Genomic DNA, 72089 nt, shown 5'->3' on the forward strand with positions numbered 1-72089 from the left:
ATATGATTTCCTTTTTTGTATTATTATATCTAACATTGTATTTTATATTTAAGAAAACAAGTCAAACAATCTTCTATGAAAAAGTAAAATTTGATGTTGCAATTCCCCAAAGAAGAAAGAAGGTCGAAAAACAACATTTTGATTTGAGGTATTATATTGGTAAAAGATTATTATGTGTATTTTGTTATATCTTTTTTCCTTGTCTAATCATTTTCTTGTTTTTTATGTTGTTCCAGTGATATAACTGCAGATGATATGAGAGATATTACAATTTCCAGTCAATCTAATGCACATTCAATGACATATTTTATAATGCTTTTATCTAATCAAAAAAGTGTGATGTTGAAGAGATTGGGTTTGGTGGACTTTTTTGTATAATCTTTTTTAGAGATCTAAATAGATCTTTGTATCAGCCTCTTGTTTTGAATTATAATCCTACAACAAAAGTTTTGTTGGTTGGTGATTAGAAGATTTCTTTTAACAATGCTGATTTACACAATGTTATTGGCATTCATCACACTGGTAATACAGTAATTGAGTTGTAAGAAAAAGTAGGTGAAAATCCAAATAAGGATATAATCAAGGAATGGAGAGACTATTTTGGTTTAGACAATGATGGGGATGCTGGAGTTGTGACGCCTAAGAAGAAGAAATTTAACTTTTTATCTGGAACAACTCCTTTAAAAGGTGAAAAAGTTTGTGACAAAGGTATTTATTTCCTTTATTCTGTGATATTATATCTTTTATTGCTTTACTGATATCCTTTATTGTGTTATTCATGTTCTATATTGTTTTAATAATTTTTTTTAATGTATACAAATATAATTATTTTTTGTATCTCTAGCTCCTATATCTTCTAAGATAGAGAAGAAGTCTTCTGAAGGTATATCTGAAGAGGAGGCTGGTGCTCTTAAATCTATTTCCAAAAAGAGATATGTTCCTTTAGAGGTTTCTAAGGAAAAATTTGAGGCTTTAAAGGATGGTGGAGATGAGTTTAAGAGACTCTTTGTGGTTTATGCATTGACTAATTTTCTAGCACCTTATGGTGACAAGTCTCTTAACATTAGTTGTGTTAAATATTTGAGAGATGTTAATAAAATAAAAGATTTTGACTGGTGTGATTATATTATAAGGGAAATGTACAGTTCTATAGAGGATTTTCAAAAGTTTTGTTTGAAAAGAAAAAACAGCCCACAACTGTAACTAAGAATTTGAAGAAGATTGGTGGGTGTTTACCAGCATTATTGATTGGTGATGGGTGTCATAAATGGCACCCATTTGATGAGCATTTAGGTTGTTTTTACCTTCTTTCATAGCTTTCCTTCTTATAAATGCATAGTTTTATGCTTTTGCTCTTTATTTAACCTTTTCTCTCTTATTTTGTGGTTTTGTGCATTTTGATGATTTTTCTAGTGTTTTCTCCTTTTTTTGTTCTCTTTTTGTGGTTGAAGGTATTGTACAAGGTTCGGGTCTTGATATGGATGGATTACTAAGGTGGAAGATGCTTTTGGAGCAAGCTCATGGCAATAGGAAAGATCAAGATGCAAGCACTAGTTGAAAAAAGCCTATCCGTAACGGGCAAAAACAAGCATTTCGTAACGGGCAATAGGCGTTACTGACAGGGTAAATTCGTATCCCCAAATCAAAAGTAATTCCTAAATCCTCTAACTAAAGCAGATAGGGAAGTAGGGTCGATCTCCATAGGGAAACAAGTCTTTCTATTCCTAATTAACTATTATAATCTAGATTATGAAGTAACCAAAATTTATATTTAAATATGAAATTAAACTACTAAGATTGAGAATAGGGAGAAAATAATATATAAAAGGATCTAGGGTATAGGGTCACCAATAAATAATACTCCAGGGTAAAATATAGTAATTAATCATTGACATTGCATAAATAACACGATTAACAGGCTCTCGCAATTTATTAATCAACATAGATCTAACAGGCTCTCGCAATTTACTAGATCTAAGTTCTTATTGAAAATAGCCTTTAATATCAAATTAACATCTGCTCGGTTCATTAATTCAATATTGCTATACTTTTACAAGCCGCAATTGTAAAGCGTTAAAACAATTCAATAAGAAATTATCATGCAATATCAATAATCAATAATAGTCAATCATCAATGCATCAATTTACCAAATTGTAAAGGGCTTTTGCTACGTATTACAATCACACAATTAATTTACCGGTATTAAATCTTATCTCTCGAATCTCGACTTAACCATTTATAAATTAACCTGCCTATTGAAACTAGACCTAAATATCAATTCTCATATCTCGAATCTTGAATCAATATTGTCAAACTCAAGCATAAAAGATAGGCCTAATCTAGTCACAGAGCATTAAATCAATCAATAGGAAATTAATCTAGCATTGATAATTAACAACAATAAATTACCCCTTCATATTATTTATTAGATCCCCATAAGCCCTAGAAATTAAACTACTCACACATATTAAAACCTAAACTAATCAAAGCAATAAAATAAGACATGATAAAAGTAATAAAGTAAATAACTAAGATTGAGAGAAGAGAAATCGTTACCAAAATAAATTTGGAATTAAGAGTAGAATTAAGAACAAAGGTTTAAGAGAAAGAAACCTAAGAGAACAATTAAGAGAGTAAAGAAAGAGTAAAAAGGAGAAGAAGAGATACTAAAATCGTATTACGAAGGAGTATTTATACTCCGTAAAAAAATCCTAAACTAAAACAAATTAAAACTACGTTAAACATCAACTAATAAAACACGCGCCCAATCGGGCGAGGCACCGCCCGATCGGGCGCGCCTTTTTGATCATAGTACAAATCTCGCGCCCGGCCGGGCGCCTCACCAGGCGCCAAACTAAGCTTCTCCCGCCCGGCCGGGCGCGCCTCCGGGCGGCTCATTTGGGCCATTATTTGGACTTCGATTGGGCTCCAATTCTTCGGGCCAATCTGGGTTTCCTCTTTGGGTCTTGAATACTCGGTCCAAATGCCCCGGTATCACCTATACCGAGCCCTTAATCACCGGTTCGATGGCTCTAACCGGCCCTGGGCTATAAACTCTGGTCGTGTTTCTCCAATGCTCGTGATTGCTCAAAAATATCTCGGGAAAATACTCCAAAAGTATAAATCCCCTAAAAGTCAACCAAATCTACGAAAACACTAGAAAACACCAATTAGTAATAAAAGTGGCTCTAAAGAGCCAAAAACACTATTAATTATGAGCAAGGGACGGGGGTAAAATACTATATAAAATAGACACATCAAACTCCCCCAAGCCAAACCTTTGCTTGTCCCTAAGGAAAGATCTCATCAATGAATCAATAAATATGCTTCACCCCAAAAAGTAAAAATCAAGCACAAACGATCCAGGGTAAATCAAATAAACATGCTTCAGAGTCAACCACTCAAATCCATCCAATTACCTTTCTTCCCTAACAATTATTAAACAGAGCAAACCACAAGAGCATATAGAATTCAAGACTAGTGCTCACACACTCAACTCTCATTTATGTGGCGAGTAAAAGATGTACTCGATCGCTCTCCATCCAACCCCTTTATTTGAACAATGCCCTCCCAACTCATCCTCTCGTGTTTATAAAACAATGAACGCTCAATCCTACTAGTCGACTCGAAATATGCCAAATCATAACTTGCATTGATAAACAACACTTTCACATTCTTACAACTCTATGTACAAGGGTCAAAAGGTCTTTAAAGCTTGTAATGTAAGGCTAGGGTAAAGGTAGGATAGATTTGGGAATAAGTGAGAGAAAAGCTATGCTTAAAGGAGCTATATCCTAATAAAACCCATGATCAAAATAAATAATGATCAACATCTCCTACATAACCAACTTTAACATAAACCAAATATACTCCAAACAATATAAATAATCCCAACACTTACATATCACTCATAAAATATAATAATGAAGAAGCAGAGTGAATAAACAAACTTTATTTTCAAACTTGAATTTTTCATTGAGGTTCAAAATTATTTTCCTTTGATCAACCTCCAACTAGAACATTTGAACATTTTTTTCTTCTTTTTTCTATTAAAGTTCACTTATTTTTTTCACATTTTTTTTTTCTTTGAACTTCTATTTTTTCTCATCACATCATGCTTTATTTTTTCCAAGAAAATATAACTCTCAAACTCATTAAAAATAAACATGATAAAAAACAAATAACTTCTCAAAACTCACCCAAGTTGTGCAAATAATAAGCACACTACAAACTCCCTCACCTCACTCACTAATAGCTCCCCCAAGCCAAGCTTGGGACTAGTAACCAATGGGAAAAAATAGGCTTGTAATGTGGCTAATAAACAACAAAAAGTCAAGGCAACAACATAGGTAGCAAGAAGGGAACAAATGTATCTACAATATCTGGAGGCTACCTAAAAGAACAAATGCCTTCGTCCTCCTCAATGTGCATAATAATGAATCATATAAACATTACTAATAGTTGCAAACCAATACTCAAATTCATTGACATACCAGGAACTATGGAACTATCACACATTCCTTACCAAATCAACTAGTCAAGCACTATATTCACAAGTAGTTGGACAAAATTGACGCATGTTAAAGTTTCAAGGCAATCAAACATCAAATCATGATCAACTAATCCACAATGCCTACCATCAAATACCAAGAATCAAAATAATTTTTCTCAAGTAAGGGGCACAGGGAAGCATAATTTATAATTCATTAGAACGTATTTTTGGATTTTTTTTATTTTTCAATTTTTTTTTGTGTATTTTTCATATATAAGAAAGAAATAAAACTAATCTAGAAAGCAAGAAATCTAACCTAAGAAAAACACCAAAAATAAAAGAGAAGAGAAAAAGAAAAATACCAAACCAAAATCTCCCCCAAGCCAGAATCAGACAATGTCCTCATTGTCTCGGAAACTAGCACAGCGTAGCTAGTCCTCATCATCCTCATCCATCGAGCCGAAACCCGCACCTCCACTGCCACCTGCACCACCTGCACCAGAAGAGCTACCACCAAAATAATCAGCGTGAAAAGTCCCCCCCGCTGGTCCCCCGAAAGGAATGTCCTGCCCGTACCCGAAGAAAAAAGAATAGTCAGTGTAAATACCACGGGCAGTGGGATCCCTATCGTATCCTTGGGGTGGAGGCTGAAACCAGTCAGGGTGAATAGCGTCATCGGGAATGTTGACCCGACGAGCATAATCATCGTACATAGGGTAGAGAGCTCTACCCTGGTTCCTCTCTAGGTACCCTAACCTCTGGTCTAAGGAGCCTACCATCCTCCTAAGGTCAGTATGTGAATGCTCGATACGTCCTAGGGCCTGACCTATACACTAAAGATCCCAAACTGGGTCAGAGTCAACATGAGGGACGGAGTGAGACATACGAGGTGGTGAGAAAGCCACCTCGGGCTAAGGCTGGGGTGGTGGAACTGGTGGTGGTGGTGCCTGCCCCCTAGCGTTGGCAACTAAAACATCAAAAGTGTAAGAAAGTTGCCCTGGGGAAAAGCGGTCAAGTCAGGACTGGGTAAGAGAAAAATAGGCAAAGGTTGCTCGTTCCCAGTCCGAATACACCAAAATGGTGTCTGCTCGCTATCCGGTCTAACCCACCCCACATCCTCAAAATAACTAGCAGTCATGTAGGTATCTGGTCCACAGTTGGTCAGCTGGCGGGGTCCGTCTACTACAAAACCGGCCTTTTTCACCGCTATTCGAGTGATAAGGCCACCTAAGCGGATAGGGGACTTGGAAGTGGTGCTGGTTGTGGCATGCCTTCTCAAATGGTGAACTATAAACCTACCAATGTTCAATTTCCCGTACCCGTACACATAATGTCCTATGACAGCTAGTTCGTTAGTTTGAGCGTTATGAGGCTCGGCCCTACCTAAAACACAAACCCGCAAATCTTTGCCAGATTTTTGGGACAGGGTGGTGAATAGGTTTGGTACTAGCATGTTGGGGGTCGGGGGTAGGTAAACCAGTCAAAGCATAATATAAATCACCCATTTTGTAGTCTGCATGCCACTGGTGAGATAATTCAGAATTTAATTCAAAAATTTTACAAAATTCTACAAAAGTTAAACTAATATTTCTATTATTTAACCTGAAAAATAAATTCGGCCCATTTCTACTACTAACAACATGAAAAGTGGACAGGAATTCACAAGTAAGTTCTCGGTATGTAGGATAGTGCATGTCAACAAATTTTCTCATGCCAATGTCATTCAAAAATCGTTTAACAAAATCATACAAACCAAATGATTCTAGGGTAGGGCGGTGTAACCACCGAGAAGGAATTACCTCACGACCGACCAAATTCTCTAGCCGTTCCTTTTGTTCCCGACTCACAATCCGGATCGTCGGCTAATACGGGAGTTGCAAGTCCGGGTCGTATTCCTCCCTCGAACTGGAGCTCCTACCAAAAATGGACCTAGCCCTCTTTGATGCCATGTTCAAGAAATGGGTTTGAAAAATTATTGAATTAAAACTGAAAAATTTTTGTATGAAAGTGAAGAGGATGAATAGAGGATCACAAATATGTAAAGAGTTTTGAATTTGGATAAGAAATGGAGGAGAAATCTTAGAGAGAAGGTAGAGAGGATTTGAGTTTTAGAGAGAGAAAGTTATGGATAAAGAAGAAATAATGAGAAATGGTGAAGAAAGAGGAAGGAAAATCGCGTATAAGGCTCGAGCCCGGTTGGGTCCCAGCTCGCCCGGCCGGGCGATCTGAATAAATTTTATGCTGAAACTCGCGCCCGGTCGGGCGGTCTATCGACTGATTTTTGGATCTTCTCGCGCCCGGTCGGGCGATCTGTAGGCCAAAAATTTCTCCCTTCTCGCGCCCGGTCGGGCGAGGCTTGCCCGATCGGGCGGAAAAATTAGTACGTATACGACAAATTTTGCGCCCGATCGGGCGCCTCTCGCCCGATCGGGCAAAATTACTTGTTTTCACATCCTTACTCTCGCGCCCGATCGGGCGAGCTTCGCCCGGTCGAGCCCGAGACTAAATCGGCGAAATATTAATTTTCGTCTTTTCTCCAAAATTTGGCTATCTCTTTTCCTTCAAACCTGTACAAACACTCATAGAACTTGTTAAATTCCCTCATCTCTCCTCTCATAAGAAAAAAGAAAAGAAAAACTAGTATAAAAATCATTAAAAAAATACGGGTTGCCTTTCGCAAAGCGCTAGTTTATCTAGGTCCCGCACGACCTTCTTACTAAGTACAATTTCGAGAACCCTTGGCCTAACGCTTGATTGGGTGGTTTCTCACTCGTTCTAGCGGTGTTTAGGCTACGATGCGGCTTCCTAACATACCCTGTGGGACGCCAAATCACCTTATCTGGTGGATCCTCCTTGACTTGGACTGGGGGATCTTCAATGTTACGCACTAAAAGTCCTTCGATCGAGTGGTGCTTCAAATTGTCATTGCGTTCAATACTTGCAACTCAATCTGGCGGAACACTTACCGTAGGCTCGATTTGCACAACTTTCTCGATCGGTTCCACTTGTTCATCCTCGAAACCAAGACCAACATTGTAGTGTGCTCTTTCTATTGCATTGACTTCCTTCTGCCATTTGTCTATCTCATCTGAAAAGGATGCAACACAAGATACCGCCTCCAAGGGATCTTTTTCAAGAGCTTAGGGCTTGTTAGAATAATTTACAACCACATTAACACTGAAACATTTTTCCTCAGTCATGCAGCTTTTAGGGGCATTATTCAGATTAAAAACAACTTTATCATCCCCTACTAATATTGTTAACTTACCACTTCTTACATCTATGACTGCTCCTGCAGTGTTAAGGAATGGTCTACCCAAAATAATCGGGGTTTGCGTATCCTCAACCATATCAAGAACAACGAAATCTACAGGTATATAAAATTTACCTACTCTAACAGGGACATCCTCTAAAACACCTAAGGGGTATTTGAAAGAACGGTCAGCCATTTGTAGAGTTATATTGGTAGCTTTTAATTTACCCATATTCAACTTAGAATACACAGATAATGGCATGACGCTAACACTAGCACCCAAATCACATAATGCATTATCAATCAAGAGATTGGAAATATGACAAGGGATAGAAAAACTACCCGGATCTTTTAATTTAGGTGGAGACTTATTTTGAAGTACGGCACTACACTCTGCAGTGAAAGCTACTGTCTCTACCTCACTAATAGACCTTTTTCTTGTCAATATTTCTTTCATAAATTTTGCATAAGAGGGGATTTGAGTTATCAATCCAGTAAAGGGAATTGTTACCTTCAAATCTTTTACCACCTCCAGGAACTTACCAAACTGCTTATCCAAGTTTGTCTTCAATTGACGATTGGGGAAAGGAAGTTTGATAATTGGCTTTGGAGCATTGTTATTCTTGTCTGGAGTAGCCACCTTCTCTGGAGTTGTACCCTGCAATGTAGAATTAGATATGTTAGTATTATCCTTTAGCCCTGCAGGGCTATCAACTACATTGTTTGGTTTAATGGAATTAAGATTAGCATTATTTAATAAAATAGGTTCATCAACTATGGGCTTAGGGGGCCCTTCATAGTTTGAACCACTCCTTATAGTAATTGCAAATGCTTTATTCGTAGGCCTAGTTGGCTGTGCCGGCAGAGCTCCCTGTTGGCGGGCTTGTAGAGTAGCGGAGAGTTGCGCAATTTGATTATCCATAATTTTATTATGCGCTAGAATTTGATCAATTGTCGCGTCTCTACTCTCCATGTGCTTTTTCATATTGGCCAACATTGCTCTAATTTCCACCAGAGAAGGGTCAGAAGATGGGGAGGGTTGTTGTGGCTGGTTCTTCTAGCTAGAATTGGGATGATAATATTTCTGCTGCTGTGGCGCCTGTGGTTCTTGTGGTGGTGGATTTTGAACATTAGTGCTCCGGTAGGAAAGGTACGGATGATTCCGATACCCAGGATTGTAGGTGTTGGAGTATGGGTTATTCTGCCTATAAGCTTGGAAGGCATTAACTTGCTCCACGGAACTCCTGCAATCTTGCTCCCAATGACCTACAATACCACAATTTTCACAGAAAGCCTCATTAGACTTATTATTAATTGCAGAAACATTAGCTACATTAGCAGTGCTCAGATTATCTAGTTTTTGGCAAATAGAGGTTAGTTGAGCTTGCAAAAAGGATACAGAGTCGACACTATGCTTCCCCTTGTTAGCAAATCCTCTAGGATTCCCATATTGGGAATTGTGTATCGCCATATCTTCAATAACCTGACCTTCATCATCAACATTAAGATTCATAAATCTCCCACTAGCTGCAGAGTCTAAAATTATTCTAGAAGAATTTCCAATGCCATTATAAAAGGCTTGGATCAAATGCCGTTGCGCTAAACTATGGTGAGGGAATTCTCTTTGTAAGTCCTTGAACCTCTCCCAAGCTTCATATAAAGATTCATCGGCTTTTAGGGCAAAGTTCTGAATCGCACTCCGTAGTACTGCCGTTCTCTCTGCAGGATAATACTTGTTATAGAAATTCAAAACAAGAGTTTCCCAGTCAGTTATACCAAGTGTAGCTCTATTTAAGCCATTAAACCACAATTTAGCTTTTCCAGTTAAAGAGAAGGGAAAGAGAATCTCCCTGATTTGGTCTTGAGTAACCCCGGCTTGCCTGATGGTGTTGCAATATTGACAATAGTCGGCAATGTGAAGATTCGGGTCTTCACCCTTGGCTCCACTGAATTGCTTCCTCTCTATCATCGTTATAAATTGAGGTTGATTTCGAATTGAACCCCATCAAGAGCCGGAGTAGGGGTGAGATATGGAAAATCCGTAAGCTTGGGTTGTGAATAATCACTAAGCTTCTTTGGAGTCGTCATCTCTGATTCTGCGTCTGATGATGCCTCTAAATCGCTAGAATCAGTTGGAGGATCGCGGTGATTATTGTTATTATCACAAGAATCCGCCAGGATTTGCTTGTAGAGATTTTTCTGTCTATGGAAGGAACGTTCGATCTCAGGATTGAATAGGATATAACCTGATCTGGAACACCTGGGCATAAACAAAAACTAGAAGCAAATGTGAGATTTTTCTCAGAGAACTAACGCTCTCTAAGACAAAAAAGGAAATAATCTAGACTACAAAAACAATCGAAAATAAAAATAAAACCGTTTCCCAGGCAACGGCGCCAAATTTTGACAGGGTAAAGTCGTATCCCCAAATCAAAAGTAATTCCTAAATCCTCTAACTAAAACAGATAGGGAAGTAGGGTCGATCTCCACAGGGAAACAAGCCTTTCTATTCCTAACTAACATCTGCTCGATTCATTAATTCAATATTGCTATACTTTTACAAGCCGCAATTGTAAAGCGTTAAAACAATTCAATAAGAAATTATCATGCAATATCAATAATCAATAATAGTCAATCATCAATGCATCAATTAACCAGATTGTAAAGGGCTTTCGCTACGTATTACAATCACACAATTAATTTACCGGTATTAAATCTCATCTCTCGAATCTCGACTTAACCATTTATAAATTAACCTGCCTATTGAAACTAGACCTAAACATCAATTCTCATCTCTCGAATCTTGAATCAATATTGTCAAACTCATGCATAAATGATAGGCCTAATCTAGTCACATGGCATTAAATCAATCAATAGGAAATTAATCTAGCATTGATAATTAACAACAATAAATTACCCCTTCATATTATTTATTAGATCCCCATAAACCCTAGAAATTAAACTACTCACACATATTAAAAACGAAACTAATCAAAGCAATAAAATAAGACATGATAAAAGTAATAAAGTTACTAAGATTGAGAGAAGAGAAATCGTTACCAAAATAAATTTGGAATTAAGAATAGAATTAAGAACAAAGGTTTAAGAGAAAGAAACCTAAGAGAGCAATTAAGAGAGTAAAGAAAAAGTAAAAAGGAGAAGAAGAGATACTAAAATCGTATTACGGAGGAGTATTTATACTCCGTACAAAAATCCTAAACTAAAACAAATTAAAACTACGTTAAACATCAACAAATAAAACACGCGCCCGATCGGGCGAGGCACCACCCGATCGGGCGCGCCTTTTTGATCATAGTACAAATCTTGCGCCCGGTCGGGAGCGTTACCGGGCGCCAGACTAAGCTTCTCCCGCCCGGCCGGGCCCGCCTCTGGGCGCCAGCCTCTTTGGCCGGGCGGCTCATTTGGGCCATTATTTGGACTTCGATTGGGCTCCAATTCTTCGGGCCAATCTGGGTTTCTTCTTTGGGTGTTGAATACTCGGTCCAAATGCCCTGGTATCACCTATACTGAGCCCTTAATCACCGGTTCGATGGCTCTAACCGGCCCTGGGCTATAAACTCTGGTCGTGTTTCTACAATGCTCGTGATTGCTCCAAAATATATAGGGAAAATACTCCTAGAGCATAAATCCCTGCAAAAGTCAACCAAATCTACGAAAACACTAGAAAACACCAATTAGTAATAAAAGTGGCTCTAAAGAGCCAAAAACACAACTAATTATGACCAAGTATTATTTGTAGCGGGCACTTATCCGTTATAAATAACCAATTATTTAAAACGGGCAGGTTAGGTGCCCGTTACAAATACCAAGTTATTTGTAGCGGTCATTAAAAGTGCCCGTTACAAATAACCCGGTATTTTTAACGGATACTTTGACTGCTCAGTATTTGTAACGGGCACTTTGACTGCCTGTAACAAATAGCCAAGTATTTGTAACGGACACTTTGACTGCTATAGACACCTACTTTTGGCCTCCTGTCCCGACAGGAAGTGCAATGACAATATATAAAACCATCTTCGTGCTGGATCGAAGTGCAGAATGCTTATGGATAACTGGTTAAACCATAAAACACAAAAGACTAGCCCAAACCATGGAACAAAGCCAAATAAAGTCTAATTAATTAAACCCGATCATAATTAGGCTTAAGCCCGTGCTTAAAACCTAATAATGACGGATTTAGGAGTGCCTAGGTCAAAATAAGCGCTGTCGCAGAAAATAGCGCGCGCATCTCAAGCAGTCGCGCTGGGCTGGCGCGCGCAACTAATTCAGTTATGTGTGACACTAAGCACAACTGCCAGAATTGTGCTTGTGAAAGATTCAGAATTTCAGAAAATTGGAAAATCGAATCTTTCCATAAACCGCGCGCAAGACCATTAGTTGCGCTGCATATAACAGCGCAGCTCAATAACTTGCGCTGGGATGCCGCGTGTAACTCATCCAGTTGCGCACGACACCTGCTACGGCAAAATATTCAAAACCCTAAACCTACTTATTCCCTATAAATAGAGGCTTAATTCAAGGCTTAAAAAGATAGAAATTAACCCTAAACTCTGGCGAAAAACTTGTGAACTTGTGCTACCTAACCCCTCTTGTCCTAAACACTCACCCCTTTGATATTTTGTTACTATAGTGGAGGTTCCCCAACAAGAAGGAGTCCATAAGTGTTATAAACGGAGATCTAGCAAAGAGAAGTGGTAAATTCCCGAGCAATTAGATAAATCATTTTTATTTTCTTGTTTAAAAGAACTTTAATTAATTAATTAATTAGTGTTGCTTGATCACTTCAAAAGGTTTAATTAATCAATTCCACATAGTATCTTGCGTTAAATAAGATTAGAATTTAATAATTAATTGTTGGTTGATCACTTAAGCCAAGGTGAATATTGTTTATTTCTTGTTATATCCATGAATTTAATTAAATAAAGAATAACAACGTTGCATTGTAATTCCTATGTGAATTAATGTGTGTAAATAAAATCAACTAACTTAGTTCAAGGTATCGCGTTGCATATATTGTTTGGTGATGAAATTGTAAAAGGGAAGAGCTAGTAGAGGCCGTACTAGGGCTAGGATAGCGATTCCCCCCTAAAGAGAACATTATTTTAGTATCCTCGCTCCCGAACCCATTTCTGGTTTATGTAAACCAATTTGGGCATGGGTAAACTTATTATTTATGCTAATTATTTCATGAATTCCACATGGAAGAAAGGCATGAATGAGGTTTATGAGTTTTTCCTAAACCTTATTGGCAACTCCTACTTGTTTCTTACAAAAAAGCGTGATGATAGAATCAATTCTAATTCAAGGTCCCCCAAACAGTCAGGAATTCAAATCCTACTACACCCTAACAAGTGTAAAGTCCTAGGCTTTTAAGTGGCCATGGGCATTTAAGTAGAGTACCCCTTACGATGGGATCTCCCTCCTTACTGTGGCGAATTCACTGAGGACTTAGATGTTACACGATTAGTTCTTAGTTATGGTCCAAGGTTTCCAACACTAGGTTGCCTATGGGTTGTAACGGGAATTAACTTGGATAATCTCTAGTTAGAGAGCGAGACTTGAACGCATAATATCTTCCTTTTGCACAAAAGTAAAAACCAAACAAGCAACATTGCATCATGCTTAATCATAGCACAATTCAACCTTTGGGGATTGGCTCATTGATTAGGGGTCGCCAACACTAGGCTTCTATCCCGAAATCAATAACAATCATCCCACAAATATCGCCAACAAAATGTTGGGAGAGCGATGTCATGAGTCAACACGTTAAGTGATTGATTTGTAAATCGTTTCTTAAGATATGGTACCTTTAAACACCCAAGCCTATTGACCTTAGAATGGCATTGCGTGAATCTTGACTTATGACATGCCTTATGTGATTATGTGACTATATGCAACGTGTTAGGATAGTCTTCTTTTTTTTTCTTTTTTTCTTTTTTTAGTTTGGTCTATGTTCCCAATTACGAAGTTGTCCCTTGGTAATTTTGAGTCGTATTCGAAGGATAACATTAAAAAAACGATGACAAAACAAAAAAAGCGCTCGAATTAAAACAAAAAATCTTACGAGCTGGTGGCAAGCACAACTCAATGAGTTGCTCGACCCCTACCAGCGCAAGTAAATTTGATGTGCGCGCCAGTCGTGCGCAGCTTAATCACTTGCGTGCGCCCATTGTTACAAGTCGATTTGATTTCTCAAAAAATAAATTAACTCGTTCAAACAATATCTTAATTGAAGAATTGTTTAAGGGTGATGTTATCCGTTCGAATATATTTTGCGTCTTTTTCTTTTATTTTTCTTCTAAACAAGCGTATCGATTTACTTATCCTTTAGTACTTCCTTTAGGGCCGGTTTTCAAGTTTGGGACACAAAGACTCTCGGGTGCTCGTATTCTACGTTTACCATCAAGCAACCCACCCCTTTCAAACCACCTTCCCTTGACAACTAGTTCTAATCCAACAACAATGTCAACCGTCGAGCAATTCCAAGAAGAGATTACTCGCTTAAGAGAAGAAAAGGCTCAAGAGGCCGAGGAAAGAAGAATTAATAAACTTGAAAAGGCTGAAAAGAAAAATGCCGAGACTCTAGCCTTGTAACAAAAGATGGAATAATTATCCGTCAAAGAAAATTCGTTGGAGAATCTTGTTCTTTGTTCCACCATGGGGAACAAGTACTTCGACGCAGAAAAGTTTGCTTCTCCCCCCAGGACTTGCCAATATTTAAGGTGACCAGTAATCCACAAAACCACTTAATGTGTTTTACTGGCACCATGGCATTAAAGGGAGTTGATCCTAAGCTTTATGCTTTGATTTTCCCTTTACCTCTAGACCCAACCGCGAGAGAGTGGTACTATGGGTAAGATCTAAAATTCAAAACAACATGGGAAGATGTAGTTTCGGCTTTCATTACCTAATATAAGAGTAACGTAGAGTTCAAATCGACTCTACGTGAACTTGGAATACCTAAGAAAGGCGACGATGAAGGTTTCCTTGCTTTCTATGGTAACCCGAGTTAATACAAAAGTTCATTGACAATTGTCATGAAAAGTACAACAAGCACCAACGTTACCTTGGTTTAGACACTTTTCAAAAGGTCTATCCTGTGGCTACTAGGATTGAAGATGATCTTGCTAAGGAAAAAGCAAACAAACCTTATCATCATCAACCTAGGAATAACTACAAAAAGGGGAATGATAATAGTTCATCCTCTATTGATGAATTTGCAACTTCAACGCAATATAATAACAGTAATGATCCACGGAAAAGATGGACAAAAGAAAGAAAATTTACACCATTTCCTGTAAGCTATAAAGAATTATTAGAAAAATTGAGCGAAAAAGGCTTACTTGCACCAGCAGGGCCAACACCACCCACTCCACTAGAAAAAAGATTTGCTAATTGGGATGGTAATGCTTATTGTGCTTATCATAGAGGCGTTGGACACGATCCTGAGCGTTTCTATGTCTTAAAACACAAAATACAAGATTTAGTAGACGATGAGAGAATTCCCACGCCTAAACCTAACAATAATGCATCCCCATTAGGGGTGTTTTATTTTGATGAGGACCATATGGGAAGTGATACGTTCAATCCTTTGGACTATATCACACGTATAGGAGAACCACTAGCCACAATACTTATATGTCTCTAAGTATGCCGCGTTCCTACCTCCATCTAGTTTACAAAATGAGACAAATGGAGCGCTTGATTGGGATCATTTCTTGGGGAAGTCATAAGACTTATCAAATCTCTCCTTGGATGAACAATGGCATCAAGCACAACTCATAATCAAATCTCTCCTTGGATGAACAATGGCATCAAGCACAACTCATGGAACATCTTGAAATGGAGGCACCTTCAAAGCCTCTAGAAGAAAGTTGGTTCATGAGTCCTACAACTAACCCAAATGAGATAGATCATCTAACTCGTTCCGGGCAAGTTTACCAAACACCACCAAATGGGTCTTCGACCACACAAAATCAAACTGAAGGTCAAGTAAAAAATCCATTACCACCTCCACTCGAGGTGGAAGATCCATTGGTTAAAAAACTTCGCCAATCCAAGGAAAATGTTAGCAGTAAGGAACTCCTAAGTACTTCTAATGAACATAGGAATTCTCTTATGAACGCTCTAACGGATTTGTTTGTAAGCACAAACACAACCCCTTAGGATCTCGTTATCTTGCTTACTAACGAGAAATTCGACAAATCAATCATTTTCACTAATGATGATTTGCCTTCAAAGGACACTACCCACAACAATGCATTATACCTAACTGTGGGGTGCAAGGGATACAATATCCCTCTTACTTTAGTAGACAATGGGTCGGCTTTAAATGTGTTCCCATTAAGAACAGCAAAATATCTAGGCCTTAATCCAAAAAAAGATTTTCATTCAACAACACAAAGCATTAGGGCCTACGACAACTGGAGAAGATCAGTGTGTGGAACTGTTAAGTTGTCAGTCACCACAGGCCCAATTCAAAAGACGTTTGAATTTCATGTCATAGATATTAAACCCACATTCAACCTTATAATTGGACGTCCTTGGATACATGAGCTTGGTGCAATACCATACTCACTTCATCAAATGATTAGGTTGAACTATCAAGGACTTCCTATGACTATACATGCTTCTCCACTCAAAATAGCTATAAATGACCAATAACTCTTGGAAATAAACCACGATAATGATGAAGAGGACATGTGGGGATTTTCCGCAGAGAAAATCTACACAATCAAAATGGAAGAAAGCCTTGTAGAATCATTCAAGCTTGATCCATAATCCACCCGGATAGTAAACAACATCTTGTTTAAGAATAGTGTAGACACCCATTTGTGTCTCCCCAAAACCAAACCTGGTGATGAACACCTTTCATGTCGAATCATAATCGAATGAAGTGAAAGTGTGAAAAGTCTAGTGTTGTTGTTAGTTTTAAATTCTTTTCTTTCTCTCTGTTTTTGAAAACCTATTTTATGAAAATATCCAATCCAGTTTAGTTTGGTCCATGGCAAGAGTTCGATAATAGTGTAGTTGGATTGGGCTCAAAAAGAGCTTTCCAACGATATATTATAAACCCAATTCCGATGAATAATGAGGAAGTTATGGCCAAATTACTAAACTGGGCCCGGTTTGATTTTTATATGCGGCCCAATGATCTAGAGGAGGGCCTATTATGATTTATCATTCCTAATGCAACTAGGATTGATTATAGTCTTCTAGAATCTTCTAGAAGGTTCTTTTGAATCCTAATGTGATTAGCATTGGTAATTGAGTTTTAAGAGTTTAATTTAGAATAAAAGAAGTGTTTTAAAGGAAATTACAGTTTTACCCCTCGTACGCTTAAATTTTATCAAAATATGAAAACGCGTGGAAAAACTGTCTGCAGCGTCGCACTACAAGCTGTCGCCTAGCGACAGGCCTGGCATTGCGGCGACACGCCTGTCGCTCGGCAACAGGCTCTGTCGTTTGGCGACATGGGCGTGTGTGGCGACAACGTCGTGTTTTATTCTTTTCGAAACTCTGATTCTTTTTTTATCATATTCTGGCTGATTTTCGTTATAAATAGCCTCCTAAAACCTCCGTTTTGAATCACCAATTCTCACCAACTCTCATCAAGAATTTCTTGATTCTCTCTCTCTTTGTTTCTCTCTCTTATTCTAAACCAACCTTTTACAAAAAAAAAAATTCTGCATTCACAAAGCCGGTTTGTCCCCCTAATGCCACCGGTCAGGCAAAACCGGTGGCAAAAACCGACCTAAAAATGGGCGGGTTTTTAAACAAAGAGAAAAGGCATCGGTTCAGCCCAAACCGGTGCTAAAAATAAAAAGGGCACCGGTTTGAACCGTTGCCAGTGAACCGCTGCATTAAAAAAAAAAAGCCCGCCCTTATACTTTTTTTCTTCTTCCTTCTTCCTTCTCTCTTTCATTTCACTGTTTCATTCGAGCCCAAACCCTTATCTTACTGCACTCTCTTTCTTCATTTTCCCACCACCATTACAGTCACCACCGTCGCCGGCCACCAGCCCCGCCTTTCTCTTTCTCCCTTGACCGGGTTTTCTCCCCTGTTCCTTCTCTTTCTCTGTTCAATTTCAAGTGGGTTGTGAAGGTGTTGAAGCTAATCCACACCACACTTGCTCGCCGCATCATCGTGCTTCTGCTGCCCTAAGGTCGCCGCGTCGTGCTCTTGCTGCCCTAAGCTCACCGTGCTGCTGCTGCCCTCCTCCACCACCGAGCTAATTTCCACACTAATTTCAAGGTTTTTCCTTTTTTTTTATTTCACAATTAATTTCCAATTATGTACTTATATTAATGTGTTTTGCATGTTGAATCATTGTTTGCAAATTAAAAGTTTGGTTTTAATATAATTATGCTACAATTTTTCTCAATTTTAGGTTGTTTTATTTGGAATTTGTGAAAATATTAGTGATATTTATCAATTAGTTGGATTTTTATTATATTTTAATGATTAATTTAATTTATTTTGGTGGATAATTTTGAATTAATTATAGAATATATATTAACCTTGGTACTTAAATAGTTGAAATTTGGTATTTTACTTTTAATAGTTAATTTGAAATTGTTTTGATGGGTTATTTTGAATAAGTTAAAGATTTAAACCTTGTTATTAAATTAGTTGAATTTTGGAATGTTTAAATGTTTAACATTAAGTTGTTTTGATGGGTATATTTGAATAAATTAGAGATTAGTAACCTTGTTACTAAAGTAGATGAATTTTGGAATGTTTTAATGGTTACTTTTAAGTTGTTTTGATGGGTAATTTTGAAAAAATTAGAGATTAGTAACCTTGTTAGTTTAGCAATTTTGAATATATTAGATGAATTAAAGTAGTGAATACATAGTTTAGCAATTGTTAGTTCGATGAATGATGTGTTTTAGCTTATAAATAAATTAGTGAATTGACATGTTATGAGAAAGAAATAGTACATACATAATATTTAACCTAATTTTTGTTTATTTTTTTAATAGATTTGTGAATTGAAGCACGAGTTTAGGTTGATGACTACATATTGAGCTCAAGTGGGTAGTTGCTATATTGGTATGACTTATAAACTTTACTAAGCTATATTTCTTTCTATTTATCCATTTAATAAAAGTTTATTCATGAAATTGCAACTTGTGTATTGTTTGATTGCAAAAAAATACAACAATATATAGAATACTTGCATCATCATATGCCTAGATACCCGTTCAAGGCTTTCTCATTAGGAGAGAGTCTTGAATAGTCCTCGGTTGGGACTGTTCTTGAATATGTACTCTCACTTAGGCGGTGAATGTATGTTTTCTTTTTGATTTTAAGGAACATCTTGGCTTACCATTTCCTCACTATGTTCTCTTGGTACATATGTGGGTAATTAATTATCTACATCGTGTACTTGGAGAACTAGGGGGAAATGCTGCCGAATTTTCCTTTAAATTGGAAAGTTGACATACATTCACTAGTGAGAGTAGACATTCAAGGATGGGTTAGGTTGGAGTGATAAGGACCCTTTGGAAACATGCATTTTTCACTATATGAATTGTATATTCACGTTTTGTACTTGAATCTGATTTACATAAAATATGTACTTGAATTACACATTATTCATTATATGTTGCTATATATGTTTAGAGACAATTTACTAAATGGAGAAAGATCGTGGTTGGATGTATGGTAGACGCGATACATTGGAATTTTGGAATGAGGTTCAAGAGTTTTGCAAGAGGGCTTTAGCTTATAAAAGCAAACTGGGTGGCAAAGGCCTTTATTGTCCACGTGTTGATTGTAATAATGTGAATGTGGTCGATAGTGTTGAAATCATTAGAGATCATGTATTATGTCGTGGGTTTAGGCATTTATACCATGTGTGGATTTGGCACGGAGAAAGTGGAGAGTACAGTGGGGATCTTGATCGGAATGATGTGCGTGTTAGAAGCAATGAGATTCATGTGGATGAGGAATACGAGAATGATATGATGACTATATTGTTGATAATGGTGAGGATGGAGCCGATGATGATCAGGCGGATGAGGTCGAGGATGAACAAGTGGATGAGATGTTGCATGGTGTTGAAGGTGGAGTGTTTGAGTTATTATCGGAGGCTTCCAAAAAGCCTTTGTATCCCGGGTGCAAAAAATACTCCAAACTATCGGCCGTGCTAACACTTTTCAACATTAAGTCGAAGCATGGGTGGACGGACATTCGTTTTACTTCTTTGTTGACCGCATTAAGTGATATGTTGCCTGATGGGAATGAAATTCCTAAGTCTTACTATTACGCAAAGAAGCTCATGTGTCCCTTTGTTTGGAGTATAAGAAGATACATGCATGTCCTAATGACTGTATTCTGTATCGAAATGAGTATGAACAATTGCAGGAGTGTCCACAATGCAAGCGGTCGCGCTACAAGCGCATGAGTTGCAATCCTGGTACGGAGGGACCTCCTGCTAAGGTGTTGTGGTATCTTCCCATTATTCCAAGGTTTAAGCGTCTGTTCTCAATACCAAAAGACGCTAAAAACTTGAGGTGGCATGTAGAGGGAAGAAAGAAAAACAGAATGCTGAAGTATCCAGCTTACTCTCCACAGTGGAAGAACATTGATTTGAAGTTTGAGAAATTTAGTGATGAAGTCAGAAATTTAAGGCTTGGGTTGTGCACAGACGGGATGAATCCATTTGGCACTCTTAGTACCCAACACAGCACATGGGCGGTACTTTTAGTGATTTATAATTTTCCTCCTTGGTTGTGCATGAAACGCAAGTATGTAATGCTTTCATTGCTAATAACTGGTCCTAAGCAACCTGGAAACGACATAGACGTTTACCTTGCGCCGCTTATTGACGACTTGAGAAAGATGTGGGACGAAAGGGTTTCCGTTTTTGATGCTCATCAGAACGAGATGTTCACATTGCGTGCAGCCCTTATGTGGACCATGAATGACTTCCCTGCATATGGAAACTTGTGTGGGTACAAGGTCAAAGGGAAAAAAGCATGCCCCATATGTATTGATGACACATCAAGCGTATACCTTACTCATTCTCACAAAGATATCTACCTACGGACTCAAAGGTTCCTTAGGCGTGATCACCTGTACCGTAGGCAGAAAAAGGCTTTCGATGGAACAGTGGAAGAGGGTACTGCGCCTAGACCATTGATGGTGCTGAGATTTGTGCACGGGTGAAAGGGATACGAACGGTGTTTGGAAAATCAGAAAAAACTATGGTCTCAGCTGCTCTGTTTAAGAAAGAATCAATCTTTTGGAAGCTTCCGTACTGGAGAGAACATGACGTTAGGCATTGTCTTGATGTGATGCATATAGAGAAGAATGTGTGTGATGCTCTTTTGGGAACGCTTATGAATATCCAGAGCAAAAAAAAAGACGGAAAGGGTGCACGGTTAGATTTGAAAGAGATGGGGATTCGTCCAGAATTGTGGCCTCAAGAAAAGGTTAGAAAGGGGAAGGAACTGAGAAAAGAAGATGAAAATGTTTCGAAAAAAGGGAAGGAGAAGAGCAAGGGAAAGGGAAAGGCCAAAGATGCGTCAAAGAAGAAAGTTGAGGGTAAAGGGAAGGATGAAAAGAATTATTTACCCCCGGCTTGCTATACATTGTCAAGGGTAGAGAAACGTATGTTTTGTGCATGTCTGTACGGCATTAAAGTTCCATCAAGGTACTCATCTAACATGAAAAGATTTGTAACCTTAAATGGAGAACTGAAGTTGACAAGTATGAAATCCCATGATTGTCACATTATGATGCAAGTATTCCTACCGATTGCAATCCGTGGTGTTCTACCGAAACACGTAAGGGAAGAAATTACAAGCCTTTGTTCGTTTTTCAATACAATTTGTAGCAAAGTTCTTGATCCTTGTACACTAGATGCTTTGCAAGCAGATGACGAGTGGAAAACTAGGTCGTTATCTAATCTCCCCTCGGTCAAACTAAATTTATAAACACTTAGCAAACCTAAATACGAGTATAGAGGCAAGTCAAGGGTCGAACCCAAAGGAACGGTAATGTTCAAGCACTTTCAATTATGCGCCTAAGCTAGGTCGAAGACGAAGGTAAGAGAGAATACTAACAACTAACAAAACAAGTAACCAAGGAAATAAAACACTAGGAACGGGGATGAACAAGTAATCATGTCAATTGCAACAACATGGGAAGAGCATGCCAATCAAAGGTTGTGAGGACTAATGATAAGAGCAATCAATAGGAATCAAAGAGCTATCTCCTAATTGTTAAGCTAGGGTTCACTATGAATAACAAACTAAGAGAATCACAATCAAAACCAATTGATAATTGCAATTCCTAAATCAATTGTTCATGTCATTAGCAATTACAATGCAATCTAGCGTAATTCTCAAGGCCAAATTGAATTACACACATGCAAACCTTCACTAATCACTTTAATCTCAACAATCAATCAACACAATCCCCAAATTAATCACAATTAATCAATCATACAAGTTTCACCCAATTCCTAGCCAAACAGCTATTCAAGAATCATCATCTATCAACTAACAACTATGGAAATCAAGAATCAACAAAATACCAAGAACAATTACACTAATCAAGCACCAAACATCAAAATTAAACCAAACAAACATGAAATTAAACAAAGAAATAAGGTGAGATAGAGTTAAGAATGCTCATTGATAATACAGAAGATCTTGAACACAATTGTCACACTTGCATCTTCAATCTCTAAATCACCATTGAAATTCCTCACTTTCTCTCTCTAAAACTACTCCTAATCTAGCCTAATCTAGAGAGAGAAGCTCTCAACCTAAGAGAGAGAAAACTAAGCTCTAAAACTAAAGAATTACATGAATGAAGAATAAAGGAAACCAAAAACTATATAAACAAAAGGAGAAAAGAAGCTTAAAATCGTAAAAGACCCAGAAACCCGCGCCCGCGGAGAAATCGGCCGCGCCTGCGGAGGGGAACGGACACCCCGATAGCCGCGCCCGCGGCCCAAGCCTGCGCCCGCGGGGCCAAGGCCCACGCCCTCGGGGAGCCCTCGGGACAACCGCGGGTGCTTACTGCCCAAATACGACAGTTTTGGAGCTGCAGCAACCCCGCGCCCGCGGCAGTTTTCCAGGGCCAACTTCAGAAGGGTGTAACTTCCGATCTAAGAATTGTATGAAGGCGTGCGACCTATCCTTGGACCGAGGGTCGTGATTTGAAATCTTCCTCCACCCAAAACAGTGGTGTAACGCTTGTGGCATCGTCAAGGGAGTTTGCAAGTTCTAAGGATAAATCACCTGTCGATGCAGAGTTGTCATACTATGGTCGAATTCAAGAAATATGGGAGCTTGATTATTGTGACTTCACGGTTGCTCTTTTCAAGTGTAAGTAGGTTGATAATATCAGGTGTAACGTCAAATATGAGGACTTTACTCTTGCAGATCTTGGCCACTTGAATGATAGTGCTGAACCATTTATCCTTGCATCTCAAGCTAAGCAAATGTTCTACGTAACTGACCCAGTGGATTCAAAATGGTCTATAGTGCTAGCTGGAAAAAGAAGAATCCTAGGCATTGGAGATGTTGAGGATGAGGAATAATATGATGCGTTTGATGATTCAGCAGTTTTCATTGTTCCTAAACCTGTTGTACTAAATGACATAGACAACGAAGCAGGTTATATGCAATCAGATCACAACGAAGGAATTTCAGATGGAGGTAGTTTGATTAAAAGTTAGTAATGGTTTCATTGCAAATATAGTTTAGTTATCATGTATATAGGAGCATAAGTAGGCGAAAATGACCATAAACAAACATGTTTGTAGTTTCAAATTGCCTAAGTGTACTCATTATCATGCTTATATAAGGTTATAGGACCATAAGTAGGTGAAAATGGCTTAAATAGCTTCTACTTAACCCAATTCCTTTGTTTTGTGTATGAACTAACATTTATTCATTCTACCAACCTATATTCATTATATTTAACATGTTTGTAGTTTGAAATTGCCTAAGTGTACTCATTATCATGCATATACAAGGTTATAGGACCATAAGTAGCTGAAAATGGCTTAAATAGCTTCAACTTAACCCAATTCCTTTGTTTTGTGTATGAACTAACATTTATTCATTCTAACAACCTATATTCATTATATTTAACATGTTTGTAGTTTGAAATTGCCTAAGTGTACTCATTATCATGCATATACATGGTTATAGGACCATAAGTAGGTGAAAATGGCTTAAATAGCTTCTAATTAGCCTAATTCCTTTGTTTTGTGTATGAACTAATATTTTTCATTCTAAAAACCTATATTCATTATATTTAACATGTTTGTAGTTTGAAATTGCCTAAGTGTACTCATTATCATGCATATACAAGGTTATAGGACCATAAGTAGGTGAAAATGGCTTACATAGCTTCTACATAACCCAAATCCTTTGTTTTGTGTATGAAATAACATTTATTCATTCTAACAACCTATATTCATTATATTTAACATGTTTGTAGTTTGAAATTTCCTAAGCTTACTCATTTGCACTCATACTTTACTATACACTAATATTGTTTTATGATTGCTTTGACAGGTGCTTATATCTCATGGCGGACGATCATGACCCTAATTGTTTAGAGGACAAAGACGATGATGAGTATAAGGACGAGTACGAGGATGAGGACGATGATGAGCCTTATGATGTGAATAAGGAGGATGACTTGGGTGAGCCAGAGGATCAGGCTCAAGATGAGTTCGAGCGTAGGCTTTAAGAATTTGAAATTTCAGCTGAACGTGCACCGCCTATTGAAAATACAGCACGTGAGATTGTTGGTGAGAACCCGACTCCCGAAACTCATGGCCAAGGACAAGATCAAAACAACACAGGGGGTGGAGGGGGGGTAAAGGCACCGACTCAAAGAAAGGGAAGGGGTCCGACGACAAGTTTTAAGAAACCGGACGGTCCCATGGTCATGGAGTATGACAACAACGGCCAACCCGCGCCCAAATGGCGTCGACAATATGCTAATCAAGTTGGCATGTGTGCGCGGAAAATATCCATTACACTTGTAATGCGGTAAGTACCTCCGGGTTTGATTCAAACATTTTGGGATGATACAAGGGTAAGTGTGTTTTTGGCACATTTAGACAATTTAAGAAATCTTAACCTTATGGTTGTTACTAAATAGAAACTTATAATCGGTTTTAATTGGTGCTTGCAGAGGTTGTTTTCTATTTATAATGATCCCGAGAAGAGAAGGGTGTTTGAATCTTTATTAGTGGAAAGATTCAGAGGTTTTAAGACCAACTTGACTAATGGGTGGATCTACAAGAAGAAGAAGAAATCAAATAAGAAGAAAGCTGATGAGGATGACCTTCTCCCGTGGCAAAAATGGCCGACCATGTCAAAAGAAGACTGGGAAGAGTTTCTTAGAATGAAGACTGTAGACACCCAAATGTGTCTCCCAAAAACCAAACCCAGTGATGAATACCTTTCACGTCATTTGATTATCGAACGAAGCGAAAGTGTGAAAAGTCTAGTGATGAGGATGTTTTTATTAAAATATCTCTTCTTTCTGTTTTTGAAAATATTTTGTTTCTTACCCTATTTTTTAAAACGTGCGTTCCAGTTTAGTTTGGTCCATGATATGGGTCCAATAATGGTGTATTTGGATGGGGCTTGAAAAGACCTTTCCAAAGATATATTATAAGCCCAATTCCGATTAATAATGAGGAAGTTATGGCCAAAATACTAAACTGGGCTCGAACCGGATTTTACCTACGACCCAATGATCATGTGGAGGGTCCAAAGGTTTAATCCTATTCCTAAAACTAATTAGGATTAATTAGAAGCTTCTATAAGTTTCTAAAAGATCTTAATTATCCTTTTTGAAAAGATAAAATCAAAGAATTTGAGTTAAATAAAAACTTTCCTTTTTTAAAACTTTCCTTTTTCTTAAATCCTAATTCTATTCGAATTTAAAGATGTTCAAAAACGGTCAGATTTTATTTTCGTGCCTCATAATCTTTATCAAAAATTTTTATGGTTTGATAGATCTTGAAATTATCTTTCCAATGATATATTATAATATTAAATCTGAGCTATAACGAAAAAGATATGAATTAGATATGAAACTCTATCAAAAACTGATATCGTCCTACTATTTCTGCTATATATTTTTATCTAAAATATATTTTAATCGGATTCTAATTGGGTTGGAAAGTATACTTCAAGAGCTTTCCAACGACATATTATATGCCTTATTTGGACTTCTAGATCAAAAGATAAGATAAAAACAAAATCCGCAAAAACTGCTGTCCATCGAGTTTTATTTCGATTCGAATTCGGATTGTCTTCTTATTCGTCGACCCTCTTTTTTCTTTATAAATATAGGTCATATCTCCCCTTCTACAATCATCAATTCTCACAAATTCTCATCAACTCTCATCAAGAATTTCTTGATTCTCTCTCTCTTTTTCTAGCCTAGCCTTTTACAAACATAATTCCTCATACATTAGCACTAGACACACCTAGCATAATTCGAAGTTGCCTTCGCCCTAGACGTGAAAGGTTTTAATTTCTGAGGGTTTGGTCCAAAATATCTTTTTCAATTATTTAATTTAATTGTTTTAATTAATATTTTCCTTGAAGTTACTAACGTGTGTATTTTGTTATTAGAAAGAGGTACGAGACATCCAAGTAAGTTCTTTAATTGTTTAATTGATATTATGATGTAGAAATCTTTCTTATGTTGTTATTTTGATTCTTGGTATCATGTTAGGATGTTTTCCTTGATTTGATGTTTAGGGTGGCAACAATAAATTACTAGTATCATGTCTAGGGTAACTTTAATATCAAGTATGATTAAAAGTATGATGTCTTTTATTTTCTTCCTAATATTCATGATTGTTAGTATCATGTTAGGGTTAAAGCTTTGATTTTTTATGTTTAGTGACATGATAGGGCTTGTTATTAATCTTGTTAGTATCATGCCTAGGATCTTGCTATTCTTATGCTTTAACATGATTATTGTAATTATGATTATAATTTTATGATGATGATTATTATAATTATTATTATGATTATTATTATTTTTATTATTATTATTATTATGATTAGTATTATTTTTATTATTATTATTATTATTATTATTATTATTATTATTATTATTATTATTATTATTATTATTATTATGTTGCTTGATATTTATTGTTATTGCTTGATCACACCTTTTATGCATGTTTAAAGGGAATTTGTACTTGTAATCACGCTTAAAAAGATAATTAGTAATCTTGTTTAGGGTTAATATGATTATAATTCAAGTGATCGCTAATAATAGTTTATTTGTGCATTAATATTCAACCAACATAGATTAAACAGGTTTAGGGTAATCCTATTGATTGCATGTTAGTCAGAAAGCGCACATGAATACGATCAGAATAAAGTAGAGGCCTATTATTAGGGCAGGTTCAATCTCTTTTAGGTTGGATTTGTACCTTCATCCCCAAACTACCGGTCATGGTTGAAGACCTATTGGAGTTGACGATCTCCTGGATCGTTAAGGGGTGTAACCTTCACCTCGTGAACGGTTTACAAGTTTCTAAAACTTGTTGGCGACTCTTTTGCTCTATCTTCCTTCCTTTTGGATGCCACCGTACTTTAAAGTATGATCACAGTGGGGTTCAAGCTAGGGATGATGCTTGAAATATTACCTACAGTTTTTGGCGACTCCGCTGGGGAGGATTTCTATTTTAATTCCTGATTTTATTTCGGCAATGATTTAGAATGAGTGGATGAGACTTGAAAAGTTCTAAGTATTTCATGTGCGTAATTTTGATTAACATTATTGTCATATGCACAAAAAAGATCTCATTGGAAAGACCATCCGTGATGAGTTAAAACATAGGATTTTTACACGTAGGAAATTTGAGGAATATCTTTCACAACTAGAATCGAAATAATGCTGCGCGAAACTGGAAAATTTTATCGAGCACAGAAAGCTGCTGAGGCGTGTAGGAACTAGCGTTAGGGAACAAATTCTAGCGCCAATTATTTGACTTTAGCGTCAAGCGACAGTTTGTCGCCAGGCACTAAAGCCAAATTGTGGCGCTGGCCTCTGTTTGCTGGTGCCAAGTTCTTCCAATACCAAGCCAGAAATATGCGTTCTAATTTTGACCAGCTTTTAGCACTGTTTGCTTGATCCTACTTCCTTATTGAGTTTTTCTCACTTTTCTGAAACCAATATGTGTTCTACATATGGACATAACCTTCTGGGAATTCATGCTCCATCTACTTGATTGAACGCTCTGAGCAACAAAGGGTACATCCGTGAAGGTTGAATTCACCAAACCATAGAAGCGAGTTTTTCTAAACTCGCGGTGTCCCATCCACTCGCGCCAACCCTTCACGGTTAGGCTTCCGCGCTATGCATCCGGACAATTAACCATGGACCCTCTATTGACTAACCCATATCCCGAACTTTAGAGAACTAGAGCCATGGTTAGGTTGCAAACTCATTGCATCATATTGTGCCTACTTGACTAATTGTGCATCATATGTTGTGCATACTCTATGTGATTTTTCCTAACCGTTTGTTTGACTTATGTTAAGACTAAATAAACTGATTAATGACTAAAGGAATTTGTTTAATTAATTAATTAATTTGAGCTAATAAATAAACATAAAATCGAGTCATAGTTCCTTTAAATCAACCCGGATTTTTATTCCCGTATACTGCACAAGCGTTACCCTTTTTTGGTCATATCCCGAGTTCTAGGAAGAACTACGAGTCATACAACCTATGGATCTGTAGCCCCAAGTTTTATATTTAATTTGGAGTTGGTTTCATCCCAATGAGAGTCACATATCAAAAGTTATGACTAAAATACCACAGCCTGTCCAGTTTAATGCATATACGTGAAGTCTTAACTTAGTCTTTGCTTGAGTCTAGCCACATGGTCATGAACGAGTCTTAACATGTAACTACACTCACTAGTCTTAGTACACAGTTTGTATATGTCACCATGACCATGTATTAGGTTCATGCATGAGTCGTTTTCCGTCATTTGAGTTGGGGGTACATGCTATTCCTAATTTTTTCATATCGATCTCTCCATCTACATCATCTTTCCATTCTCTACATGCTTTCTCCATATCATATCCTTCATTCTTCCTACCTTCTTCCATCCATGCATGTTGAATCGAGTTTCTCACCAAGATTTCATGCTTAGGGATGGCAATTTAATCCGAGTTCGATTCTAATCCGATCCGATCCGAAGGAAAAAATCCGATTCGAATCCGTTTAAAATTAGTCCGAATCCGAATCCGATAAAATAGATCTGAATCCGGATAAGAGGTGGATCGGACTTGGACCCTATGCAAAGTCCGACGGAGTCCGATCCGAGTCCGAATCCGAGAGTATAAGCATATGCTCTATAACTTGGGACAATTATTTGCATGTTTTATGACAAAATTTTGTTATGTAACTTAGTTTATAATTTAAATATGTTATGTTTATACTTTAATTGGTATGAAAATACAAGCAATTATAGGTATATGACATTACAAAAAATAAAAAAATAAAAAAATATTCGGATCATTTCGGAGGTCCGTATAAACGGATCGGATTCGGATCCGAAAATTACAAGTCGGATCGGATTCGGACTCGGATTTTTTGGATTTGGACTCGGATTCGGATCCGAGTCCAGGGTCCGTTTATTAAGTAGATAGGATTCGGATTTAGCCACATCCGACCCGAATCCGATCCGTTGCCATTCCTATTCATGCTTTCTTCTTCTTTTTTTTCAAACCCTTTCCCCAATAAGTCTAGCATAGGCACCCTTCATCCTCCTTGAATTTATTTCTTAGACTTCGTTTTTACCCTTCACTTTTTAAATAAAATGAGCATTTATTTCCTTGCATATGATCATTGCATTGCATTATATTAAAAAAAAAATAAATAAAAAATCCATGTCGAATTAAGCACAAGGTATACAATGATTTGAGGCACCCCTTGTAGCTACATCATATCACCTTTCACCCTTCAAATATGCAATCCTTTCTTGATACACAACTTTGAGCCTCGCCTAACAATAGACCTTTCTTTTTTCAACCCATATCTACCTACACCTTGGGATGGGATGGTGTGTAACTTATGCATTTTTTTTTAAAAAAAAAAAAAACTCGAGTGACTTCAAAAGATAAAATAGCAAAAAATAAGCAAAAAAAAAAAAAAAAAAAAGTGTACAAAAGGGAAAGTGTTCCAATGTCTTTGATATGAACACGTCTCAGATTGCGTCTCTTATCGAGTGCTCGGTATCGTGCCAAAGAAACATGAATGTCTAGTGAGTGACAGACCGCATGATCGGGATTGCCCACACTTATCAAAATAAAATAAATTCTAAAGCAAAAAAGAGATCAAAAAAAAAAAAAAGCTGAAAAAGAGAAGGAACTCAAGCATAAAAATATAAAGATTCAAAAGCAAGGTTGCACACCTTGGGGGCTTATCTAGGGTCTTGAGCCTTTATCCCCTTCTTTTATAACCTTTAGCCTAACCACATAACAGCCATTAAAAAGACCTTTTTGAGGTATACACACTTGTCTGAGGTTCGGCTAGAGCTACGTTCGACCTGATTCCTAACGGATACGTAGGCAACCTCACATCGAGGTGCGACCGTAATAAAATTGCATTCATATTCACATTCACACACTCACACCATGATCATATCAAGGGATCCCCTATGCTCATCCCTATTCATTTAGATCTAGACTTGGGGGCTTGATCCCTACATCATTAGCGTACCTAGCCTAAGAGTCACCATTATTTGACTCTTCTTAAAATAATATCTTTCCACACACTTAGCCCTTGCGGCCTAACTTTAGTGTCACTTTCACTCACTGCACAGATACATGACCAAATATACTTTCCCTTAGGAGCCCTTTGTCATGAAATCTTAACACAACGTTGAAGCATGTATTGTCATATCAAAATCACTCATCAATCATAATCATCATTGCATCGAAGTATGAAGTGCTTAGTCTCCGCGCCAAAGTTACCTAAATACTTTCATTATCGAGTCAACTAGGATAGTCTAAGATGTTACAATCCTTGTACTAACATTTGATTAAGCTCATTCACACATGCATTCGAAAACTTCAATTCTTTTTTCGCGTCGTTCTTTTTCGGGAGAAAGTCGTTACCCTCCACAAAAATGACGGAAAATTTTTGCTTTTTTGCATTTTCGAGTCGCACAATCATAATACAATGCACACACGGGTCATGAGTCACATATGTCATTTCACTTTGAGTCGAGTCAACCGCAAGTCAATCATAGTGAGTCAAGTTTATACCTTGAGTCATGTCAAGTCAATGAGTCAAGCAACACTAAGTCTTAGGTCAACCCTAAAGAAAGACAAGCAAAGTCATATGGTCAAAGATTAAATGCAGGTGCATCCTAGCAAGCATGAACATTCCCGGATTTTTTCGAAAAAAAACCGCAAATATGATACATGAGATTCTTCCAAGATGAGAGGAGTTTGAGCAAAATTACATAGATCAGTAAATTAGAGATGAAGAGCTTTAATTTACAAATGATTTGAGCGGATTTGGTTGAAAGGAAACGACCAAGTTCAAAGTTCGAAGCGAAACCGAGCAACAACGGCAGCAAGAGCAGAATAGGGAAGACCCGACTCCAGTACCAGACAACAACATCTGGAGTTTAGCAACAGATTTCAGCGCCTGGCACTAGATCTCAGCGTCTGGCGACAGAGACAATTCTTAACGCCAGAGATATTTCAGTAGCGACAGAGCTCAAAGCCTCTCAGAATGGTTATTTTGACCTTGTACATCAATTTCGGGTTCCTTGGTACGCCAGTTAGGCCTTATAAGCAAATTGACATGATTAGTAGTCGGCTCGATTACAATCGTAGTAAGTGATTGACCTGACAAAAAATCGTCTCACTTAGCGTACGCGCCTAAGCACTAGCTCATTACAAGCACCAACGTATCAGTTTAAAAGCAAGCACTTAAACGACAATATTTCCAAATACGGATTATCGCGCATTCTTCTTAAACGACAATATTTTCAAATATGGATTGTCGCGCATTATTCTTAAACGACAATTTTTCCGAAAATTGGATTGTCATCCCCAACTAACAATACTTCCAAATATGGATTGTCGTGCATCTTCTTCAACGACAATTTTTTCCAAGATTGAATTGTCATCTCTGGTAAAGTTTCCAAGCGTGGATTGTCGTGCTCCTTCTCTGTTTGGCAATTTTTTCCAAGTTCGGATTGTCATCGCTCGCAATTTTTCCGAGACTGGATTGTCATACACCCAGTTCCCTATGGCAAAATTTCCCAAAGGATTTTTGTAGGTCTCTATTCATCATAAATTTCGGCAAAGGTTCCTCAACGCAGATTGTCATTCATTTCAATAAGTGGCAAATTTTCCCGAAGTGGATTGTCGGTCGACTCTATTTTGCAAATGTTCCAAGACGCGGATTGTTAATTGTGGCAATATTTCCTAAAAGGATTGTCGCATAGCGTTGGCAATTTCCAAGGTGGATCGTGCTTTCAAGAGTTATATTCCAAGATGTGGATTGTCGATCGTAGCAAAATTCTTATGACAGATTTTTACGAAGCATTGGCAACTTTTCCCAAAATTGCATTTTGGCAAATTTTCCGAGATACGGATTGTCGCTTCATCGTAGCAACATTTCCAAGGATGGATTGTTACGAAGCATTGACAACTTTCCCTAAATCGGATTGTCATACATCATACAAGAGAGTTGTGTTGGCAACTATTCCCAAAGAAAAAAGGATTGTCATCACAGCAAAAGCACCGACATGCTGGTTCACAAGCAGCAAAGCGCCGACGTACAGGCATAACGGAAACTAACCCAGTGGATTCAAAATGGTCTATAGTGCTAGCTGGCAAAAGAAGAATCCTAGGAATTGGAGATTTTGAGGATGAGGAAGAATATTATGCGTTTGATGATTCAGCACCTTTCATTGTTCCTGAACTTGTTGTACTAAATGACATAGACAACGAAGCAAGTTATATGCGATCAGACCACAACGAAGGAATTTCAAATAGAGGTAGTTTGATTAAAAGTTACTAATGGTTTCATTGTAAATATAGTTTAGTTATCATGTATATAGGAGCATAAGTAGGGGAAAATGACCAAAACTAACATGTTTGTATTTTGAAATTGCCTAAGTGTACTCATTATCATGCATATACAAGGTTATAGGACCATAAGTAGGTGAAAATGGCTTAAATAGCTTATAATTAGCCTAATTCCTTTGTTTTGTGTATGAACTAATATTTTTCATTCTAAAAACCTATATTCATTATATTTAACATGTTTGTAGTTTGAAATTGCCTAAGTGTACTCATTATCATGCATATACAAGGTTATAGGACCATAAGTAGGTGAAAATGGCTTACATAGCTTCTACATAACCCAAATCCTTTGTTTTGTGTATGAAATAACATTTATTCATTCTAACAACCTATATTCATTATATTTAACATGTTTGTAGTTTGAAATTTCCTAAGCTTACTCATTTGCACTCATACTTTACTATACACTAATATTGTTTTATGATTGCTTTGACAGGTGCTTATATCTCATGGCGGACGATCATGACCCTCATTGCGTAGAGGACATTTATGATGATGAGTATGAGGACAAGTATGAGGATGAGGACGAGGACGATGATGAGCCTTATGATGTGAATAAGGAGGATGACTTGGGTGAGCCAGAGGATCAGGCTCAAGATAAGTTCGAGCGTAAGCTTGAAGAATTTGAAATTTTAGCTGAACGTGCACATCCTAATGAAAATACAACACGTGAGATTGTTGGTGAGAACCCGACTCCTAAAACTCATGGCCAAGGACAAGATCAAAACAACACAGGTGGTGGAGGGGGGGTAAAGGCACCGGCTCAAAGAAAGGGAAGGGGTCCGACGACAAGTTTTAAGAAACCGGACGGCCCCATGGTCATGGAGTATGACAACAACGGCCAACCCGGTTCCAAATTGCGTCGACAATATGCTAATCTGGTTGGCATGTGTGCGCGAAAAATCCCCATTACACTTGTAATGCTGCAAGTATCTCCGGGTTTGATTCAAACATTTTGGGATGATACAAGGGTAAGTGTGTTTTTGGCACATTTAGACAATTTAAGAAACCTTAACCTTATGGTTGTTACTAAATAGAAACTACTAATCGGTTTTAATTTGTGCATGAAGAGGTTGTTTTCTATTCCTAATGATCCTGAGAAGATAAGGGTGTTTGAATCTTTATTAATGGAAAGATTCAGAGGCTTTAAGACCAACTTGATTAATGGGTGGATCTACAAGAAGAAGAAGAAATCAAATAAGAAGAAAGCTGATGAGGATGACCTTCTCCCATGGAAAAAATGGCTGACCGTGTCAAAAGAAGACTGGGAAGAGTTTCTTAGAATGAAGACTGTAGACACCCAAATGTGTCTCCCAAAACCAAACCCAGTGATGAATACCTTTCACGTCATTTGATTATCGAACGATGGAAAGTGTGAAAAGTCTAGTGATGAGGATGTTTTTATTAAAATATCTCTTCTTTCTTTATTGAAAATATTTTGTTTCTTACCCTATTTTTTAAAACGTGTGTTCCAGTTTAGTTTGGTCCATGATATGGGTCCAATAATGGTGTATTTGGATGGGGCTTGAAAAGACCTTTCCAAAGATATATTATAAGCCCAATTCCGATTAATAATGAGGAAGTTATGGCCAAAATACTAAACTGGGCTCGAACCGGATTTTACCTACGACCCAATGATCATGTTGAGGGTCCAAAGGTTTAATCCTATTCCTAAAACTAATTAGGATTAATTAGAATCTTCTATAAATTTCTAAAAGATCTTAATTATGCTTTTTGAAAAGATAAAATCAAAGAATTTGAGTTAAATAAAAACTTTCCTTTTTTAAAACTTTCCTTTTTCTTAAATCCTAATTCTATTCGAATTTAAAGATGTTTAAAAACGGTCAGATTTTATTTTCGTGCCTCATAATCTTTATCCAAAATTTATATGGTTTGATAGATCTTGAAATTATCTTTCAAATGATATATTATAATATTAAATCCGAGTTATAACGAAAAAGATATGAATTAGATATGAAACTCTATCAAAAACTGACACCGTCCTACTATTTCGGCTATATCTTTTTATCTACAAAATATTTTAATCTGATTAAAAATTGGGTTGGAAAGTAGACTTCAAGAGCTTTCCAACGAAATATTATATGCCTTATTTGTACTTCTAGAAAAAATGATATTATAAAACAAAAATGCGCAAAAACTACTGTCCATCGAGTTTTATTTCGATTCGAATTCGGATTGTCTTCTTATTCTTCGACCCTCTTTTTTCTCTATAAATAGAGGTCATATCTCCCCTTCTACAATCATCAATTATAATGAATTCTCATCAACTCTCATCAAGAATTTCTTGATTCTCTCTCTCTTTCTAGCTTATCCTTTTACAAACACAATTCCTCATACATTAGTACTAGACACACCTAGCATAATTCGAAGTTGCCTTCGCCCTAGACGTGAAAGGTTTTAATTAATGAGGTTTGGTCCCAAATCTCTTTTTCAATTATTTAATTTAATTATTTTAATTATTATTTTCCTTGAAGTTACTAACGTGTGTATTTTGTTATTAGAAAGAGGTACGAGGCATCCAAGTAAGTTCTTTAATTGTTTAATTGATATTATGATGTAGAAATCATGCTTAGGTTGTGATTTTTATTCCTGGTATCATGTTAGGATGTTTTCCTTGATTTGATGTTTAGGGTTACAACAATAAATTCCTAGTATCATGTCTAGGGTAACTTTAATATCAAGTATGATTAAAAGTATGATGCCTTTTATTTTCTTTCTAATATTCATGATTGTTAGTATCATGTTAGGGTTAAAGCTTTGATTTTTTATGTTTAGTGACATGCTAGGGCTTGTTATTAATCTTGTTAGTATCATGCCTAGGATCTTGCTATTCTTATGCTTTAACATGATTATTTTAATTATGATTATAATTTTATGATGATGATTATTATAATTATTATTATAATTTTATGATGATGATTATTATAATTTTGAACACACCTTTTATGCATGATTAATGGGAATTTGTACTTGTAATCATGCTTAATAAGATAATTAGTAATCTTGTTTAGGGTTAATATGATTATAATTCAAGTGATCGCCAATAATAGTTTAATTGTGCATTAATATTCAACAAAATAGATTAAACAGGTTTAGGGTAATCCTATTGATTGCATTTAGTCAGAAAGCGCACATGAATACGATCAGAATAAAGTAGAGGCCTATTATTAGGGCAGGTTCAATCTCTTTTAGGTTTGATTTGTACCTTCATCCGCGAACTACCAGTCATGGTTCAAGACCTATTGGAGTTGACGATCTCCTGGATCGTTAAAGGGTGTAACCTTCACCTCGTGAACGGTTTACAAATTCCTAAAACTTGTTGGCGACTCTTTTGCTCTATCTTTCTTCCCTTTGGACGCCACTGTACTTTAGTGTATGATCACAATGGGGTTCAAGCTAGGGATGATGCTTGAAATATTCCCTACAAAGACTCAAAAGAAAGCCATTGTAAGTTTGTGTAAATCTGATCTCAATTGAATAATAGCTTGACTCTTTTTGTAGCAATGATACTAACATTTGTTTCTATTTTGGAACTTCGAGAGCAAAATAAAAAGAATGCAGAGATGAAGGAATACGTCCATTGTATGGGGCCTAAGACATTTGCTGAAAAGAGACCTGAGTGGGTCGATAAGGGTTTATACCCTAAATCGCTTCTAGTGGCATCGAAGGAACCCTCTAGTTCCACGATCACTACTTTGGTGAGTCGTGCTGGTGATTTCTTTTGTTCTCTCCATACGTTTGATAAGGAAACCGGAAAATGGGTCATCAAGGGTCCGGAAACCAAAAAAATGGCAGATAAGCTTGTAAATTACCTATGAACTGTTGAATTTTAAGTCACTTTTGCATCTAAATCACTATACAAACCATTAACTGTCTTACTAACCTCATTTTTCCTTTTTCTATAGCTTAAGCACACTTAAGAGCTGGTGGAGGGCAAATTTGAACCAAGTGTGGAGAATAACCTTTTCACCATTAGGAGCCGCTGCCCGGGTAGTTTCGGACTCGGCAGCCGCTGCCGGGGCTGCTCCGGCATTGGAATCACGAAGCCCCGGGAGCGGCTGCAGTTGCTGAAGCAGCCCCGAAAACCGGCTCTGCGGCAGCCTGGGGTGCAGGAGCCCCGACAGCGGCTGCCTAGGGTGCAACAGCCCAGGAAGCCGCTACCGGGGCTGCTGCAGCCTCGGCAGCCCCTGCTTGGGCTGCTGCAGCCTTTGCAGGCGACTGCTGTGGCCTTGGCGAGGGTTGCCTTTGCTGTTCCGGCAGCGGGGGCGGCTCCCTCGGGTGTTCCGATTTGGCTGAAGTTGCGTATTTTTTTTTTTAAAAAAATTTGAGCAATTTTTTTTTTTTTAAAATAAACTCGGCAGAATGGCTTTTTGCATGCTTATTTTCTTCATTTCTCAACTTATGAACTTTTTATTTCTCAAACCATATCATAATTACATATTTTTAAGTGATTGTGAGTTGAAATTGCATAAAAGAAGCAAAGTTTTAAGTTTTTGGGCCCATTTCATCAAAATAAAGCCATTTTGAGCCGAAATGGCTACTCACTTGCCTATTTTCTTCATTTCTCAACTTATAAACTTATTCATTCTCAAACCATCTTATAATTACATATTTATAAGTGATTGGCAGTTGAAATTACATAAAAGAAGCTAAGTTCTAACGTTTTGGGTCCAATTCATCAAAATAAAGCCATTTTGAGCCAAAATGGCTTCTCATTTGCCTACTTTCTTCATTTCTCAACTTATAAACTTATTCATTCTCAAACCATATCATAATTACATATGTATAAGTTATTGTGATTTGAAATTGCATAAAAGAAGCAAAATTTTAAGTTTTTTGGCCCATTTCATCAAAATAAAGCCATTTTGAGCCAAAATGGCTTCTCACTTGCCTATTTTCTTCATTTCTCAACTTATAAACTTATTCATACTCAAACCATATCATAATTACATATGTATAAGTGATTGTGAGTTGAATCTGCATAAAAGAAGCTAAGTTCTAAGTTTTTTGGCCCACTTCATCAAAATAAAGCCATTTTGAGCCGAAATGGCTTCTCACTTGCCTATTTTCTTCATTTCTCAACTTATAAACTTATTCATTCTTAAACCATCTCATAATTACATATTTATAAGTGATTTTCAGTTGAAATTACATAAAAGAAGCAAAGTTCTAATTTTTTGGGCCCATTTCATCTAAATATAGCCATTTTGAGCCGAAATGGCTACTCACTTGCCTAATTTCTTCATTTCTCAACTTATAAACTTATTCACTCTCAAACCATCTCATAATTACATATTTATAAGTGATTTTCAGTTGAAATTACATAAAAGAACCTAAGTTTAAAGGTTTTGGGTCCAATTCATCAAAATAAAGCCATTTTGAGCCAAAATGGCTTCTCACTTGGCTATTGTCTTCATTTCTCAACTTATAAACTTATTCATTCTCAAACCATATCATAATTACATATTTATCAGTGATTGTGAGTTGAAATTACATAAAATAAGCAAAGTTCTAAGTTTTTGGGCCCATTTCATCAAAATAAAGCCATTTTGATGCGAAATAACTTATAATATGCCTATTTCTTCATTTCTCAACTTATAAACTTATTTTTTCTCAAAATATTTCAGATTTTGCATGGAAGAAAAACATCAAAGAGAAAGAGGGTGGAAAAGCCTAAAAGCATTGATCAACCTAAGAAGAAGCTAAGTGAACAAAGGTCCAAGAGTGAACAAGTGTCGAAGTTGCACTCTTCGAAAGGTTCACCCATGCAACCTACACCACTAGTTGAAGACATTGTTCTTTAATCGCTCTCTGCTTCCATGAACTTTCTTCACAACCATGCTTGTCATTTGGTCGATCCCATGGAAGTTGCACTTCCTAAGGCAATGTTCCACTATGATGGGGATGCAGTTGCATGGATCAGCAAAGAAGATGTGAAGGAATTTCTACGTGGTGCAAAGCTTAACATTTCCCTCATTCAAACATTCATGAGGTACTTCAATGCCCACATAATCTACACTTTTTTCAAGTTATTCAAATTTATGGTGATTATCCTACATGTGATTAATTATTCAATGTTCATGCACGCAAAGCACTACAGGAGCACTTAATTGAAACTGATTCTCCTTGTAAAGATGGATGGTTATGCCCCGAGCAGTTATCCACTACTAGAATAATAGGCAACCCCCATGATGTGTTGTTATATGTTGAGAAAAGTGTCAGGGAATCAGCCCGTGCGGGAGACAAGTTCATATTCGCACCATGTTATAAAGAGTAAGTCTAACCATGTCAAATTCAATCGATTTGGCCTCATTATATGTTGACTCCTAAATATTAATTTGCTTGTATATTGTGAACTTATTTAGGGAGCATTGGAGCGTCATGGTGATTTGTAATTCCAATAACACAATTTATCACCTTGATTCAGCTTGTTCATCGGAGAAGTGGCTTGTGAAGTCTATATTGCAAAAGTAAATATATATAGCTACCTAGTGATGATTATTGCTAATAAAAACTAATTTAGTAGTCATACAACTAATCAAATTTGAATGTAATTTATTTAATACAGGGTTATGAAGAAGATACATTGTCGTGCTCCAAAGGGTCCAACATGGAAGTCACCGTTGGTAATTTAAATGATATTGTGATTATCTTCAAAATCTATGTTAGTAAACATTTACTAATTTCCTTTGCATGTTTCACTAATGTGATTTGTTTGTCATATTCTAGTGTGCACAACAAGAAAATGGACTTGAGTGTGCTTTGTATATGATGAGATTCATGCTTGACATTGTGACTCATTGTACGGACACTCAACAGCTTGATGAGGTAAGTCCTAAAACTTAATAAAATGCTATATTGATGTGATTTCTAGGCTAGACACCTAATATTACCCAACATTGACATGTTATGAGAAATAAAAAGGTCATTTGACAAGAAAGGTAGAAAATGGGTTGAATAGAAGTCATTTGGGCCATATTTGGGCCATTTTGTGTTAATATGCTCTTCTGATGTGATTTCTTTCCTTATACACTTATAACTAGATAATATTGACATGTTATGAGATAAATAAAGTTCATTTAATAAGAAATGTATGAAATGGGCAAAGTAAAGTCATATAGGCCATATTCGGGCCATTTTGAGTAAAAAGCGTCTTAAACCTTAATAAAATGCTCTTTTGATTCAATTTTAGGGCTTAGACACATAAAACTAGGTGTCATTGGAATGATATGCAAAAACCAGATGTGTATTGGCATGATGATGGGTACTTTATTATCAATATGTGTTCTAGTGATGATAGAGATACTATACTTTGTTCTGGTCCTCATATGATTTTTGGGAAGCCTGCAATAGTGAAGCCTTGGTGCCCCGATTTTGATTTTCATTCTGAAATTCTTAGAACTATTCCTCTTTGGGTTAAATTCCCTAATCTCCCACTTAATTGTTGGGGATCTCACACTCTTAGTCGCCTTGGTAGTTTGCTTGGAGTGCCAATTTGTGCTGATGAGTGTACTACTAGACAGCTTAGAGTGTCTTTTGCTAGGGTTCTGATTGAGATTGATGTTAAAAAACCTATGCCAACCTCTGTGTGGGTTGAGAGTCCTTCAAAGGAATTATTGGAGATCAGGGTGGTGTATGATTGGGCTCCTTCTTTTTTCTCTAAGTGTAACAAGATTGGTCATGATTGCTATGTTAAGCCTCCTTTGCCTAAGCAGGCTTCTAAGCAATCGGCTCCTGTTCCTCCTAAGCAAAAGCAAGTTTGGGCTCCTAAGCCTACCCATGTTCCTGCTTCTACTGCTGCTGTTGATGTTGGGGTTTCTGTTCATGGTCAATCTATTATTACTCCACAGGTTCATACCTCTAAGAATTCAGATGAGGGTTGGAGAATAGTAGGGAGGAAAACAAAAAGTCAGCAAACTAGAGTTCATCATCCTGCTTCTACCTCTAATGCCTTTGTTGCTTTGTTTGCAAATGAAATGGATGGTGCAGGTGGTTTCACTATAAATCCAAGCGGGGGTGAGGTTAATCCCCCTTTTGTGTCATGATTTACTCTGTTTGGAATGTTAGGGGCCTGAATGACCCTGGCAAAGTTGCCTCTGTAAGGAGGTTGCTTCACTCTCATTCAGTTGATGTTATTGGATTGCTTGAAACAAAAATCAAATTGAAAAACGTTCTCACTTATCAGAAGAAGTTTGGCTCTTCTTGGCTTTGGTTGTGTAATTATGATCATTCTCCCAAAAGGAGGATTTGGCTTGGTTGGAATGTGGATAGAGTAACTATTAATGTCTTGAAGATTCATGAACAGTTCTTCATTGTACTGTTTCTTCTAAGGATCTCTCTACTCAAATTTATCTCACTGTTGTCTATGGTCTTCACTCCATTCATGATAGGCTTTCTTTGTGGGAGGGGCTCAGAAGCATCTCTATCCAGCATTCTCCTTGGCTTTGTGTTGGTGATTATAACTCTGTTCTTCATGCTTCTGATAGGCTCCATGGTGCTGATGTTACTGATTATGAGACTAGAGACTTTCAGAATTTGGTTGATGATTTGGATCTCACTAAGCTCAAAAGCAAGGGTCCTTCTACTCTTGGTCTAATAAGGCTCATACTGGCCCTAAAACGTTCTCTAGACTTGATAGAGCCTTTGGTAATCAAGCTTGGTTAGCTTCTCATGGGCATGTGGAGACTGTTTATCTCCCTCCTTCTTTATCTGATCATAGTCCAGTTTTGCTGGATATTTGCTCTGGCCCTGTTGGGAAAGGTAGACCTTTCCGATTTCTAAACTGTATTGCTGATCATCCTGATTTTCTTGATACTATTTCACGAGCTTGGGGCTCTGGTAGTTCTGTTTGGCAGAAGCTCAATTCTGTGAAGTCTAGTATCAAATCTCTTACTAGCAAGCAGTTTGGTAACATTGAGGGAAAGATTGACCAGGCTAATGTTGAGCTTTCTAGAATTCAAACCTTAATGGCTCAGAACCCTGATGATTTGGAGTTATATGCTAAAGAATCTGATGCTATTAAGGTTGTCAAGCACTTGAACGATATTCAGGAAAGCATCTTCAAGCAAAAATCTAGGATTAATTGGGTTAAGCTTGGAGATGGCAATTCTCACTACTTCTTTTCTGTGATGAAGGCTAGGCAAGCAAGGAATAGAATTGACTCTATTTTTTATTCTAATCAGGTGTTGCTCAAGGACCCAGATGCCATTTCTCATGAAATTATCTCTTTCTATAAGTCTCTTTTAGGGACACAGACTCCTTGGCTCCCTGCTGTTGACCTTGTTACTATGCGGAGGGGTAAGCAGCTTAGCTCCGCTGCTCAGAGCTACCTCATTAGGCCTATTTCTCATGCTGAAATTGATGTCGCCCTTAAGGGAATTGATAACACTAAAGCTCCTGGTATTGATGGCTTTAACTCCTTTTTCTTTAAGAGAGCTTGGCATATTGTGAAAGATGATATTTATGCAAGTGTTATTGATTTCTTTAATAATTGGATCTTGCCTAGGCAATGGAATTGCACAACTATTACTTTGGTCCCTAAAGTCCTCTCTGCTTCTAATGTTAAGGATTTTAGACCTATAGCCTGTTGTACTGTGGTCTATAAGCTCATTTCTAAAATCATAACTGCTAGGCTTGCTGCTGTCATTGGTGAGGTGATTGATGATGCTCAGGCAGGGTTCATTCCTGACAAGCACATTGGTGACAATATTCTTCTTGCAACTGAATTGATCAAAGGCTATGATCACAAATTTATCTCTCCCAGGTGTATGGTTAAGGTTGATTTGAAGAAAGCCTATGCTTCGGTTGAGTGGGGATTCTTGATCACTGTCATGCAGGAGCTTGGTTTCCTTCAGAGATTTGTTGATTGGATCTGGAATTGTCTTACTTCTGTCTCTTACTCTATTCTTATTAATGGTTTTCCTGCCCCCCCCCCTTTGAAGCTAAGAAAGGGTTAAGACAAGGTGATCTTATGTCTCCCTTTCTCTTTGCTATTGGTATGGAATACCTCTCCAGATGCCTTGATGAGCTTAGGTTATCTCCTGACTTTAACTTTCACCCTAGATGTGAAAAGTTAAACCTAACTCACATGATGTTTGCTGATGACTTATTGATGTTTTCTCGAGCTGATAGTGTTTCTGTTAAACTTCTCTTCCAAGCCTTCTCGAAATTCTCGGGTGCCTCTGGGCTTTCTGCTAATCTTGATAAAAGTGAAGTCTACTTTGGAGGAGTCTCTGTTGATGTTTAGAATGAGTTGAGAGAGCTTCTTGGTGTTTCTCAAGGCTCCTTTGCTTTTAGGTATCTTGGGGTCCCTCTCTCTTCAAAGAAGCTTACTATTGCTCAATGTAGGCCTTTGGTGGAGAGAGTCACTACTAGAATTCAAGGATGGATGGCTAAACACTTGTCCTATGCTGGGAGGCTTCAATTGGTGAAGAGTGTGTTGTTTGGTATCCAGACTTATTAGGCTCAAATTTTTATTCTTCCGAAGAAAATTCTGAAAGAGATTGAGGCTAGGTTCAGATGCTTTCTTTGGACTGGTTCCTCTGCTCCTGCTAAGAAGTCTTTGGTTGCTTGGAATAATGTCTGTCTTCCTAAAGTTTGTGGTGGCTGGAACCTGCTTTCTCTTCCTGAGTGGAATAAAGCAGCTGTCACTAAGTTACTTTGGGATATTGCTCATAAGGCTGATAATCTTTGGGTTAAGTGGGTTCATATCTACTATTTCAAGCATAAAGATTGTTGGACCACCCCTACCCCTGCTAGATGCTCCTGGTTCTTGAAGAAGATTTTGAGTTGTAGAGATATTGTGAATGATCAAGGGGGATGGGATGGTTTCGTTCAGGGCAACAAGTTGAAAATCAAGAAGCTTTATGCTGCTATTAGGCCTCAAGTGCCTAAAGTTCCTTGGAAGAGAGTTACTTGCCATAATTTAGCAACTCCCAAAAGTGTTTTCATCTTGTGGCTAGCTTTATGGAATAGGCTTGTCACTAAGGATAGGTTGCTTCAATGGCACATCTCTTGTGATCCAAAGTGTTTCCTTTGTTTGAATGGCAATGAAAGTGTTCAACATCTATTTTTTGATTGTGATTTCTCTAGGAAGGTTTGGAGTAAGGTTTTGGGGATCTTACGTGTTTCCAAGCCTGTTCAGCAGTTTAGTGATGAGATTGATTGGATGAAGAAAATCTGCAGAAGTTCCAGATTAAAGAATAAAGTGATCCAGGTGGCCTTCACTGAAACAGTTTATGGTATTTGGATTCAAAGGAATGCAGTTCTCTTTACTGGTTGTTGCAAATTAGTTGATGCCCTTGTTCGGGATATTGTCTTTCACTTAGTTTGTAGAATCCCGGCGGGAAGCAAATATTTGATTGTCTAGGCTTGTCTCGGGCTCCTTGTGTGTGTGTTCTGGTTTCTTTCTTTTTCAGTTGAGGTTCCCGTTGTTTTTTGTTTTGTTTGCTGTTCTTTTTATGCTGGTTTTTGCTATTTGCTTGTTATCTTTGTGCTTTTGGTGCTGTGTTCTACTGAGTGTTCTGCTGTGCACTGCTAAGCATTGCTGTCTTGCTGCTGCTTTGCTGGTTTTGCTTCTGCTTTGCTGTTCTGGTGCTGTTGTTGTTGCTGCAGTGTGCTGCTGTTGTCTGGTTGTGTTGCTTGCTGTTGGTGCTCTGTTGTCTGCCCTGCTGTTCTATTTTTATGCTGCTGCTCTGATCTGCTCAATGCTTTGCTGCCTTGCTGTCTGCTTTTGTTGCTGGGTGTTCTGCTGTGTTTTGTTGTGTGCTGCTGGTTTGCTACTGCAGTGCTGGGTGTGCCTCTGCTCTGATGTTCTGGTGCTGTTGTTGTTGCTGCAGTGTGCTGCTGCAGGCTTTGGGTGGTGTTTGTTATTGGTGCTCCTCTTTCTTCTGCTGCTGTACTGCTGGTTTGCAGCTTCTGCACTGATCTTTGCCCTGCTTTGCCTAGCTGCTGGTGTTGTGCTCTGCTGTTGGTGCTGATTTGCAGTTATCCGATGCTTTGTGCTTTGTTTTTTTTTTTGCTGTTGGTGCTAGCTTTGGTTATTTTATTGCTGTCTTTTTGTTGTATTCGTTTTCTTGTCAGTTTGCAGGCTTGTTTGCTCCTGACTGTTGGTTTTGGTAACTTTTGGGTGTTTGGTTTTGTTGTTTTTCTGGTTGTTTGTTGTCTGGTCCTGGTTTCCGGAACCCTTCCTAGAAGGTGGCCAGAAATCTGATCATATTGGGGAGAGGGGGCATAATCAAGCAAACGAGATTCATCATCAACAATAGGAGATAGAGAGTTGAAATCACTTGTACTAGGTTCACAAATAGGATCACAAGACAAATCATGGGGATGCATGCCACTAATAAAACTATTATCACATTGACAATCAAAATTAGCAACATTACATGCCCTATTGCGTACTTCCTTAGCAAACCGTACAAAAAAGCTCCAAGCACTATGAACCGATAATGCTTGAAATTCGCCATTAAACCTACTTTCAACTTCATATCTCGTTTGTTCATTCATTCCATAGTAACAAATCTCACAAGCTTCACAAGGATTACAACCATTATAGTTCAAAAACCCCACAAGTCTATGGAAGTAGACACAAAAAGGCTCATCATCATATTGAGGAAAAGAAAAATGTGCCATTTTTCAAAAACAAAACAAAGAGAACAAAAATAAATCAAAAGAAATATATACAATGGACTAGTCTCAATAAGATAACATAACGGTAATGCGGCGCCAATTTTACAAGGGAATAAACGCGTCGTCAATTGTCTATCCCTAGATCAAATACAATTTATACAACCTAAACAAACCTAATACGAGTATAAGGCAAGCATAGGGGTCGAACCACAGAGAACGGTAAACACCACCAAATGTTATCGACAATTAAGCTAGTCCGGAATAGGGGATAAATAAACTAAAGTCTAAAAATGCTAAAACAAGAAATAAAACATTAAGGAACCAAGGGAAATGGGTAGGTGAAGATGTCACTTGATCATGCAATAACACGGAAGCAAAGCAATGGTAAACTAAGCATGCATGAATATCGAAGTAAAGGGTCCAATCTAGTCGCCTTCCGGGGTCAATTGGCTTCTCCTAACATAGCCTTTATGTTTCCACATTAGAACCATATACTAGGAGGTACTATTAAATAACAATCGATAGTAATGAATCTCAACTAAGTCAACTTCCGTTACTTGTTAGTAAAGACTCATCTTTGATCAACTAACAATGTGCACTTGCAAAAAAGACCAAAGAATATCAAGCATGCAAAGACTTTAATCACCATTAACATAACCCCAACATTAAAAGCATGAACAATTAGCAACTACACCATCCCCACACCCTTGGCTAGATGACTACTCACAAATCATGTTGAAAAAAATATCAATCATCAAATCAATAAGCATCAACATGATTAATAAGCAAAGAAGAAAAATAAAAGCAAATAAACAAAATAAAAAACAAAGGTAAAGAGAAAGAGTAAAAAATTGCTCATTAACTGAAGATGAAGGTCTACAAAGGATTGAACAAGCTCCTTCTTCAAAATCCAAGTTCATTAATGAAGAAAACCTCACTTTCTCTCTCTACCAATGAAGACTAACCCTAACCTAACCTAAAACTAAAACTAATTAGAGAGAAGAATAGATAGTTATTGAATTTTTTACTAATTACCCCAAAAATTGGGTATTTATACTAAGCTAGCCAAAGTAAGAAAAATAAAAGAAGGAAAATAAAATAAAGAAAGAAAAGGAAAATAAAAAGAAAATAAACCCACAAATCCCCACCAAACCATCAGCTACCCCATTCCCCTTTCTTCTTCGAAATTGGCTGCTTCAATAATGGGTTTTAATCCCATGCTTTGCATCTCACCAAATCAAACTAACAACCATCATCATCAAATCACAACCGCTCATCATCATTGAAAATCGGCATCAAGCAAACACCACCGTTCGATCCTCATTAAAAGCCATGTGCATAGCTCGTGAAGCATGGGCTGGTGCGGCCGAACTACGGGGTTGGTTTGGTCGAACCATGGGTATGTTCGACCACTCCTCTTCGAATAACAAAACCCACAAAGTCTCTGACTCGAATTTCGATCGAACCACAAACGGTATGCTCGAACTTGATTGATATTCAATTTGTTCTGATTTGCTTAATTGAGGGGCCGAATTGCTTGTGCGAATTGGTGGTTTGATGTGGCGCAAATTGCTGCTGCTGGTTGTTGTTGTTGTTGCGAGTGGAAACAGAGGAAGGTGGCGGAGGTTGGTTGCGCAATGTTGCTGCTGTTGGTGCTAATGGAGGTGCGCTGGTGGTTTGTGATGTTGGGGTTTGGCAGGCTGCTGTGTGGGTGAGCGGGCAGGGGAGTTAATTGGTGGCTGTTGCGAGGTGAGGGTGGCTGTAAATTGGTGGTTGAAGGTTGGACTGGTGGCGTTGCGGGGTGATTGCTGGAGGTATGGTTGTTGTTGTGGCTGTTGGTGGTGTTGCGGGCTGCTCTGGTTTTGGGGTTAGGGCTGCTCGTGAAGGTGATGCTTGCGGGGTTGATTGTTGCGCTGCTGGTGGTGTTAATGGAAGGTGTTCAGGTGGTGTATTGGTTGCGGCAGCTGTGCGATGGTGTGAGGGTGGTTGCTGTTGGTTTGTGGGAACGGTGGGCTGTTGTGACTGGTGGTTTGCGTGGTCAGGTTATGTTGCTGTTGGTGTTGGTGGAGCAGGGGATGTGCGGTGTTCAGGTTGTGTTGCTGTTGGTGGAGCAGGGGATGTAGCTGTGTTTTGGTGTGTTGTAGGATAATGAAGGAGATGGGGTGAAGGATAGGAGGCAACAACTTGGGTTGGTTCAAGTTTTGCGCCTCGAACCTTGGACCTCCGAACACGAACATGACCTTGAAACCCGGGACACCTACAACCAAAAACACGAGGGTATTACTAAGAGATAAAATAAAATAAAATAAAATAAAATAAAGTAAAATAAAGTAAAATAAAATAAGATAAATAACACTAAACTAATAAAAATTAAATAAAACTATACAAGTAAAGAAAGTGAAATAAAATGGACTCAAAACCAATTAAAATAAATAAAAGTAAATTAGAATACTTTCAAGGGAAAAATAAAGAACGAAATATAACAAATCAAAAGCAAATAAAATACGAAAATAAACTAAAAACTACGAAAAGAACTAAAACACGACAAAATTACCAAAATAAACTAGAAACTTTATTAAAGAGAAAGAAAGGAAAATAAGATAAAATAAACACGAAAATGACTCTAAAACTACTCCCTAAGAGTGACATAAATGTCACTCATCAGTTATGAGAATTAAAAAGGTGATTTGACAAGAAAGGTAGAAAATAGGCTGAATAGAAGTCATATGGGCCATATGTGGGCCATTTTGTGTTAATATGCTCTTTTGATGTGATTTCTTTCCTTATAAACCTATAACTAGATAATATTGACATGTTATGAGATAAGTAAAGTTCATTTAATAAGAAATGTAGGAAATGCGCAAAGTAAAGTCATATAGGCCATATTTGAGCCATTTTGAGTAAAAAGCGTCTTAAACCTTAATAAAATGCTCTTTTGATTCAATTTTAGGGCTTAGACACATTAAAATAGGTGTCATTGACATGTTATGAGAAAGAAATAGTTCATTTGATAAGTAATGTAGGAAATGGGCTACATAGAAGTCATATAGGTAATATTTGATAAAATACATATTATTTTGCCTAATTAATTAATTCAAACATAATTTTTTTGTATTTCAAGTTTTGCAAGGTCCAAAAGGATGGTCCGTTGACAATCAAGGAACTTAATGAAGTTCGTGATATGTTGGCGTCTTTTATCACCTTCAACATGTAAATGACATTTTAATTGTAAATTTATGTTAACTTTTGAACTATATTCTTATTCATTATATATTTAATTACTATCATTTGTATATATATATATATAATTTTTTTTTATTGTATTGCGTTTGGGAATATTTATATCTATATATATATATATATATATATATATATATATATGAATTCTTGTTTTTAATATTATTTTTGTATCTTATTATAATATTTAATAATATTGTTATTATTAGTAATTATAATAATAATATTATTAATTATTTTATTTAATATTATTGCTGGAATTACAGGTTATTATTATTGCTGAAAACAGGGTTTTTTTAAAAAAATATTATTGCAAGAAAAATGGAAAAAAAAATATTGATTAAAAAGGCACCGGTTAATCGGTGCCAAAACTAGCTACCACAAAAAAAAGGCGGGAGACTATTTTAGGCACCGGTTAACCGGTGGCCAAAATAGTTAAAGGCACTGGTTAACCGGTGCCAAAACAAGTATAGGGCACAGGTTTTGAACCGGTGCTAAAAGGGGGGTATTTGGCACCCCCCACATAGTAAGCGGTTCAAACCGGTGCCTTAGACCGGGTTTGAATCGCTGCCAAAGGCTATTTTTTACCTAGTGCTACTGCGGACTACCTTGAGAAGGCAATGATGGAAGCCAAGCGAGACTTTGACTATAACCTGGATGATGAGGAGGAGGATGAGCACTAGGAAAGTGAAGCTCGTGAGAGTCAAGGGGAAAATTGTTAGGGTGTTTTTGTCCCTCAGGAGAGTTACAACACGAAGACTGATCCGGGGTGAGCTGTACCTGCAAAACAAACGGAGACACCAGTTGGGTGGTGCTCCGCCTCCGATGCACAAGTTAGAAACTTGAAGGGAGAAAAAAGGTGCGGAAATTTAGGTAGGGATCTGCTCAGATTCCAAGCTCAGGATGTCTCTACCAAAGAGTAAGTGTGCAATAAATGATAAAAAACGTGCCCTCAAAATGAGGGACATCTCCCTATTTATAGGGTCTTTGGGAATTGTGCCCTTGGTTAGGTTACTAAACCCTAATCATTGGTGGGTTGCACCATTTGGCGGCATTCTCGGGATTTGGGCCTGAAGGCCGCCTTTTCCCTTGATTTAGGGAATGACATGTGTCGAGCAGGGATTGGTCCATTTTAGACCAATCTGGGGCTGACACGTGTCACCTTCTGATTGGGCCACGTGGCAGCTCCGCCTCCATGGACCAAAGCGAGGGGGAGACGGAGAGTGACAGCTCCGCCTCTACCTCCGAGAGCAGCAATGACTTGCCTCCTCTTCCGGATAGCGAGGAGGAAGAAAGGAAAAAGTGGAGTGAGAAGGACGATCCCTTTGGCATCCACGTCTCCTCCAAGGACCGAATCCAGATGGGGGAGAACTTAGAGCATTTTAAGAGAATGCACCCGCTAGGAGACGGGTATAAGATCCGGGTGCCGCCTGAGCTGGGCAACATCGCCTGGGGGGATGATCAAGAGAACTCCAACAGCTATTTTGACTGTTATGAGGCGGCGTTCAAAGCCGTTCTTCGCTTCCCCCTTCACCAGGCGGTGAAGGCAATTTTGAGAGGCAACGGCCTTGGGGTCTGGCAACTTACCCCCAACTCCTGGACCAACATTCTGGGGTATATTTCCGCCTGCGAGTTCCAGGGGCTTAACCCTGTCTGGGAGGCTTTTGCAAGCATGCACTATCTTAGCAGAAGCCCAGGCGGCTGGAGGGCGTGGTACACTCTAACCACACAGCCGCAATATATGATGACCTTGGACAAGGTTTCAAAGTTCGATGGCTGGAAGCACAGGTTCTACCTGATGTCAGCCCCAACCAGACGGGAAAATTATGAATTCCGTCTGTACAATAAGAAGCCCGACTTGTTGGGCAGGAAGTGCGCTCTTCCCCGGATCCCAGAGGAAGATTTTGACAAAATAATTGAGGAAGACTTTCGGCCTCACAGACGCAACTCTGTCAACCGGGGAAACAATAAAAGTCCCCAAAAATTGGATCCCCAAGAGCGCCTGGTTCAGGGATGAGTGTTTTCTAGCCGCCTGCGGGCTAGGGCACATGTTTACAAAACATATGCGCCTGAGTTTATATCGTCTGTAGTATTTTTCTATCGAAATTGATTCAAGATATTAACCAATTTCTTTCTTTTTGCAGAAGAAGCTCTAAAAATGCTGCAGTCGGAGAAAACTCCTAAACGGTCTTCTGCAACCATCCGCAAAGATCTTGCGGAGAAAGCTGCGGCAGAGCTCAGGGCCAAGGTAACAAACGCCTGACCCTTTCATACGTTGACCCTTTAAAATCATTTTCCCGGATGCTATCCTTAACTTTGGTTATTTTTTTCAGGGAGGAGAGGTTGGAAAGTCGTTTGAGAAGCAACTCAAACGGGCTAGGGAGGAGAACCCTGCCGTTCTTAACAAGATAAAAAAATCCACCTCTTCATCAACTCCTGGTGCCTCAACCGGGGCTAAGACGATGCGGATATCGGGGCGACTCGAGAAGGTAGGCGGCAGCGTGTGCCTTGATCTTGTCAAACCCTTATCAGCAGCTGCGGGGTTCACCATGCCTGCAAGCGGTTCCCGCTTGGCCGGCTCTGAAGGTAAGAACCCTTTTGAATCCCCGCTTGAGCTGGGGTGGCCTTTACGGGTGAAATACCACTCCCAACAGACGTCATCCTCAGACGGTCGGCAACAGATAGGTGCTGCCTTGGTTTCGCACTCATCACGTATTGATTGTGGTGCAGATCAATCTCCCCGCTGGCCAGACGTCCAGAAGCACGCCAAGGCCATGCTAGAAGTCGTCCGGAAGGGGGATAAGGACAATATCCCTGGGATAGAGACGTTCAATCTTGAACGCATTCTATCCCTTCTGGCTGAGGTAAGAAACTTGTCAATTTAATTTTATTTTTTTTTTGTCTTATCCTGCCTGCCATACTCATGCCGCCTGACTTTTTGCAGGCCATGCTGCGGGTGGACGGGCTCAAGCGTCCTTATTCCCGTAAACGGGAAGAGATAAAAAGGGCCAAGAAGTCCGCCATAGACGCTGATAATATTGCTTTACACTCGACTATCGTAAATGAACTTGAAACTAAAGCAATAATTATGACACAGGCGTCTAAAATCCAGCAGCTGGAGCTAGATCTGAAGGCGGCCGACCAACGGGCTACAGATGCTGAGACGGCCAAGAAGGGGGTGGAGGAGGCCCAGAAGAAGGCGGACGAGAGCGCCAAAAAGGCTGATGAGGCGCTTAAGAAAGCCCAGGCGGACCTTGGCAAACTAAAGACCAAGGTTGAGAGGTTGGAGAAGGATGCTGCTCAAGCTCAGAAAAACTTTGCAGCAACCCTGGAGGTGGAACAAAACCGCCTTGTTGCTGAGAGTGATGCTGACAACGATGCCCGTATGAAGATTGACTGGGCCGCCTTGTACCCAAACGCTGATTATAGCATCTGGCACTGGCGCACAGCTATGCCGAGTACGTGGTGTACTTGAGAGAACAAGGCGAGCCAGAGCCTGCCTCTTTCGAAGCCTGGGTCAGCTCCAACAATGAGCCGTCCGCGCCTGATCTTCCTGGTCCTGGTGAAGCACAAGAGATACCCTTAGATGGTGAAGAGGAGGGGGAGGACTAGGAGGCTTCGTCTGCAGGCCAGAAGTGACCCCTCAGCGGCAGTATGCCAATCTTTGCTTTTTTAATTTTCTTTTTACTCAGCGGCTGTATGCCAAAACTTGCTTTTTCCGGCCTGCGTGCCGAGTATCTGTGTATTTACCGGCTGTGGAGCCGGGTTAATTAACAATTTCTTTCTCCCAGACGGGGTCCGTTTAACATTTGATCCATAACAACCGTTTGGTTGGATGGACTTTTATGAAATGCATTGACTGAGTCGGTTTTGATCATTTTGAATCTTTATTTTGTGCAAATTTTAATTTTTCATTTTTTTGCCTAACTTATCAAAAGCATGCGGCGATTTCTTGCCTAACTAGTCAATAGCCTGGCTGTCCTTGCCCCTGGACGGCTGTGTGATTGGTTTCAAGTGGAGTTGGTTGATTGGCTTGAAAACGTCTAATGCTGCAAAGAGCATGATATGTTTGTAAGTCAATCAATCACACTAGTGATTGCCCCAAACCAAGTGCACAGCCGTTTACCAATAGGCATTTTCGGTCACTACACAGACGACGTATGTCCGTCTTGGTAGAGATTTCATAGCCATTGAACTATTTTGCCCCAATTGGGGTGAGGTGCAATTTTTGGAATAAATAACCTGTGAGAACTTCAGCCGGCGACCGACTGATGCCTATGGGCATCCGGTATCTGGGAACTTATTCGTTCTTCATAGGTTATATTGGTCAGACGGCTATGAGTTAACCAATTTGGTCGTTCAATCTTTGCCGTCTGCATGGATACGTAGAACCGACAAATAGTTTGTTCTCTGCGACGATTGCACCCGGAGGGGTGTCGCCGGACGCCTTTGTCCATGTTGGGACAGGCAATTTTATAAAATGAGCAATCATCCGGCCATTTTATCCTCTGGTCTTGTTTGAGACCGGTTGCGTAGCCACTAAACGTATTTGTGCTTAGTTTCTAGTCAGTATTGAATCTACACTAAGTATCGAACTTAGTTTTTTAAGCAAACGAGTCTGTCTGGGTTTTACCCAGACGGACAGGCAAATATTTGATCATACTAAGTATCAAACTTAGTTAGGTAATTGGAGAATCCGTCTGAGTATTACCCAGGCGGATAGTTAAGCAGTTGAATAAACAAAGTATCAAACTTAAATAAACAAGGGATCCAAGCATTACCCAGGCGGATAAACAAATGTAACCTTCACTAAGTATCGAACTTAGTTAGGTAGATGGGGAATCCGCCTGGATATTACCTGGATGGATAATCAAATGATAACTCAATTTTGCAAACAAAGACTGAATCTTCATTAATTGACTCACTGTCTAAAAAAAGTTACATTCTTAGAAGTAGTACTTTTTTAGATTGTCTACATTCCAAGTTCTAGGTAGGCGCCTGCCTTCTGGAGTTTCCAGGCGGTAGGTGCTGTCCCTTACATCCTCATAGATCCGGTAGGGGCCTTCTCAATTTGGGGTTAGCTTTCCCAGCTCATTGGCCCTACCGGTTGCCTCTATTTTTCGTAACACCAAGTCGTCAACTTTCAAAGGACGCTTGTGTACTTTTTTGTTGTAGGCTCTCGTCATTCTCAGACGGTAAATCTCATGACGCAGGGCGGCATTGCCCCTGCGTTCTGGGAGTGAATCCAATGCCAGGCGCATTGCTTCCCAGTTTGCCTCTTCATCATACAGCATGACTCTAAGAGTCGGCTCGTAACGTTCGATGGGCAAGACGGCTTCAGCACCGTAAACCATGAGAAATGGGGTTTCACCGGTTGCCCCTTTTTTCCGTTGTCCGGATGGCCCATAGGACATGGATCAACTCTTCTGCCCACAAGCCACCGGCTCTTTCTATTTTCTTCTTAATTCCGTCTGAGATGAGTTTGTTGAAGGCTTCAACTTGACCGTTTGCTTGGGGCCGGCCAACAGATGCAAAATAGCTTGAGATCCCCTAATCTCCCAACCAAGTTTTTAGCTGAGGCGTCTCAAACTGAGGACCATTATCAAATACCATAGACATAGGTACCCCATACCGGGTGATAATGTTCTTCCAAACGAAGAAAATGACGTCTGAGGTCTTGATGTTTTTAACCGCCTCAGCCTCCACCCACTTGGTGAAGTAATCCACAGCCACCAAGATATAGCGCTTTTCGCCTGGAGCAGGCGTGTAAGGACCTAGAATGTCCATGCCCCATTTTGCAAACAGGATTGGGCTGTGGATGGCCGTCAGATCAGTGGCCGGACGGTGAATGAGTTTGCCAAATTTTTGGCACTTGTCACATTTCTTCACCAACTCCTTGGCGTCTGCCTCAAGAGTGGGCCAAAAGTAGTGTCGTCTGGCTCTGACAGCTAGGGACCTACCGCCTATGTGAGAGGCGCAGAGTCCCGAGTGCAAGTCTTCGAGAACTTCTTTCCCCGTTTCTGGGGTGACACACTTCAACAAAGGCTTCAGAAACCCCGCCTTGAAGAGTTCTCCATTTTTCAACTTGAATCTTGCAGCTCGCTTTTTCAGGACGGCTGCTTCCTGTGGCAAATTAGGAAGTGTTATGTCTGAGAGATAGGCCCGGATGCCATCCATCCAGGTAGAACTTCGGTCCAGAATTCCAACGGGATCCTCATAGATGCTCCTCTTTTCAAGAACTTCCTAGAAGACTGACCGAGGTGTATCATGGTAGGCGGAGGATGCCAGCTTTGACAATGCATCCGCCTGGTTGTTTTCCGACCTAGGCACCTAATTCAGCCGGAATTCCTCAAGTGCCTTGGTCTCTTCTTTGACTGCCTGAAGATATGTAATCATAGCCGGATGGGTAGCCTCATAACTTCCCTCATACTAGCTAACAACCAATTGAGAATCAGAGTAGTCGTCAATTTTCATGGCCCCTGCCGCCTTACACATGCGTATGCCGGCTAGCAGGGCTTCATATTCCGCCTCATTGTTAGAGGCCTGAAACTTGAAGCGTAGTGCATATTCAAATCTGTCTCCTTCAGGAGACTCATAAATTACGCCTGCACCACAACCGTTCTTTGTAGAGCTCCCGTCTACGTACACTTTTCAAACCTGGTCAAGGTTATCCGGAGCCACCGGACGAGTCATTTCAACAATGAAGTCGGCAAACGCCTGACCTTTCACTGCCTTTCTTGGTTAGTAAGTGATTTCAAGGCTCTGCATTCAATAGCCCATTTCAACATTTTCCCGGATGAGTCCAAGGTAGACATTGGCCGCTTGAGTGGCTGTTCCGTGTAGATCACCACCGGATGTGCCAAAAAGTAAGGCTTTAATTTTTTGAATGACATATACAAAGCAAGGCCAAATTTTTCAACCATGGGGTACCGGAGTTCAGCATTTTTAAGAACATGGCTAATGAAGTAAACCGGGAGCTGCACGCCGTCTCGCTCAGCAAGGAGAACGACACTGAGGGCATGGTCTGAGACGGCTAAATACATGTACAACGTCTCCCTAGGCAAAGGACTGACCAACCTAGGCAGAGAATGTAAATGCTCTTTCAACCTCTAGAATGTCGCCTCAGCATCATCCCCCCATTCAAATCTGGTCTTCTTCCTGATTGCTTGGAAGAAGTAGAGGCATTTGTCGCCTGACCGGCTGAGGAACCTCATCAAGGCGGCCAGACAACCGGTGAGTCTCTGAACTTCCTTGACTGAACGGGGTGACTTCATGTCAATCACCGTCTGTATCTTTTCAAGGTTAGCCTCTATCCCCCTTTGATCAATCAGGAATCCGAGAAACTTCCCAGACTCAACACCAAAGACGCATTTCTTAGGATTTAACATAACCTTATCCCGCCTGAGTGTGGTGAAGGTTTCTCGGAGATCAGCAAGGTGATCCGCCTATATCTTGGATTTGACTATCATATCATCAATGTACGCCTCCACATTCCTCCCAATCTAATTAATGAAAACCGTATTAATCATCCGTTGGAAAGTGGCAGGCGCATTTTTCAAGCCAAACGACATCACAGTATAACAGAATAGCCCCTGAACAGTGACGAAGGTCGTCTTCTCTTGATCTTTCTTCTATAGGGGTATCTAATGGAAGCCGGAGTAGGCATCCATAAAGCTCATCAAGGCGTGACCGGCTGTAGAATCGACCAAACTGTCGATCTTTGGAAGGGGGTAACTGTCCTTTGGACACGCCTTGTTGAGGTCTTTGTAATCAACACACATGCGCCAGGTCCCATTCGGTTTCTTAACAAGGACCACATTGGCCACCCAGTTGGGAAAATTACAAGGCCGAATGAACTTGGCGTCTAGCAGCTTTTTGACTTCGGCAGCTGCCGCCTGACTTCTTTCCTCGCCGTGGTTTCTTTTCTTTTGCCGGATGGGCTTCTTTTTGGGGTCCACGGCGAGTTTCTGGACAGCAAGATCCGGGCTGACGCCTGGCATCTCCTCCACTTCAAAGGAAAAAATGTCTTTGAATTCCTTCAGCAGAAGGTGCAAGCTTGCACCCAAGGTAGCATGAGCTACCGTCCCAACCTTAACAGTACGTTCTGGACGGGTGTCATCTTGAACGAGATCAATGCTTTCGCCAGCCGGTTGGGGACGGAGCTCATCTGACCGTTCACTGGTCAGTGATTGCTATTTTTTCTCTTTTTTCACCTCCACCAGGAGAGAAGCCTTTCTTTTCTTTCCGGCTGCTGATGGGGCAGGAGCTGGGTCAGCATCCTTGACGTTGTCAAGGTGTATTGGTTCCTGACCGGCTAGGGCCACGGTATCTCGGACGGCTGAGAGATAGCACTCTCGGGCCGTCTTCTGATCCCCATTCAAGGAAACAACAGAGCCCTCATCCCTCTCATACTTGATGAGCATGAGGGACGGGATGATTACTGCCTTGGCTACGTTGAGGGTTGGCCTGCCAAGAATGATGTTATAGGCGGTCAACTCCTCAACGACCAAGAATCTGACGACAATATGTCGTCCCTGGCCCTTCTCTCCCAGCCGGATGGGTAAGTCAATCCTTCCGGCTGGGTAGACCATCCCACCCCCAAAACCAACCAAGGGGTGGGTGACCGGATACATGCTGCTGACATTGTATTTCAGCTTTTGCAGGCACCGGAGGCTGATGATGTCTGTTGAGCTGCCGGTGTCTATAAGGATCCGTCCAACCAACTGGTTGGCAACCTTACATTAATTGACCACCGGGTCATCATGAGGGCGGCGGACGCTGCCCCTATCCTTCTCATTGATCAAGAAGTTTGGGAAGGAAGAGCTGGCAGACGCCTGCTCATCATCATCTTTGTCCATCTTGCGAAGATGGCTCTTGGTGCCCCGGATGGTAAGGCCACCACATGAGAACCCGCCTGCTATAGTGTAGACCGCTCCTTGTCGGTATCCGAACTACTAGCAGGCTGGGGGTAGTCTTGGAGGACTGACCCTTGTTTTTCTTTTTTGCCCCGGTTGGGGACTTAGAAATGTAGGAATTAAACAGCCCTTTGTTAGCCAGACGGTCCAACGCACGCTGAAGACTGAAGCATTCGTTGGTGTCATGGCCGACCTCCTCATGGAACTGACAGAATTTATTCTTGTTCCGTGTCTGGACAGAACTCTTCATAGGATTCGGCTTCTCAATGGACAGTCGGTCCTTTACCTCCATGAGGATGGAGTTGCAGTCTTTATTAAACTCGTACTTGGGGACGTATGGTTTAAATTCTTTCTTTTTCTTCTGGGACGGCTGGTCAGAGTCAGTAACCGCCCATACTTATTTTCTTTTCTTGGTCTCTTCTTTGTTTTTGGCCGGCTGAGCTGACCGGCTGTCTTTCTGTTTGTCAGACTTCTTGGAGTCCGACTGGCTACTAGGCGAGCAGAGGTCGGTAGCTTGAATGTAGCTTTCCGCCTCCCTTAGGGCCGCATGCAGGGTGAAAGCCCCTTTTCTGACTAGGTCGAACTTAAAGGTCGACCCGTCTCTCAGACCTTTGAAAATGTCTAAAGCTACCTCATCAGACAGTCCCTGAATCTGAATTCTGATCAGGTTGAACCGCCTGACATATGAGCGTAGCCCTTCTCTTTCTTCTTGCTTAATAGTGCTCAAATCAAGGCTTGTTTTCTTAGCAGGGATGTTCATTGAGAAGTTGGAAGCAAACAGGAAGGCGAGCTTCCTGAAGCTATCGATGGACCCGGCCGGCAAATTGCCAAACCATTGTTGGGCAATGCCCTTCAATGTAGCCGGGAAGCACCGACACCAAGTGGCATCATCCACCCCCTGCAGATACATGAGGTTGGTGTAAGCCAAAGGGTGGTCTTCCGGGTTGGTGGTACCATCGTAGGTACCAACCAACACATTCTTAACCTTGGCCGGCTGTGCCGCCTCGGTTATCTCCCGGGTGAACGCAGAAGGCTGTTCACCCAGGCGCAGCAGACGGAGTTTCTAGTCCAATGGCTGGACATTTGGGTATGCCGCCTGACCCCCAAAGAAGGCCGGCTGCATAAAGTGAGGAGGATAATGTCCGTAAGCCTGGGTAGGCACATACGGTACAACTCCAATCATGTGAGGGCCAGAATGGACGGTATTACCGCCTGTCTGGCTCTCATGCAAGGAAGATGCATTCCCAGCAGAGGTGTTGTTGAAGCTATCTGGAAAGTTCGACGTTGAAGCCGACTCAGACAGCGATTGGTTTCTCTTTCGGTTAATAATCTCCCGGGCATCAAGAGTTGATTTTTTACTTCTCACCGGCTGCTGAGGACGGCGAGTGTTATTGGTGTTCCCCCCAGGAAGGAGAATTTTTGACCAATCAATGGTCCCCGCTGCCTTCTCCTTTGGATGGGGAGTGGGCTGCCGGTTTCTGACTAACTTCCCCTTCTCTGGAGGAGTCTTCTTCGCCGACTGACCTTTACTTGGGCCAGCCCTGCTTTTGGTGATCAGCTCTGTAATTTCACCCTTGAAACTCGTCATGAACCTCATGAGTTCGTCTCGGGTGACAGGGGCTGATCCAGCTGCCGTTTGGGTTGCCCCTTCCGGCTGCCCAATGGATCTGCTCGGACCCGCCTGGGAGGCGCCCCGCTCCAGAGTCTCTCTGGGCCAGATTCGCTTGACTCTTAGAGAGCCGTCTTCGGCTGTGGAGGTTTCGACATGAGGATCCTCATCCTCCTCATGGTCTGTAAAGAATTCTGGGTCTTCGCCCAGACGGTTAGGGGGTACAAACTCTTGAACCATCTTCGAGGTACTGTCCCCACAGACGGTGCCATATGTTTTGGGTGTTTTTGTCCCTCGGGAGAGTTACAACACGAAGACTGATCCGGGGTGAGCTGTACCTGCAAAAAAAACGGAGACACCAGTTGGGTGGTGCTTCGCCTCCGACGCACAAGTTAGAAACTTGAAGGGAGAAAAAAGGTGCGGAAATTTAGGTAGGGATCTGCTCAGATTCCAAGCTTAGGATGTCTCTATCAAAGAGTAAGTGTGCAATAAATGATAAAAAACGTGCCCTCAAAATAAGGGACATCTCCCTATTTATAGGGTCTTTGGGAATTGTGCCCTTGGTTAGGTTACTAAACCCTAATCATTGGTGGGCTGCGCCATTTGGCGGCATTCTCGGGATTTGGGCCTGAAGGCCGCCTTTTCCCTTGATTTAGGGAATGACATGTGTCGAGCAGGGATTGGTCCATTTTAGACCAATCTGGGGCTGACACGTGTCACCTTATGATTGGGCCACGTGGCAGGGTAAAATTACCCTAAACAAAAATAATAATTGAATTTTTTTTAAGCTGCGTTTAGTTTATTTGGTTAAAATTTTTATAGATAAAAGCTAGTTTCTTATGACTAGAAACTATAGTTTTGGTTTATTTGTAACTAGTAGTTTATTGAGATATTTAGTACTAGTATTTTATTTCAAAGACGATTTTCATTCTCTTCTGGTTTTGCAATAAAATAATTTTGATTAATATATATTTATACCTTGCTATTTTATGATTATTAATAAAAATCAATTCATATTTCTATCTATTGTATTTATATAGAACAAAGCTCTTATTTTCTTATGCTTACTTTAGTCAAGACTAGTAATAACTTGGTCGGGTGATAGTGAAATCACAAAGCAATGCGCGAATTTATAGTCTAATGCTAAGTTGATGCATTATTTGGTTTGGAATTTGGCCGACTCTATGAATGCTATTGAGATTTAATAAATCTCTTAATTCTTGTCTATATGTGCTGATGTGTTACATGAACGCATATGGTTGATGATTTAATTGCAATTCACACGATCTAAACAAGTCGTGTTAAAATGTGTGTGGTGGTAACACTAGTGTTGAAATTGTGCAGACGGTGTATGCAAAATTACCACGTTTACACCAGGTCTCGTTGGAGAAGAATTGCACAAATGGCTGAGACTCCTGAACAACTTGCTGCTAGGTTAAGAGATCTTGAGCAAATGATCCAGAACCTTGGAATGTTGTTGCAAAACCAGCTGAATAACAACAACAACCACAACAATAATGACAATAACCCTCAAGCTGCTATGGCTAAGAAACTTGCTGCATTGAAACCTCTACTATTTACGGGGAAGGAAGATCCCATGTTGGTTGAGAACTGGGTACGTGAATTTGACAAGATTTTTACTGCTGTTGGTACCCTTAATGCTCAGAAGGTGGATCAAGCCACTTTCTATTTACGTGAGGTTGCTGATATTTGGTGGGAAAATGAAGGAGCCACTATAAGAGCTCAACAGAATTTTTATTAGGAGGCCTTTAAGAAAGCAATTAGGGATCATTTCTTTCTTGAACACATTAAAAGACAGAAGTACAGTGAGTTTAGTAGGTTTAACCAAACAGCTGGTATGAGTGTACAAGAGTATGCTAAGAAATTTAATGAGTACGCAAGGTTTTGTCCTAATGTAGTGCTTGACGAGAGATCCAAGGCTCAGAAGTTTGAAGATGGATTTACTTTTAGGATCCAAAAGCAGGTGATTGAAGCTGGTACTGCTGCTACTTATAAGGAGGCCTATGATAGAGCTTGTAATATTGAAAGGATTTTGAAACGTGAGTAGGAGGTCAAGGATAGACATAAGAGGAAAGGGAATGGTGAGAGTTCATCAAACCATCAAGGTCATGACAAGAGACCATGCCTAGGGGGTAATTGTTGATGTTTAAAGGTTTTGATGATGTGGAACTTAAGTTACACCAAACTCATCTCATAAAGACTTTTCAAGTGTTTGTGCAGCCTAGGTGAAATTGATCTTGGAGATGGAGGAAGTAACTAAAGTTGAGAAGACTTGAAGGAGTTCTTTATCAAGAAAGTTATTCAATATAAAAGAAGAGTTCCCTAACAGGAAATGAGTTCCCTCACAGGAACGTTCCTTCACATGAACTTGAAGATTGCTGACTAAGATCTTTGGAGGAACTTAGTAAGCGTGGAGTCCAAGTAAACCTACCAGAACAAGAGTACAGCGCAGCAATGTTTTAGTTAAGATTTTATCTTCTAGATTCATTGTTAAATATGTTAAGTAGGATATTCATGAAACTTATTAGAAGTGTGACAGTTAGCTTGGCAAATAAATTAAAATCGGAAAAGATAAAAGATAGATATCGGAAAAAGATTTTCTTTAAATATTTATCTCTTAAAATCAGTTTGTTAAAAAGATATTATGCTTTTTAATTCAATATTTCTATCTTATTTTCTGAAAAGATTTTCTTCAAAGGATTTAATTAAAAAACCGTGTTTTAAGATAAGTTAAGTTTTACTTATTTATCTTTATGTAAACCTACTGTTTATACAGGTAATACTCGTATAAATAGTAGAGAATAACATGAGCCTAGGTTTTTGTGAGTTTTATGCGTGAAGAATTTACAGAGCTATAGTCGTGTTAGTTTGCTAAGCTTATCATACTGTCATATTAGTTTCGGGTTTCATGCATAGCTTACCTATCATATACTAGATGTTAATTCTTGTATTTGGTTTTGGGTTTATTAGGGTGAGAGTATTTTTATCATTGCATACAGAGAGAGCTTCTGGTGAGAAGGAGGAAGATCTGTACTTAGGGAGTACGAGTGAGTTTGAGTGTGGGACTCAAACTGGGTAGAACAAGGTGTTGTTCTGTAGCAAGTTCATTCTGGAACTTGTGAGTAGAAGCTTAATTATAATAGGTTGTAACTTGGTGTTTGCCCTATTATAGTGGAGATATTTGTGTTTGAAATCCCTAAGGTAGGGTCGAGGTTTTACCTCTAGTTGGGCACTAGAAGGTTTCCTCGTAAAATCTGTGTGCATCGCAAGTTCCTATTTTGTTCTGTTTTATATTTGCAAAATTATTATTTAGGAACTCAACTACAATTCACCCCCCCTCTCTTGTAGTGTTCATCTCAATTAACAATTGGTATCAGAGCGAGGTTCTCACGTGCAAGCAGATAATTTTGCTGAGTAAGTTCCTGGAGAGATGAATTAAAAGGAGAAACTTGAAGAAGGGTACTCTACCCAACGTCCAATTATGTTCAACGGTAAGTTTTATGCCTACTGTAAGAACAGGATGGAGATATTCATCAAGGCCGAAAATTACCAGGTTTGGCGTGTAATTTAAACTGGTGATTTTGAAATAACTCAAACCAATGACAAGCATGAGGTAGTTTCTAAATCTATTTCTGATTATGATAAAGAAGATTATCAGAAACTTGAAATGAACGCTTTAGCTATAAAGTATCTACACTGTGGACTTGGACCCCATGAACATAATTGTATCATGGGATGCAAGTCTGCCAAACAGATTTGGGATTTGTTATAGGTAACTCATGAAGGTACAAACGAGGTAAAAGGTTCTAAAATTGATTTATTGATTTCTAGATATGAAAGGTTTGAAATGCAATCTAAAGAAACCATAGAAGAGATGTTTACTAGATTCAATGATATTATTAATGAACTGAACTCCCTTGGCAGGCAAATTCCTATTGAAGAAGCCTACCACAAGATGAACGCTGGAGATCCAAGGTTACTGCCATGCAGGAAGCTAAGGACTTTACTAAGTTCAATATAGAACAACTAGCTGGATCATTGATGACTCATGAACTTCATTTGAGTTCCAACACTGAAAGTTCCAGAAATAAAGGTTTGGCACTCAAGGCTGAAGACTCAGAAGGATCAGAAGTTGATGAGGAAAAGATGGCTTTGCTAGTAAGGAAATTTAAGAAGATGATGAACAATAGGAAGTTTGACAGGAACAAGAAGTATACAAGTTCCAGAAACACAATGTGTTTTAAGTTCGGATCAAAGGATCACTTTATCAAAGATTGTCCTGTTCAGGATGGAGAAAAAGGAAAGACTAAAGGCAAGGAGCAATCCAAGGAGTCAAAAGTCTACAAGCCTTACTTCACCAAGGACAACGTTAAGAAAGCCATGCTTGCCGCTTGGGGAGATACAGATTCAGAAGAAGAAGAGGAGGACCAACCTTCAGAAGAAACCGCTCATTTATGTCTAATGGAAAAAACTGATGAAGCTGCCAAACTGAAAGAACTTGAGTCTGAGGTATGGTTCTCTTACAATTAATTAAAACATCTGTCTAAAGAGAATCTAATAGATACTGTTTTAGAAATCCAAGGAGATCTAAAAGAATTGCATAGATCCAAAAATCTAAGTGATAAAGCTTTGATAACTTACAAAGAGAACAGTGAATAGGTTGATAACATGAAGTTTGACATTCAATACAGGTTCTTCAGTCTGTTTGATGACATTAAAATTCTAAAAGAGACTCTAGAGAACTTAAAACAAGATAACATACTCTTGAATGTGGAATTGTCTTTGTTAAAACTGAGTGTTGATACTCCTAACTCTGAAGTTCCTCCACCAACTGATTATCCGAATTTTGAAAAATTGAAACATGATTTGGAAGAGTTAAAAATGGATAAGGCACGTCTTGAGGGGGAACTTGAGAGGGCTAGGAAAGGTAAACAACCAATAGAGTATAGAGTTCCTGATTGGATCACTAAGGCTCAAACTAAGAATACTGAAGGTTTAGGTTTTAAAAAGAAGTTTCAGAAAGAAAAGAAGTATGTCAACTTGCCCAGTAGCATTGTTTGTTCTTTCTGTGGCAATACAGGGCATAAGCAAGCTAAGTGCCCTAAGAAGGAACAAAGCTAGACTAGTTGTACAAGGTTTCAACCAGCAAGAAGGAATTGACTATGAAGAAACATTTGCACCTGTAGCCAGGTTAGAAGCTATTCGTTTACTTATTGCTTTAGCTGCTTATATGGGTTTTAGGCTGTACCAGATGGATGTCAAATGTGCATTCTTAAATGGATACTTAAATGAGGAAGTCAATGTGGAACAGCCTCCTGGATTTGAAAATCCAGAGTTCCCAAACCATGTTTATAAGCTTGACAAGGCTCTTTATGGGTTAAAGCAAGCTCCTAGAGCATGGTATGAAAGATTATCTAAGTTCCTTTTGGCTAATGGTTTTAAACGTGGTAAAATTGATAAAACATTGTTTTTAAAGTCAAATGGAACTGATATCTTAGTAGTACAAATTTATGTTGATGATATTTTATTTGGTGCAACTAACGAATCTCTGTGCAAGTATTTTGCTGACCTTATGAGTGGAGAATTTGAAATGAGCATGACTGGAGAATTAAATTTCTTTCTTGGTTTGCAAATTAAGAAAACTGAAGAGGGAATTATGATTCATCAGCAAAAATATATTAAGGAACTGATCAAGAAGTACAAGTTGGAAAATGCCAAAACCAACAATACTCCTATGGGAATTGCTACTAGATTAGATGACGATCCATCTGGAACTTGCATTGATCAATCTATGTATTGAGGTATGATAGGTTCACTACTTTATCTAACACCGAGTAGACCTGACATATATTTTAGTGTGGGTCTGTGTGCCAGGTTCCAAGCAAATCCAAAGGAGTCTCACTTGTCAGCAGTAAAAAGAATCCTTATACTTGAAAGGAACTGACGATTTGAGTCTCTTCTATCCTAGAAGTGATTCTTTTGATTTGAATAGTTTTACAGATGCTGACTATGCAGGTGATTTGGTAAACAGGAAAAGCACTTCAGGTATGGTACAGTTTTTAGGACCTTGTTTAGTTTCTTGGGGTTCCAAGAAGCAAAACACAGTTGCTTTATCTATAGCAGAAGCTGAGTATGTAGCTGCAGCAGCATGTTGCTCACAAGTACTATGGATAAAACAACAGGTCAGAGATTTTGGTATTATTTTTAAATGTGTACCGATTTACTGTGATAATACAAGTGCTATATGTATTTCTAAAGATCCAGTTCAACACTCAAAGGTAAAACATATCCACATTAGGCATCACTTTCTAAAAGATAATGTGGAGCAAGGGAATATTAAGTTAGAATTTTGCCAAACTGAAAATCAAATTGCAGATATTCTAACCAAGCCCTTGAATAGAGAAAGATTTGAGAAATTTAGACTGGAACTTGGAATGATTAAGCTGAAGTACTAGCCTCTGAAGTTCCAAGATATGGCAAAGTAAAAAATATTGTAAATGGAGCAAAAAGAAAATCTACCACAAACTTGGTGTGATAAACATAGCTAAAGTGTCACCGTTGTTAACTACCAAAGGTAAGTTCATCAAATTTCTCAACAGTATAAGTTATTAAATTTGTACATTGCATACATGTTGAAAGGGTGTTCCAATTGTGTTTTATAGAAACTTCAATCAATATTAACTGAATTTGGAAATTTAAAATTTTTGAAAGGTTCATCTAGTGTTTAAATTTTGAAAAATTAATTGAATTTGTTCAATTAATAACTAAACAGTGAAAACTTCCTAAATTCTCTCACACCGCTTCATTTATTATAAAAGAAAATTTTCACCCACTTCTTTCACCTCACTGTTACATCGAATTTACTCCCTCTCAGTAAAACTTTGAAAACCCCTTTAAAACCCTTCCTTAAGCTTCAATGGTGATCATTGTTGTGTTTGTTTCCTCTGAAGAATCCCAAAGTCCAAAAAACTCAATTCAGGAAGAATCATCTCCTTTAGCCATGCTAAACTACACAACATCTTCTACCTCTCAAACACTTTCTGAAAACCCTAAGAAATCTCCTCCAAAACTAAAAGAAGTAGAGAGTACAATCGATCAAGGGGATTTCTCTGTCTCGAATGTTCTTCAAAAATTAAAGGAGTGGAAGGAAAGAAAACAAAGTGAGAAGTCTCTGGAAGAGCAAATTGAGGAAGTTGATGAATTTGCAAAAGAGAAGAACCCAGAAGAGACAACAGAGGAGAACAGAGAAGAAGAAGAAATAAGCGAGGGAGAAGAGGAAGAAAAAGAAGAGGAGAACAACTCAGAAAAGGAAGAATCGGAAAAGGAAGATGAAGAAGAGGAGGTAACTGATCAAGAGGAACTTGAATCAATGGCCGGAAGGTATGTAGGAGGTCATCGTCTTGACGCTGTGTGGTGCAGGAAACCAAGATTTTTAGAGTTTCTTGATTTAATTAAATTTCAAGGTTGGGAATTTCTGTTGACTAGGGTTTCATCAAATTACTTGTATCCTGCTGCTATGAATGAATTTTGCCAGAATTTTCAGGCAAAATGGGGAATAATAACGAGCATGGTGAATGATGTAAAGATTGAATTGGACCTAGAAACTCTAGGTAAAATTCTAAAAGCTCCTACTGAAGGTTATGATACTTACTTGAAGGGAAAGGGTAGTATCAATGTAGGAAATTTCATGGCTGGGGATATAGTTGAGGAATTAGGGGGACAGAGGGGTAAGAAGGTCATGAGTCATAATGATCTAAGCCCTAAAAATAAGCTGCTGTTTAATTTGGTAAAAAAGACTATTCTGCCTAGGACTGCTAAGAAGGGGGAGACATGCTTAATGGATATGGATGTAATCTTCTGCATTTCAAAGAATATTAAGGTGAACTTTCCTTCTTTGATGTATCAGCATCTAGCTCATTGTGTTCCAAGTAGGACAAAAGTGGGGTATGGAGCCATTTTGTCTACTGCTTTTGAAAATGCAGGAGTGGTTTTAAAAAAAAATATGGGGCTTTGAATGAGAAGCCAGAAAATGTGATCAATGAGGAAACCCTTGCTGGGTTAAGTCTGGAAGTAGTACAGGGAAAAATTCAGAAATTAGAGAAAGAAGAGAAAAAGAAAGAGAAAGTTACAGGGAAGAGGAAGGAAAAGGCTTGTCAGAACAGCCTGTAAGGAAGAGTAGGATGATTTCTGCCAGTAGTGTTCCTCAAACTAGCATTGAACAACCACTGGAATTGGATGTCAAGGAGAATATCCTTGAAGGGCAAGTTGCTGAGTTGGCTGACAGAATGGAGAGGGTAGAGAGTCAAATGAAGGACTCTGCTGGAAAACTTCATGTGCTGACACTTGAAAAATTGGTCCAGGAGCAGGGGAAGGAGTTGAAGGAACTCAAGAAAATAATGCTCAAATAGACCAAGGACCTTCAAGAACAGAAGGAGTTCCAGGAGAAAGAACTTAACAAGGCTCTACAGGAACAGAAGGAGGAGTTCCTAGTGAAGCTCAAGGGGGTTGAAGAAAAGTTGGAGGCCTCTGCAAAGCAGACAAAGGAGGACTTCAACAAGATTCTGGAGTTTCTTGAAACCTAGCCTACCCCATCTCAAAATCAGCCTACCCATATGAATACCCGATTAGGTAAAACGGTTGTTGTTGACGGCTATGCACTTGGTTTGGGGAAATCACTATTGCGATTGATAAACTTAGGAACATTCCATACTCTTTAAAGTATTAAACATTCCAAAGTCAATCAATCATACAAGTACTGAAACCAATCACACAGCCGCCAGGGGCAAGAGTAGCCAGTATACTGTTTGAATTGCCGCATGCTTTAAAAAGTTCGGCAAAAATTTTGAAATTAAAAATTGCAGAATTTACATGCAAAAATTGAATCAAAATCATATAATTTCATCAAGCCAACTTAGTCGGAATATTTCATTCAAAACTAGCCTAAAAATCGGATAAATTTTGTTAACCGGATCGACATCTGGGAGAAGAGAAGTTAAATTGTTACCCGACTCCAAAGTTGGTAAAAACAGAAATACTCAACACGTAGACTGGAAAGATCTAAATTCGGCATTCTGCCGCTGAAAAATCAAGTTCGAGGTTGGGCCGCCTGGTTCTTCTGATGCTGGACACCCTGGTTTTGAGCCGCTTGGTTTTGAGTCGCCTAACTCTCCTTCGGGATCTCCTCATCAGATTGAAGCTCAATGGCTTCCCCTTCTTCAGGGAGGTCCTTAGCAAGCTCTTCAAGCTCTCTGTTTTCCCAGGCGGCGAAGGACTCGGGCTCCGGCTCCCCTTTTTCTCTCAAATAAACTACGTGTTCAGCATATTGGAAAGCCATAGCCCACATGCCATAGTCATTGTTGCGGTGAAGACAGCTCAAGCGATCTTCATTTGGGTGTCGGAGTTTTCTTCATTTTCAGAAATCAGGCGCTCTTGTTCAGCCTCGATTGTTTCCCTAAGATTCTTTTGAACTTGCTCCACATCTTTTTTCAGCCTCTCAACCTTCGCCGTGAGATTAGTATTCTTCTGGAAGGCACCCAACAAGGTCTTAAGGTATTCCTCCGCCTTCTTGAGGTTGGTCTCAGCTGTGTTGGCCTTCTCCTTTGCCTCCTCTAGGCCTGCTTAAGACCCCTAATCTCATCCACGTGTTGCATCAATTCGACTTTAGTTTCAAGTTCATTAATCGTACACTCATATTCATCAACATCTTGGGAATCCCTAGCTGATCTAATGGATCTTTTTACCTCCTCCCTTTTTCGGGCATATGGCCGCTTGAGTCCCTCAACCCTGAGCATGGTCTTTAGACATAAACGACATCAATCATGCGAGATATTTAATACTTAATTAAGAAAAAGGGAATTAGGTTTACCTCAGACATGAGTGCAAGGATTCATTCAACATTGAACGTCTCAATGCCGGGAATAACATCCTTCTTCTTCTTGTGCACAGCCGCCAGCATGGCTCAGGCATGCGCCTGGACATCCGGCCATCGAGGGGATTGATCTGCACCATATGTGAAAGGTGAGTGAGCTATATAGGCGACACCGGTTTGATACCAGCTGTCTGACAAGGAAGTTTTTTTATAGTGAGATTTCACTCGCAACGGCCAGCCCAGCTCAGGCGGGGATTCGAAGGGATTATATTTACCTTAAGAAGCTTGTGGGATTGCTCCACCCACATGCACATAAAGGCCATATGGGACCAAATCAAAACCCACTCTGAAGCCTCCCACGGTGGTGTTCCTCCCCCCGATGCGGAGGCGGTGCTTCCCGGAAGACCCCTCAAGGCATGTCTTACCTGAAGTTGCTTTTTCAGACATAGCAAGCTCCGTTTGAAAAGATTTTTGGTGAAGGACCTGGGAAGTTCGCCACCTTGCAATTTAAGAAATTAAAAAATGAGCAACTGGAGAAGCTAGATAAAAAGTTAGGCTAAGGAGCAAAAGTATTTACCTCCGCCCTTAGCTTGGTGGCCCTAGCCTCCGCTAGGTCTCTCCTTATTTGTGCAGAGGACCGCTTGGGGGACTTGTCCTCAGCCACCATGTTTAAAGCTTCTTCTGCAAAAATAACCAACACATTAAATAAAGAATTGTTTCAGGTGTGGATCCAAGGGTTCTGCTGGGTGAGATGGGTCCTGTTGACACCCTATATAAAGCAACACACGTGAACTGCCCTCGGGGGTGGCTTGAGGAACCCCCCTCTGATGCCTATGTAAGGTAGTGTTTAGGGAGAGAAAGTGTACTTAGAGAGATAAAGAGAGTGTAATAACATGTGTGTCTAACTTCTTTTCCGTTATACATTGCCCTCTATTTATAGGTGTACGATCTCCTTTGTGGAGATTTCGTCCTGGTCAGCTCTTTGGGCTGACTCTATTGGGCTATTGAGCCCATCTTAGTTGCTCTCTCGGCAATGACCGCGCACCCTGGAAGCTGGGTGATAGTTTAGCGGGAGCTATCCTATACAACTATCCCCTCAAGAGGTGGTATGAGGTCACTCATGCCGACTCTTATTTACGCGGTGAAGTCTTCCTAACTGAGCCTAGTTGGAAAAAATAGCTCAGTAGGAGCTATCCCCTACAACTAGCCCCTCAAGAGCTGGTATGAGGTCATTCATGCCAGCTATTCAGAACGTGTAGCCTTATCGGTCGTGGCTCAACGGGTCGTCTGGCCAAATTACCCTACACACTACTAGCCCCTCAAGTCTCTGGGTTGGTGATGCGATCCGGAGACTTGAGTGGTCAGGTCGTAATTTTGGTGATGACATGGTCGTACTACTAGGTTTTTATGATGGCTCCGTTTCTTCCTGCTGGGCACATTTCTGGTCGTGGCTTGCCAAGGCAGTACGGAGAGATTTCCATCACACCCGCCGAAGCTTGAGAAATAACGATCTTACGAAGAGGAATTTTGATCACTCCCGCTGAAGTATGAGAAATAACGATCTTATGGAGAGGAATTTCGATCACTCCCGCTGATGTCTGAGAAATGGCGATCTTGCGGAGAGAAATTTCGATCACTCCCGTTAAAGTCTTAAAAATGACGATCTTGCGGAGAGGAACTTTGATCACTCCTGCTGAAGTCCTAGAGATGACGATCTTGCGGAGAGGAATTTCGATCACTCCCGCTGAAGTTCCTTTTTTTTTGGGTTTAGGTCGGAACAGTGTTTGCATGAGTGGGACACATGTCGGTCATCCAAGCCATCGGTTTTGATTTTACTGAAGTGACGGTTTGGTTTTGTTTTATGCCCAATAGCCTATTTACTCCGTAATTAATTCACTATCCCTTCTCTATTTCTTTTACTTCCTCATTTTTTCATCTTCCCCCTCTTTCTTCTTTTCATTTTAAATTTCTCAATTCTTTGTGTCCATCTTTAGACGCACGCTTCTCCTCCATTGTTGTGGTAAGTTCTTGATTTCTTTACTTTTGTTCTTGCCTCGCTTTCTTGTGATGTTCACTTTTCTTTTTCATATCCTTCCCTTTCATTGAATTGCTTTTCTTTTTTGGTTGCAGTTTAGAATTTTGCCCCCTGTTCAATTTCTTGGATCGCAATTGTTGTTTTTCTCTATTACTTCTGTAACTTCTGTTCTAAAGGTACTAACTTTGTATCTTTTGTTGTATGTACTTGCCCAATTATGCTTCTTTTCGCGTTTTTCTTCACAAAGTTGTGTCTTTTGGTTCGTTTCCATTACCATTTTCAGATTTTGCCCTTTTTGTTGTTGTATCCGTACTCTTGACTCTTTCTCTTTGTTTTTCCATTGGCCTTGCCTCTTAAACTGATTTTTAATTTTTGGTGCCCCTTCTTCTTCTTCTTCTTCTTTGTGGGCTTTTTGTCATTGTAGATTTCATAATGTTCGACACTTCTGACAGTTAGAACATAAGTGAGCCTCATGTGGCCACTGAGTTGGATTCTCCTTCTCGATTATCCCCTTTAGGTGAGCTACCTACGCACACTCCTTCTACTTTTCCTACTTCTTCCCACATTCCTTTGCAAACGGTTATGCCCTTTGATTGTCCTCTTGCCGCGAGCAATACGGGTACTGCTGCGACTCCTACTGCCGCGTTTGGGTTAGGTAGTAGTTGTCCTGCTGAGGGTAGTACTTTTCACCCTTTTGGGCGGGATCTTCGTCCTGATTCCTTTGATCCTTACTGCGAGCGGGTGCTTGTTAAGGATGGGATTCGTTTGTCCCATCACAGTCGCTAAAGGATGCGAGTAATGCGCCATAGACTTTTAGCTAACGTCGTCAAGGCTAATCCCCCTG

At 39.4% G+C, this 72089-nt stretch overlaps 1 protein-coding gene across 1 annotated transcript; it reads left to right on the forward strand.

Annotated features, from left to right (window-relative positions):
* The first annotated feature begins 40159 nt into the window (after positions 1-40159).
* LOC110703500 lies at positions 40160-40975 on the forward strand. Its single transcript, XM_021881304.1, has one exon. It carries the CDS (start codon positions 40160-40162, stop codon positions 40973-40975), a length of 816 nt encoding a protein of 271 aa, XP_021736996.1.
* Positions 40976-72089: the final 31114 nt, after the last annotated feature.

The sequence above is a fragment of the Chenopodium quinoa genome, unplaced genomic scaffold, assembly GCF_001683475.1.
Source record: "Chenopodium quinoa cultivar QQ74 unplaced genomic scaffold, ASM168347v1, whole genome shotgun sequence".
Lineage (NCBI taxonomy): Eukaryota > Viridiplantae > Streptophyta > Magnoliopsida > Caryophyllales > Amaranthaceae > Chenopodium > Chenopodium quinoa.

What these genes read in the sequence shown, in the direction of transcription:
- LOC110703500 (XM_021881304.1), top strand. Translation starts at nt 40,160, where the DNA reads ATGCAAAAACCAGATGTGTATTGGCATGATGATGGGTACTTTATTATC.